Source organism: Manihot esculenta, chromosome 9 (genome assembly GCF_001659605.2).
Source record: "Manihot esculenta cultivar AM560-2 chromosome 9, M.esculenta_v8, whole genome shotgun sequence".
NCBI classification, from domain to species: Eukaryota; Viridiplantae; Streptophyta; class Magnoliopsida; order Malpighiales; family Euphorbiaceae; genus Manihot; species Manihot esculenta.
In genome coordinates, this window is record NC_035169.2 from 36274036 (window position 1) to 36345301 (window position 71266).

The following is a 71266-nucleotide window of genomic DNA, read 5'->3' on the forward strand; positions in this document are numbered from 1 at the left end:
CAAAAAGCCGAGGTCCAGCGCCAACATGAGGCCTTAAAGGCTGATTTTGAGGGGCTTCAAGCTCACCTGAATGAGGTGAAGGCTCAGAGGGAAAGTGCCCTAGCCCGGGTGGAGGTTCTTGAGCAGGAATTGGGCACAAGTTCTGAACGTATCAAAGATCTGTCTTCGTCGGCTGAAGAGTTCAACCTTCGCCAACAACAGCTGAAAAATGAAGTCAGGGCTTTGGAACATAAATGTTTAGCCCTGCTTGAGGTGGTAAAGTATGCCGAAGGGAAGGCTCAGCTGAAGCGTGAACAGTATATAGCAGAGTATCAGGAGTCTGATGAGCTGAAGGTTAAAATTGATCAGGCCTGTGAAGTTCATCTTCAAGACTACAAAGACTCTTCTGAGTTTAAGGAATTTGTAGCTGAGGCTTGTGAAGAACATCTTGATGAGTATAAAGCTTCTGGTGAAATGAAAAAGGCTATCCTTGATAAGGCCTACCGCATGTATGTAACTGGCTACAATCGCGGTTTAAGAGAAGCTAGGCAGGCGCCTGATATTCCTTTGGCCAAGCTTCGTAGGCGCGAAGTGGACTCAGATGGCGAGTCAGTGCTATACGGGGAGGATGATTGTCCTTTGCCCCGAGGAGATTCCCGGAGGAACATAGACCGGTCAGCTGAGTCTTCTTCAGGGGAATTCGAGATAGAGTCGGAGGAGGATGATCCTGATTCTGAGAAAGACGGTCTCCACCTTGGGTCAGAAGTTGCCCCTACTATTAATGTTGAGAGCTCTGGCCCAAGGGACACCGAGCTTCCTTCGGAGGTGGCTGTAAATAGAGATAATGCAGGCGAGGGTGTTCTTACTGATGTAAGTCCCTTAAGGACTATTTATCCTCCTTCCTCGCCGGAGAAATAGATTGTAATAGTCATTAATGAAATATTAGTTTCCTTCTTGTTTTTCATATTTCTTGACATTTATATCTACTCTTCGTATTTGTGATATAAACTACATATTTTCATTCAGAAGCTCTGAATTAATCTTAAGTTGCGAGCTCAGCTCTCAGCTGATAGTCTGAGAGATCAAATTTCGTACCTTTTTAATGACAACTATCATGTCAGTTTTTGGCTTTTAGTCCTTCTTTCTTCGTTGTGACTTCGTATATTTGTTTCAGATAAACTGGTTGAGGCTTTGATTATAGCCTTTTTATCCTCCTAAGGATATCTTCATTTATGAGTCCTTCTATGGAGGGAGCTCGGCCTTTCTCTTTGGCCTTCGTATCTTGATCCTTTAAGGATATAAGTCTATCCGAGCTGAGAGCTCGGTCTTGGGCCTTTGTGAATATTGGTCCGAGCTGGGAGCTCGACCTCTTCGAAAGCCAAGGTTTTGGCGTTAGCGTCTTTTTCGAGGTTGGGGCTTCTTTAGCTTATTAGGCCTTTGTTCCTTTTTTCATAGGTCGGAACCTGACTATCCGAGCTGGGAACTCGGCCTTTTTCGTTCGTACCTTGAATTTTTGCGAAGATAAGTCTATCCGAGCTCGGTTTTTTTTTTTTTTTTTTTTTACAAGCTCTGGGCTCTTCTCTTTCCGAGGTCAGAATTGGATTTTATAAGTTGCCCCTGTGGTGTGGGAAAAATTTTTTTATTTTGGGAGGCTCTTAAGTCCTGCATCGACCTATTTTTGATTCTAGGAGATCTTACGGGATCCTGGTTTTCTTTGAATTTGCCGGACGACCTCGGGGCCTCGCCGGTTGTTTTTGATTCCAGGAGATCTTACGGGATCCTGTTTTTCTTTGAATTTTCGGGACGACCTCGGGGCCTCGCCGGTTGTTTTTGATTCCAGGAGATCTTACGGGATCCTGTTTTTCTTTGAATTTCCGGGACGACCTCGGGGCCTCGCCGGTTGTTTTTGATTCTAGGAGATCTTACGGGATCCTGTTTTTCTTTGAATTTCCGGGACGACCTCGGGGCCTCGCCGGTTGTTTTTGATTCCAGGAGATCTTACGGGATCCTGTTTTTCTTTGAATTTTCGGGACGACCTCGGGGCCTCGCCGGTTGTTTTTGATTCCAGGAGATCTTACGGGATCCTATTTTTCTTTGAATTTCCGGGACGACCTCGGGGCCTCGCCGGTTGTTTTTGATTCCAGGAGATCTTACGGGATCCTGTTTTTCTTTGAATTTCCGGGACGACCTCGGGGCCTCGCCGGTTGTTTTTGATTCCAGGAGATCTTACGGGATCCTGTTTTTCTTTGAATTTCCGGGACGACCTCGGGGCCTCGCCGGTTGTTTTTTGGTACCCGCTTTGGGGTTTTGTACAAGATTCAGGCTCATTGGCCTTGCTTCGTCATCTCAGCTGATTTCGTACCTAACTGAGGCCTTGTTTCATGTAGAACGTTATTCATAAAGATAATCACATTGTATAAACAATTTTTATTTACTCATGTCTGTCAAAATACAACGTTTTTCTTTACGAATATTTCAAGGAAAATACCTTTTTAAGTGCTGGATGTTCCAAGCATGGGGCTCGGGGTTTCCTTGCATATCTTCGATTCGGTATACCCCGGGCTTAACCACTTTTGTCACCTTGAATGGACCTTCCCAGGTCGGTGCTAGCTTTCCGGCGGCTGCTCTTTTTCCCGTAGCTTTCAGGTTTCTTAAAGTCAGGTCTCCCACCTTCAAGCTTCTTTCTCTGACCTTTTGATTGTAATATCTTGCCGCTCGTTGTTGATAAGCGGCAGTTCGGACTTGGGCTTCTTCCCTAACTTCTTCAAGAGCATCTAGGTTGCTCCTTAATTTGTCCCCATTAGCGTTCTCACTAACGAATTGAACTCGATGAGTGGGGATCCGCAATTCAACTGGGACTACAGCCTCTGTGCCATAAGCAAGTGCAAACGGGGTTTCTTGAGTGGGCGCTCTGGGAGTGGTTCGGAGTGCCCATAGAGTGCTATTGAGTTCTTCTGCCCAATTCTCCTTTGCACCATCCAGCCGTTTCTTTAATCCTTGAAGGATAGCTCTATTAGTGACTTCCGTTTGGCCGTTAGTCTGAGGGTGAGCCACGGAGGAGAACTTATGCCATATGCCCATGTTCGTCGTAAAGGCTCTGAAAGTGCTGCAGTCAAACTGTCTGCCGTTGTCTGAGATAAGTACTCTTGGAATGCCAAATCTGCAGATGATATGTCCCCATACGAAATCTATCATCTTGCGAGCTGTGATTGTGGCTATTGCTTCTGCTTCTGGCCATTTCGAGAAATATTCCACAGCCACCACTACGAATTTCCTTTGCCCCGTAGTCTTGGGGAAAGGTCCCAGGATGTCAATTCCCCATTGTGAGAAAGGCCATGGACTGGATATGCTTGCTTGAGGAGTGGCAGGGGTCCTGATGGCATTGGCAAATCTCTGACATACGTCACACCTCCGGACAAACTCTTCTGCTTCTTTTTTAACAGTGGGCCAGTAGTATCCTTGCCTGAATATTTTGTTAGCTAATGTCCCTGCTCCCTCGTGAGCCCCACATAGGCCTCTATGTATTTCCTCCATTACCTTTGCAGCTTCTTCCGGGCTCACGCACCGGAGCCATGGGCTGGACTTCCCTTTTCTGTATAAAGTTCCCCTTATTACTTGGTAATTGGCAGCTCGAGCTGCTATCTTTTTGGCTTCAACTTTATCTTCGGGGAGTTCGCCCTTTTCCAAGTATCTCAGGTATGGAGTCATCCAGGTTGGGCTCTGCTCCACCTGCAATACTGTGTTTGTCTTCTTGAAAGCAGGTGTGCTGACATGCTGTATGTATACTTCATCAGGGAGTTGCTCTAACTCTTCTTTGGTCAGTCGACTAAGCAGGTCTGCCTCCTCATTTTCATCTCGAGGTATCCTCTGAAATCTGGTAATAACTCCTCGGCTCGTGAGGTCGGCTTCCACAGTTTTTACTTTATCAAGATAACTCTGCATGATGGGATCTCTGGCCTGATATACTCCCGTCACCTGGTTGATCACCAGCTGAGAGTCACTATTTACTTCGAGGTCGGTTACCCCTATTTCCAAAGCTACCAACATTCCGTTCACCAAGGCTTCATATTCGGCCACATTATTAGAAGCTTTGAATTCTAGCCGTAAGGCATAACATACTTTAAAGCCCTCCGGCCCCTTAAGTATTATCCCAGTGCCACTGCCCTCAGAGCCTGACGCTCCGTCTACATATAGCTTCCAGCTGGACTCTTGGGAAGGCTCTCCCTCTCCTTCTTTTCTTGGTATCTCCGAGGATGATCCTTCCTTCTCCTCGTTGAACGAGCATTCTGCTATGAAGTCAGCCAGCGCTTGAGATTTTATAGCTGTCCGAGGTCGGTATTCCAGACAATAAGGGCTGATTTCCACGGACCATGCTAACATCCGTCCTGAAGTTTCCGGCCTACGTAGGATCTTCTTTAAAGGTTGGTCCGTCATCACAACTCCTTGGTGGCCTTCCAGATAAACTTTGAATTTCCGGACTGCTAACAACAAGGCATACGCCAATTTTTCTATGTTTGAATACCTGACTTCGGTATCTCTGAGCACCTTGCTGACGTAGAAGACAGGCTTCTGCTCTCCTTCTTCCACCCTTACTAGTACTGCGCTGACTGCTTGCTCTGAGGCTGCCAAGTATATCAAGAGTTCTTCCCCTTTTATGGGGCTGCTGAGCACGTGAGGCGAGCTGAGGTATTCCTTAAGCTCTGTGAAGGCTTTTTGGCAGTCTTCTGTCCATTCAAAATTCGGGACCTTCCTCAATTTTTTGAAGAATGGCAAACACTTTTCTGCCGACCTTGACATAAATCGGTGAAGCGCCACTACTCTCCCGGTTAATCTCTGGACGTCCCTTACACAGGTCGGCTCTGGCATATTCAATATGGCCTCCACCTTCTCCGGATTGGGCTCAATGCCTTTTCCACTCACCATGTATCCCAAGAACTTTCCTCCCCTGATGAAGAAAGCACACTTTGCTGGATTCAACTTCATCCTGTATTGATCTAACACCCCAAATATCTCCCTTAAATCCGTTATGTGTTGTTGAAAAGTTGAACTTTTAACCACCATGTCATCCACATACACTTCTAAATTCCTGCCGATCTGGTTCTTAAAGATTTTATTCATTAATCGTTGGTAAGTTGCCCCGGCATTTCTTAATCCGAAGGGCATAGCTCTGTAGCAGTAAGTCCCGTCTTCAGTTATAAATGAGGTCTTCTCCTCATCCGTCTTTTCCATTGGGATTTGGTGGTAACCAGACATAGCATCCAAAGAAGACATATAATCAAAACCGGCCGTTGAGTCGACCATCTTATTAATATCGGGGAGGGGGTAACAATCTTTAGGGCAGGCCTTATTCAGGTCGGTAAAATCTATACACATCCTGTATTTGCCATTGGCTTTTTTGACTAACACAGGATTTGCCAACCACTGTGGGTACATAACCTCCCTAATAAAGCCTGCCTCTTCTAGCTTCTGCACTTCTTCCTGGGTAGCCTGCTGCTTCTCTCTTCCCACTACTCTCTTCTTTTGCTTTACTGGTCTGGCCTCGGGGAGGACATTCAATCGGTGTGTCATCACTTTGGGGTCAATTCCCGGCATGTCTGAGGGCTTCCATGCGAAGGTCGGCGAGTGACTTCGGATCAGGGTCATGGCTTCACCTTTTTGTTCTTTGGTGAGGCCGGCATTGAGACTGAAGACCTTACTCGCTTCTTCTTCTGATAGGGAGAAGGTCTCCAGCTTTCCAACGGGCTCTGTCCGGGCTTCCTTTGTCTCATCCCTGACCTCCAAAACTTTCGAATCAAGCGCTTCTCCGGTTGAGTTCGGTTCCGTCACTGTGGCCAAGTATACTGCCCTTGCTTCTTCCTGGCTGCCCCGGACCATTCCCACCCCTTCTTCCGTTGGGAACTTGAGTGCCAGATACCTGATGCTAGTGATAGCTTCAAAGTTGAACAACGCCGGCCTCCCCAAAATCGCATTGTAGCTCAGTGGGAGTTTGACCACCAAAAACACCTCATGATGGGTGCGAGCTCTGGGTGTTTCTCCCAAGGTAAGGGCCAGCTTCACCTTCCCTTCTACAAGTACCGGTGCTCCTCCGATCCCTTTGATGGGTGACTGGTCCCGAACCAGCTATTCCTCTGGGATTCCCATCTGCTGGAAAACCCGATATGGCAATAAGTTGACCTTACTCCCATCATCCACCAGAACCTTCTTCACCCGAAAATTATGAATGACTGCTTCAATGACAAGCGCGTCATCATGGGGCATCTGAATGCCCTGTGCATCCTCCGAAGAGAAAGCGATGGTCATGGGAGAGTGTTCAACGATCTGCATCACCTCACCATTGCTGGTCTCCCCTTCCCGGTTTCTCTTCTTTCCTCGACGGTTCATCCGTCCTCCAGTTCCTCCAACAATCATATTAATGGTCCCACTGGACCCATCATTCACTGGTCCAGCTCCAGTTCTCCTGGGCACCTGGGCTGCCAGACCGAGTTGAGGCCTCTGTCCCTCCGGTTTCTTCAGAAAATTTTTGAGATGCCCCCTTTTTATCAATCTTTCAATCTCCGCGATTAACTGAAAACAGTTATTTGTATCGTGGCCATGCGTCCGGTGGTACTGACAATACTTGTCAGGATTCCTCTGATCTGCTTCTGACTTCAAAGGTTTGGGCCACTGGAGAAACTCCTTATCCTGGACAGCCATGAGCACCTCGGCTCTGGACGCATTTAATGGGGTCGGTTTCTCTGGGACCCAAGGAGGGAGCACTCGTGGTTCATGAGCCCTGGGAGGAGGGGGAGGCCTTTGATCCCTTCTTTCCCAGGCCTGCTTGTATGGCTCAGGCCTCTTTCCATGCTTCTTCTCGTGTTTCTCCGGTCTCCCCTCCTCCGGGGCTTTCTCTTTTCCTGCCACCCCTTTGGCAAATCTACTCGTTACTAAGGCGTCATCCTGCCTTATATACTTTTCCGCCCTCTTCATTAACTCAGCCAGTGAGGTCGGAGGTTTCCTGCTCAGAGAACCAAAGAACTCGGCAGAGGTTGTTCCCTTTTGCATGGCCTCTACCGCCCTTCCTTCGTCAAGCTCGGGAATCTGCAGGGTCTCCGTATTGAAACGGGCGACATACTCTCTGAGGGATTCACCAGCTTTTTGTCTCACTGTTTCCAGATAGCTCGTCTTCCTATCTGCTGGCACCCCGGCTACGAACCGGCTAATGAAGCGGGTGGCAAGATCTCCGAAACTTTTAATGCTTCCGGCCTCCAGGCTGTTGAACCATGCCCTCGCTGGTCCCGAGAGCGTTGTTGGGAACACCTTGCACATCAGAGCATCTGACAGAGTTTGCAACTCCATGAAGGTCTTATAGTTCATGACATGCTCTCTCGGGTTACCAGCCCCATTATAGGCCGCCATAGGCGGCATCATAAACTTTTTGGGAACGGTCTCCTGCTGCATTAACTTTGAGAAGGGAGAAGAAGTAGGCAAGGAGGTTTGACTCTGATCTTTCTTACCTAACTCGGCTAGGAGCTGCTCCTTCAACCTTTTCAGCTTTTGGTTCATTTTCTCGTCTTCCGGGCTGGATCTTTTGCCCAAACTATATTCTTCCTCCTCTGTTTCAGTTCCCGTTTCCCTGGTTGTTTCAGCAGAATAGCCGTTCACCTCTTCATTTTCTATCAACTCTCTTGCCCTTCTCCCATGGATTCGGGCCTCCGGTTCTTCCTCCTCTCCGGCATCGTGGTTGTTAGTTTGGAGGCGGGCAGAGGTAGGTTGGGGTTCGTCGGTTCTGGGTTCCTCCACTACTGGGAGTGCGTTTACCGGGGTGCTGAGTCCCCTTTGTTGCATTATCTGCCCCAACCAATGAGCAGTGGTTTGTAGCTGGAGAGCCATGGTTTGAATGTCTTGGTTAGACAGGGTCATGGTGGGAGTATTCCCTACCAAGCTTGGCGAGGGATTAAGAGAAATAGGTGTTTGGTTATTCAACGTTGTAGGGCTAGAAAAGGAGAACTGCTGCCCATCTTGGGCAGAGCTCAAGTCATTTGGAATATTAAGGTTACTTTCTTGGTGGTTTGCCATCGTGGATCTCAGTGGGTTTTGAAAGTGAAAACTCCGGTGATGAAAAGATCTCCTTCGTTTCCCACAGACGGCGCCAATTGATGATCTGAGATCCAATAGAATAGGGTTTTACAAGGGTTTTGTATTACTGAATAAGGCCTAAGTTTCCTGAGGAGGGGACTCCTCTTTTATACATTGTCTTGCTTGCTGGTGACGTGTAAAGGTCTTTCCAGGATTGGGCCACGCGTCTCTGCCATGCGGATTCGGAGGTACTAGGGTATCAGCCGCCTGCTCCATGCGTAACGGCCTCTGATTCTCCTCGTGCATACGTTTGAGCGGATCTGCCAGGCTGTCTGGTGAATATTATTCCGGATCCTGGGCTGGGCTGAGAGTTAGGCCGGATGCTAAGCCTGAGTGAAGAGGGCCTGCTTCGTGCGAGCCGGGCCGGCTTGAGTGAGGAAGAGAGGTCGAGCCCGGCCTTGAAGGTTGGATGAGCCAGGCTTGTTATGTATATCAGGTGTGTGGGCCTCTACGTCATGGGCCTTGGGCTGTGGTCAAGCCCCTGGTCCGGGGTGAAGGAATCCAGCGGTCATCAGGTATGATTCCTTATATCACTTCAATTTCAAACTCTATTTCCCTACCAATTGGTAAACTTGGTAGCTCGTCTGGGAAAATATTGAGAAATTCCTTAACCATGGGCACTGAAATTGGTTTCTTAATCTGACCATTAAACTCTCTTACATGAGCGAGAAACCTCTAATAACCCCTCTGAAGCAACCTATGAACCTGCAGGGCAGATAAAAATATCTTTATTCATTCCAATAAATTGGTTCTAGTTATGGAAGACGCTTCACATAACCAATTTCTCCTTAGGTGTAAATTAATTAAGAAATGTTCGCCAACGGGCCATAAATTTCACACCGGGTAGATTCCTCTAAGGAGATACCTAGATCAAGGGCACAGGAGTGCCCTATGTATCTTACTTGACAATGTTAGTGTATATGCCCTATGCCATTATCTTAAGCCTTTTTGTATGTCGTTTTGGTTATTAATAAAAGAGGTTTTTATCATTATTATTTGTTTGTATGTTACATAATAATGATTATCATCTCTGGTTACTTATTATTATGTTGATAATAATAAAATATAGCTAGTATGATTATTGATTGATAATCATGAGATGATTATGTATATGTTGATATAATTCAATAATCATAGATACTTGTTAGAGAACAAAGTAGTGGATGGACCCGCGTTGAGATCACTACATGGGTTATTATTATAAGTGAATCTCAAAGTAGTTATGTCTTAATCCTTTGACTTGAGATTGTCATAGTTTTCAACATAAGAACTATTATATTTTGACATAACCAAACATTGTCTTTAATCGGACAATCATAAAGATTGTAATTGAGCATAATAGGGATTATGTAGAGGATAATGAACAATCAAAATAGGATTTGTCCCTCTCTCTGAGAGAGATATCTTCTGGGGCCCTCTGATAAGCGGTTGTCGAAGCCGTAAAAAATAAATCTATTATCAACCAACAAAATAAATTGCAGATAGTGGCAATAGGGTCGAACCACAGGGATTTGACACTACGGATTTTCCTAATAATGACGTGGTTAAGAAAATAACAAGTAAATAAAAGAGGGGTGTAACGACCCGAAAATCGGACCGCCACCGGCGCTAGGATTCAGGTCGACTTAAGGTCGCCGAAACCCGTAGCAAGCCTGCTATACTCTCTGAGTACCTGTAAATCCCATACATGATAAAACATTTTTTTGTGAAAAATATGAAACTTTTCTCTGAACCGAGGCTCAACCTGTGCATGCACTATCTCTGTACTACAGAACCCCTGACTAGAGCTGGCTCTAGATGGGCTAACTCATACCTGTTAAGCCTGGTTTTCACATACTCATAAAATATACACATAAACAGATCATGTATCTAAAAGATTTACAATACAAACTACTAAGTCAAGCACAACTCTATCTGCATACACAACTATTACATCTCTTTAACATTACATGTCCACACTACACTATTACCAAACTCTCTTCTCTTCCTGTACCCTGCTGATCTTCCCCTGTACACTGATCCTGCAAGACTGGGGATAAGGGAGTGGGATGAGCTCTATAGCCCAGTGAGTAGAACGATAACACAAGTCATTAAAATATGATCTTATGGAATGCATCATATCACAGACAAGTCACATCAAGGGTAAACCCGTCACCACATAGTCCCAGTATCTGTTCCGTGCCAGGCCGTAGAATGGAGTCCTGGTCTTCCTGTACTGTATATGTATATGTGTATATAACACCTGTCCTTACCATTTGCCAGGGCGTAGACTGGGCACCTGGACTTTCCTATACCTGCCAGGGCATAGACTGGGCACCTGGACTTCCTGTCTGGAACTATTGGATCATTCAGCATTCACCCACATCAACAAATAAGTATGCAATGCAACATCTTTGTGGATTCTAATGCAATCAACCTATTGCATCATCATGGTGCATGAAATATGCTAAAAGTATATAATTTCTCAATTAAAACGAGTATAAAGTTTAGTTCCACTCACCTCTGGCTATCTCTGGACTGACTCTGCAAATTCTTTCATGCAACTCGCCCCAAAAACCTCATCAAACTTCCATAAATCATGAAAATAAACTCAGGATCTTCACTTACCTCGTGAAAACAAGAAACTGAACGATCCTAACGTGGAGATATGGAGCAAATCTCCTTCAAACTCTCCAAACTTCCAAATCTTGGGTTTTTAGCTCAAAACCTTCAAAACAAACATTAAAACCACTCAAAACTTTGCAAGATTGATGAAAACATGAAGAAACTCCAAGAAAGAGATGGTCTCACCTCTGAAAAGTGAAAGAAAAGTGAATACTTATCCTTTCACCGCTTGAGGGCCTTTATAGGTGGCTGGCCAGACCACCTTCGGCGGCCTAACGTGAAACCGAAAGCCATGCATGTTCGGCGGCCGAACCTCACCTTCGGCGGCCGAACCTGGCTTTTCTGCCTTTTCTGCCTTGGTTCTTTTCTTTCAAACACTTAGTTCCATTTGACTTGAAAACATGAAAACATACTACATTACTTTTGAAAACCATAAATCCTACCCGTCTAGAGAATTTCGACATCCTGGATTCCACCGGACGACAGGAATTCCGATGCCGGACTCTAGCCGGGTATTACAAGGGGGGTTTTGTTTTGATGATTAAAACTAAATAGCAAGAGAAAGCAAAATTTTAATAGATGAGAATTTCAATAGGAGAAGAATTCTAGTTGAAGAATGGATCTATTTCAGTTTGTTTAGAATTGATCATTGATCTTTTCGATACTCCTATTTATTTCAATAAATTAGTTTAGGATGTGGAAGACGCTTCTCACAATCCAAATTCCTCCTTAGTTCTAGTTTGATTAGGAAACGTTCGCTAATCAAACACTAGTTGACAAGTTGCCAAGGAACGTCCTTAGGGCTTTTAGCATCGAACAACTGTTAACTGCATTAAGACTTAGAGAAACCTAATTCTAACCTTGCCAACCGCGTGGTCAAGTTTAGATTATGCAACTTGATTAAATATGTGTTTAAATAATCTAAGCAATTACGGACCTAAATTATTCAAACAATTGTTACTCAAGCAATTAAAAGCAATAGGCCTAAATTGATTCTAAAAGCAAAGCAACAATTATAGAAAGATCAAATTGCATAAATATTGAAAATAAATAGAAGTTTAATAATAGAGATTTAAATCTCCCAATTCATCACAAATCTGAATTTTCCAACTTCAACTAGAAAAGATGGAATTTAGCCACTCATGGTGGACAAAATCACAAAAGAAAAGAAGAAAAGAAAGAAGAGGACAAACAGCTGTGTTTTCTGCAGAATTGCTGAAGATGAGATATGCCTTTTGCTGGTTTGGATGCTGCCCTTATATAGCTGGAGAATCTCAATTCCAATTTGATTAGGGTTTTGAAATCTCAATTTGATTTGGTCTTCTTTGTATTCTTTGATTCCTCTTTGGATTTTGTATTTGATTGAGAATGGAACTCTCTAAGTGAAGGGCGTGGCTCTTGGGACTGATCTTGTGGTGTTTGAAGTGGATTTGGACTTCTTTTCTTTGAATTTGGATTTTCTGCTATTTTCCCGCTTCTGCTGTCAATTCCTGCTGTCAGTGTGATCGGGGCGGTGATTTGGGCAGATCGCTGCCCCGATCGCTTCCTGTGAATCAGTCCAGTTTTCAGCTTTCTGTTTCTGCTTGATTTGGGCAAATCCCTGACCCAATCACTTTTCTGTCATTTTTTGCATTTTTCTTCAGTTTTCCAATTTTTTCTTTTCTGTAAAAACAAAGTAAAAACTATAAATTAAGCTAAAAATTGTGTAAATAAGCAATAATAAATATAATAAAAATGTGGCTAAATTATGCTTGATCACCCTCGATAAGTGAGACTGAGAAATGCATGGCCGTGCTCAAATTAATTGATAGTGTGATCAATATCATTTGAATTTATCAGTCTACTTAGAGATCGAGAAATCATAAGTTTGAACATTATAAATTTGACATTCACCATGACTTATGTTCAAACTAGATATCGTGTGACGAAGAGATTAATACATGTTCTATTTACTAGTCTTTATCGGACTATTGATCCTCATATTAGTTGGGTAGTCATAATGTCTTGCTAGAGGCCACTTATGATTTATGGGCCTTGTGAGACTGGGCCTATTGCCAATTAATGTGAGCCTATTGGGTCACACACAAAAGAATGTTGTTGATGTGCTATGACATATTAATGGACTAAAGCCCATTAATATAACTAATAATAATAAAGTGTTATTATTATTAATATTAATTAATAATAATAAAGTGTTAATATCATTAATATGAATAATAATAAAGTGTTATTATTATTAATTATTTATTATTATAAGATAATAATATTTAAAAGATCTGCAAATCTATTTGTAACTGTTACAGATAAAGGACTCTATCACATAAGATATTTGAGTATCTGCGAGATTATGATAGTGGGTTCTAAACACAACTCTTTTGGGAAAAGAGTTGTACGAAAACAAAAGACTGAAACATATAAATACTCGTTCTACGAATTGTAGAGATGATGTTAATTTTTGGAAAAAAAAAATTCAGTCTAACAGTTGCAGATTGTGGAGCACATAATCTATCCATCTTTGAGAGAGCTAGCATTCTAGAAGGATAGAAGACGTTCGTATGGATACCATAGAGGGTGTTCGTTTGAAAAAGCAGTACCATCAGTCCGTCATTGTATCTTTTGGACGAGATTAACAGTTTAGTCTCATATCCTTTCTTATGAAATAAACGAAGCACTCGGATTTTGGGAAAGGAAATCCGAGATTTTATTTTTTCCACTGCGCAATTTGGGTTGCAATAATCTCTGGATTTTCCAACAGACGATACATTGAAAGAGGTATTTTTCTTTTCTAGTACCCATGGATTGATATTTGCCTAAAAAAACTAGATTTTACTCGAGAAAAATAAAAAAAATCAGTCAGCCTTCCTGTGTGTTTTTCTATTGTTTAATCGGTTGATATCATTAATGAATAGCAAAATTTTTCTCTATGATGAGTCGTAAAACTCATAACTTTTTTCTTATTAAATTTCATGATTTTTCTATAATTTTGATGTAAACAATTGATTTTTACTTGGAATTTGATTTGAGACAAGTTTTTGAGCAGAAAGTAAGAAAAGGAATAAAAAGATATTGAATTAGAAGATTTTTGGACTTTTTGATTTGTTACATGTGATTTGTATTGATCCGCTTTCGAGTTGTCGAGTGATAATTGCTCCATCTATTAAGAAAGAATGCAAAGGACTCTCCTCTCTTATGTGTGCTATATTATAATTTCCTATTCCTAAAGGAGTGATCAGGATTAAGCCACGTGGCGATACCCACGAAAAATGAAGGACTCTTGTTTTTACAGCCTTTGGCAAGGCTGTAGCCCAAGACGATGGACAGTTCCAGAATTTAAAATTTCACCAGCTCATCTCGATTTTTCCAGCTATACAGATATAAGATCAGCTTCAGATTGGAGCAAACACAATTAGATTAGGATAGGGATAAGATAGGAGTAGTAGAATTTATTTTAAATTGTGAATATTTATTTTATTATTGGGAAAGACCTATATAAAGGCTGCTCAAGAATTAAACTAGGCATATCATATTTTCTCATCTTCTTCTCCTCTCCCATATTCGGCCGCCTCCCTTGCTGCTCCCTTCTTTTTCAATTTTCTTTGATTTTTGCAATTTTATTATGGCCCTTAGAGGCTAAAAAATTCTTTTCAATAGAAGAATAATCTAAATTGAAGTTTTATTCAAATTGTGAGATTACGTGCTTAAATTCTCTTCATCTTATTTCTATTTTCTATTAATTTCTGATTTCAGGGAACACGACCTCCATTGTTGTCCTCTTAAAAATACAAGAGGCCTATTAAATCTCTTGGAAAGACAACATATTGCTAATTAATCCAATTAAATATGTAATTGTTTAATTGAGTTAATAACAAGTAGCAATTAACATATTCATTTATGTTAAGGTATTAGTAGATTTGACTTAAATTATTCGCGTATTATTATTGATCAAGTTTGGCTTCTTCTCTCTTAAAGCAGTTAACTAATTACATCTACACACGTGTTGGGTTTATTAGTTAATTAGAAATTAATTTAGGTGTGAAGCGGATTAATTTAATCATAACGAAAAACTGGTGGAATTCGCGTGTTTAACTACTATAACCAAATAATAGATAATAAAATGAATTATTTTTCTAATTAATTATCAACTTCCAAACTCCTCAATTTGATTATCTTCCGCTGAATTTAATTTAATTATTTATTTCACTATCTCAATTGTATTGTTTATTTTTTTTAAAATTTCTTTAGCTTGTCCAAAGCAAAATCAATTTCTTTAAACAAAAATTTTCTCTTTCTCTCTTCTTATTTTAAATTATTCTTCTTATCTAACTACTCATCTAGATTAAACAGAGTTAAAATCTTGGTGAGATCGATACTCACTTACTCTATCCATAAATTCATATTAATCAAAAAAAGGAAGATAAGATTTAATTGACGGATTCGACGACCGTCACTCTTTATCTCCTCATTGATACATTCTAATTTCCTAGGATCATAGATATCATAGATTCCTTCTTTTTTTTTCTAACACTTCTTTAATGTTGTAAAAGAAGAAAAAAATCAAAGAAAATATAATATTACTAATTATCGTAATACCAAATTAATATAATTATATATTTCTTGAAAGTTATAAGGAAATAAAACTAAGAGAAGAAAAGCACAAGAGATTTAACTTTTTCTATATAATTTTATAAAATTTGAGAATTTTTACAATATTGTGATTTCCTTGAAATTAAAATTAAATAATAAAAAATAGTTTTTTTAAAGATATTTTTTCATGAAATTTTTTTCTCACGGAAATTATTTTTATATACAAGTTATTTTTCACAAATTGTTTTTATATACGGAGTTAAGAAATTTTATGTAAGGATAATGATTATGGACATTTTTACATGAGATTGAGAAAATAAAATGCTGAAAGAACATAAAAATTATTTTTAATGAGATTTCCTCAAATTACATTAATGTTTTAAGAGGATATCATCCATACATGCAGATAAACACATAGGCTAGTTTGTCTCTGCCATTTCTACTAATTTTTTAGAAATTGAGCAAAGCTTGTTAAACTCAAAGTTCAAATCACCCAATGGATCTTCAGCCTCAACTTTTTCTTTAAATGAAACCCTACAATCGTCTGACCCTGCGATTGCTTCCGTGAGCGATGCCTGAACATCCTTATAAGCTTTAGAATCGAAAGCTACAATGGACTCTTCAAGCTTTTTGGTTGAACCTAAGTAGAGCTCAGAGCACTTTGTGAGGCATTTCTTGACGAATTCATCTGAAGTTGTTTTCAACAATGAGGAAATTTTCTCCTGCATTGTAACTCCATTTGAACATGTCGTTTTTAGTGCAAATTTTGCAAAGCTTTGCACATCTTTTTTATCTGCTTCTGGGGCTGATTTCAAAAGCGACGTGCATTCGCCTAAAAATGGGGTTTTTTCGCAATTGTCAGGTGCAAAATCTGCAGCTAGGTGAGTAGGGATTGCAAGAACAATGAAGAAGAAGAAGTAGTAGTTTGAGAAAGACATCTTTTTTCCTGTTGATATTGTTTAGATAAAAGTTTAAATGGCCTCTGGTCTTTTAAAGGGTATTTGTCTATTTTTGGAAATGGATTTATATGGTTAACCTCTCATCAAGGATAATACAGCTTCACCATCCAATAGAAACGGGCTTTAGTGATCTGCAAATTATATTTAGTTTTACCAACTACGATATATAGCAAACCAATTAAAATGGTCAAAACAAAAATTACAACGTCTAAATAGAGGGTGGTAATTTTGAAAAAAAATTATAAAATAAAAAAAAAACCTATTTATAAATAGAGGGTGGTAATTAAAAAATAATTAAATAATTAAATTATCAAAATTATAGTAAACTAATCCGACGGAAAAATTTTTTTTATAAAAGTAATTTGTATATTAATAAAAATAAAAATAAAATTAGAAAATTTTAATTAATATACTCTTTTAATCTTCTTAAAATAATAAATAATTGAAGGGAGGGATCATCTGTATCAAATTTTTTTATTTTAATTTTTTAAATAATTTTTTAAAAAATATTTTGATAGTTTGCGATTTTAATTTAAAAACAATACTATGAACCGTTACTTCAAATAAGTGTCCAATGCTATGAACCGTTAAAAAATATATTAATTAATGAGAAAGAAAATATAATAAATATGAGAGTGTTAGACAATCACTTAAAAAATGACCTTATAGCTCTCATTGATAAACTTGGATCAGATCAAGTGTTTATTGTAGCTCATGATTGGGTGCCATTGTTGGATGGTACATGTGCTTGTTAAGACCTGATAGGGTGAAGGCATTTGTTTGCCTTAGTTTTCCTTATAGGCCAACAAATCCAAAGATGAAACCTGTGCAGGGCTTGCGACTTCTCCATGGAGATGACTACTATGTCTGCAGATTCAGGTTCGTTCTTCAAGAACCAACTGTTCTTCTTGCTACTTGAGAAAAATCCTTAGTGTTTTTGGTATGTTGAATTGGCAGGAACTAGTGGAGATCAACACTCTCGTTTATGATTTCATCAGGAAATACTGATCACCCTTCGTTCTCTATTTCCTGGTTCCTATCTGTTTTTAAGTTTTAAGCTTCCTTCATCTTTCACCAAGTTATTTCAAGATTCCAATTATGTTGCCGACTAGCCGGGCACCAAAGAACTTATCAAGATTGCTTTTAAAGTTTCTCAGAAACAGATTAATGAAGCTGCCAAGAAATAAAAAACCTTGCAAGAACTCGAAAATGAACCAAGGGCCAATGATGCTCTTAAAAGCTGAAAAGAACTTATGACCATGTCTATTGAGGAGCTGCAGAGCTCTTTGGAGAAGGTTTCTGACTTCGATGTCAGCTTTTTGGACCAACTAATGGCTGATTTGAGAACTTGGCTTAGCGCTTCCATCACTTACCAAGAAACTTGCCTGGATGGATTCGAAAATTCAACATCAGATGCTGGACAAAAAATGAAGAAAGCATTAAAAACTGCAATGGAGATGAGCAGCAGTGGTCTCGACATTATTGATGGTTTCGCTAATGTTATCTATCACATTAGCACCTATCACACTGCAACAGTTGGTACATTTCACATCCTTGATTATTATTATTATTGCTATCATATCTTTTCCACCTGTTAAATAAAATTATGGCATGTCTGATGATGCAGTTGTTCATGGAGACAACTTCGTGGCAAAGAACATTGGGTTTGAGTACAGCACAGGTCCAACTAAACATCAGGCAGTGGCATTGAGGTTTTCTGCAGATTTTGCAATCTTCTACAACTGCACAATGGATGGATACCAAGATACACTATATACACATGCCAAGCGTCAATTCTTCCGAGAATGCTCTGTCTCAAGCACCATTGCTTTCGTATTTGGTGATGCACCAGTGGTGTTCCAGAACTGCAAATTCATGGTCCGCAAGCCCCTGCCAAACCAGCGGTGCGGTGCATTGTGACTGCACAGGGAAGAAAAGACAGGCGACAGCCATCAGCAATTATCATCAAAACAGCACAATCACTGCTCATCCTGACATGCTCGCAGTAAGGAAGGAATTCAAGTCATATCTTGGGCGTCCACGGAAGGAGTTCTCAAGAACAGTCATCATGGAATCTTTCATTGATGATTTGATCGACCCAGAAGGATGGTCCCTAGAGAAAGTTCAAACGGTAGAAGAAGTCTGGGATTTGAGGGACATTACGGCTCTGCTTTTTTTCTTTTTTTGCTATTAATTAAATTCCTTGTGTTCTTATTATTGTTTCTGGAGTTCTACTGTTATTTTTAAAGATTTTTTTCTTCTTTTTAATCAAAATATCTAAATCATACAAATTTGTACAAAATGAAAATCTTTTTAACAGTATCTAAAAATGTTAACCTTTTTTTTTTCTTGAAAAGCAATCTGGGTCATCCAGCCACAAGCCGAACTGGGAAGTCTTCATTAGTAGTTTTCAATCGCTTGCTGGATGTGGTCGTAAAATTTCGACTCCAAAACTTATTGCCAGCATTTATATCGTTACGAGAGTTGTTGGATTTGTTATAAAAAGTTTGCTGCTACTAGCAGCCGTGAAATTCAATACAATGTTGTGTCAAAAAGCAAAGGTGGGACCTTCGCTTATGGCCCATTCACTTTTCATTTCAAGTGAACTAGGAAAATCAGTCTCAGGAAATTTCCAGTGATTTTCAGTCTCAACAGCCATGATTGCCCCTTCTGTCTGTTGTATACAACCAGATCACACAGGCACTGAGAATTATTCCTCAGCTGTACTCCATAAACATTCATCGACATGCTTAATTTTCTAATCACACGCACGCATCAAGATTTCAGTGGTAAAATAATCCAATGAAATTCCATCAAGGCAAAAAACGAATCATTGAAATCCCATTTGAATGGCAAACAGCAGCAAGAATCCCACCAAGAATTTATGAAAATAATTCCAACAAGAATTCAGTTCAGTTCATCCCAATCAAACAATGATTCACAATCAAGAATTCCAACAAGAACAGTTCCTATGAAGAAGATACAAAAGGGTTTGATCTAAACTTGCTTATTTTCCTCTGATCTCCACATTTCAAACCACACCCACATTGGGGAGACTCCTCAAAATTATCAATAGGAAATCCAGCAGAAGCAATTCCAACAGAGAAATCAAGAGAATCCCCATTTCTTGAAACCTCAACAATATCAATCCACATGAAAAACAACTTCACACTAACACCCTCCAATCTTGAAAGCTTGCCTCTAGATATGAGCCCTTTGACGGTTGACTTGTATCTAATCTGATAAGATCCTTCAAGAGAAAAGATGCAAGTACCATTCAAGAATGCAGAAAATTTACCTGTTGTCTTGTCAAGATAATAGCCAGTGACTCCCTTGGGGAGCAGCCCAACTGGAAAGTTATAGAGAGTGAGGATTTCATATGCTGTTGGCTGCTGGAGGCCTGATGATGACGATAGACATTGTGAAAAAATGAGAATTAGGCAAAGAATCGTTGACAGAGATGTGTAGTTTTTTGGGTAAATCAGATACATTTCTTTTTGTATGCCAAAATCAGAGATGGGTAGATTTTCTTTATCTTTCCTTTTCATCTATGTATATATATATATATATATATAGAGAGAGAGAGAGAGAGAGAGAGAGAAGTTGAGGCAAGAAACGGAAAGGTGGTTGGTTGAACCGTTGAAGCACAGCTCAAAGCTGCTTAACATCACAAGAAGTTTGGGCCTTTGGAATGAGAGGGGCCTTAAAATTTTCATCCAAGCCTTAGGATCCTCTCTCTCTTTCTGAAAATTACATTTCAGTCCATGAAATTTGATTAAAGAAAGATAGAAACTATATTCTAAAGCAAGAAATATATATAGTTTATGATATTAAGAATGAAAAATGAAAGTTCTCTAATTTTAGTTCTATCTATTTTTTAGTTTTATTTTCATTATATTTAATATATATTTATAATTTTATCTTTTCGAAAAGAGTAGCTAACTCAGATTTTCTTTTATAAAAATAATTTTTAATACGTTAAATTTAAAATAAATTTTATTGCAAATATTAAATAACTATTTATAAATAAAAAATATATATTTAATTAAAAAACATTTTAAAACTATAATTTCATATGATAGATCTTCTCATGATTTTTTTTTTCCTTATAATAAAAAACGAGGTACCCGATAAATAAATATATATTATCTAATAATGTACTTCAAAGCAATCATTCACATAATTATTCAATTATTGACTGAAAATATTTTATATTAATTATAGTTAGTAGTTTATCATTTTTTAAATTTAAATTGATTATAATTGAAATTGAGTTGTTTAATAATTCAAGTACAAAAAGATCAAGATTTCTTGATTTAATTTTAATTTTAATTTTACATGTAAATATATATTGAAAGAGTTGGTCCAAGAGGTAAATTTGATCATTTATCTTTCATTTTATTATTATTTTTAATTCTCCTTGACTATGCAAATATTCATGGCATTTGAAAGTTCAATTGGGCCAGATTACAGAAGTTTTTGAGCCGAAAAAGCCCAGAGATGGGCCCAATTCATAGTTCTTAAAAAATATTTAGGATTTTAATACTTAACTTTTTAAAAAGCTGTTACCTCAACTGAGAGTAACCCATCAAATTATTTTACTTTAAATAATAAAAATAATAATTAAATTGTTTTGAGAGCTCTTAAAATTTTCATGATGTTCATCATCGTTGTTCTAAAGGCCTTTTATAATTTTGCAGTTTAAAGAGATGAGATGAGATGATTCAATTAATTATTCCAAATTGAATGAGATGAGATTTTTTTTTTTTTTAAAATTTTGTAGATGAATAAATTGAATTTTCTCTAATTAAAACCTGTCATTAAATTTTAATTTATATATTCACAGTCAACACATACACAAAATAATTGAAAGATTCCTAATAGTGTCCAAAAAAACTATTATCTGCACATGCTAAAGTCAGACCAAAATCTTTATATCCATATATGAAAAACTCAATAAATTTTAATGAAAATTATTTACTCAAACCGGAAAAGCAACAATACTCGTCTCAAATAATTTATTTTAAACAAAAAATTAAATGAATGGTTAGCTGGAGCTTGTTTTCATTATATATATCAATAACTAACATTTCCTAAATAATTAAAAATGGTTAATTCAATCGTAAATTAATTTAAATAATTTTTTAAATGATTTAAAATAATTAATCTAACTTATCTATCTATTTATTTTTAAATTAACTATATAAACCCCTTTAATTTTTCATTTCTCACTTGTGTGAAATGTTTCAAAACACATTGGACTACTTTTTATCAATACATACAAAGTTATATTCCGCATTGCATAATTTTCACATAAATATGTAATTTTTTTAAATAAAAATAATTAAATTTTATATTATAAAACCATAAAATTAATAAAAAAATCAATTAATTCCACAAAGGAGCTGAGTGTTCAAATAAAAACATATATCAAATGGTGAAAGTAGTAAGGAACTGACCAATAGTATTAATTATGAAGCTTCAAATCAGCCAAGAATTAGTAGAAACTGTATATATTGTGGTAGATGCATAATTGAAGAAGAGCATATATAAGAAGAGACAATAGAGATATGTGTGCTTTTTCTAAATCACCATGTACGGTTGACGATTAAAGGGCACAACCCTACCAAACCATTTGCATACTTTCTTATAATAGCGAGTGGACCTAACTTTTTATTATCTTTTCTTTTCTTTTTGTCAAAGATAATTGCATTTCATAACATATTAAAGACTAAAGTCTAGCATTACAAAGAGACCAAACCACATATTACAATAAAACTCAAAATGAAACCATAGCATTTTCAGGAGGAAAACTAAAACAAGGGGCCACTTTCGGATTTCTAGTCAAATTTAACTAAAACGTTGGATATCTAGCTAGACACTCAATACGTATCTGATGCAAATTGAAGCGTTGTGTCCACGGTCCAGAAATTTAAACAAAAGATTCCCAACAAGAGAAAGTCAAAATATAGAATAGCGGGAGACTTTTACGTCTCTAAGAATAAGGCATCAAAATATACATAAAATACAGAGAACAATCGACGACTTCTTTAACAAGAAAACTTCTGTAGAAACAACAATATCGAATATGCAAGAGGTTCAGAGAAGAAAGAAGAGGAAAAGCAAAAACTTTTTAGCTTTGGTCTTGGAGTCTATGGTTCCAAAAAGACATGGAAGTTCCTCTTTCTTCATAGAAACAAGATCGATGTCCACACCTCTAAGATTTAATTAGAGTATAAGAACCACAAACACTAAAAAGAAATAGACATTTTGCAGGGAAAATTTTTCCACTAAAAGTGCTAATTTCGCCAGTAAGTATTAGTGGAGAAATTAAATTTTGCCCGACCCAAAATATTATAGTGACGAAATGTGATTTTGTCACAAAAACCGACTCTAGTGGCAAAAAAAATATTTTCCACTAAAAATTCAACTTTTTGGTGAGAAAATGCTTCCCAAGGCTAAAATATTTGGCAAATATTTTTTCCATTAAAAAGTAAAGGGAATATTTTTTCCACAAAAAATTAATATATTTGTAATAAATATTTTTCCCACTAAATACTCGATATTTGTTGCAAAGAATTTTCACACTTTTTTTGTGGCAAAAATAAATATGCAAAGAATTTTCACACTTTTTTTTGTGGCAAAAATAAATATTCTCCATTAAAGTAATTATTATTATTATTTACTCACATTTTAATTTATCTATCTATCATACACAATCCATTAAAATAAATGATTATAAAAATACGCATACATATATAGAGAGACAAAATACAAAAAAGAAATATATAAAAATAATTTAAATAAAATACAATCGTTAAGAAGTTCAAAATAGACAAATGAAAGTCAATGTATAAATATAAAAATTGCAATATATTCATCCAATACCACAGTACTATAACTTAAAATCAAATATTTTACTTGAATGAATTACAAGAATCCATTTGTCTTTTTCAAATGAATCAACACTTAAATGTCTAATAATCTTTAGGAAAAAAAAAATTTAATAAGAAATCCGAGTTATAAAAATCCATTTGTCCTCTTGGATGAATATGCATGTAAATCTGTCTAAACAAAATAAGAAAAATTTTGATAAATAATATCAATCACTAAATAGTATAAATAATAATAATACAACTCCATAGTAATAATATTTGCAAGTAAAAGTTGCATAGTTCTTTAAATAAATTATGTAAATTATAAAAATATAACTAAGTTAGCAAAGAGCTTTCAAATGATAATAAAATTATCATCCGTTTTACCTTTCTTTATTGATTTTCCTCATTAAAATGCAATAAATAAATTAGTTAACATATAATTAATAAAGTCAAGTAGGTCATTAAATCAAAAGTCACTTCAAAAGCACTTAGTTTTTTCTTTTCTTTTTTTTTTTTATTCATTGTGCTGCGGGGAATGTCCATGAAATAGAATTCTAAAGAGACTGAAAAGAATAATTATAAGAAGGAAAATCTAATCCGAAAATAAAAATGTCAAATTATTTTATACATATTGCATCTTTACTCAACCTCATGCATTATAAGAAAAGGAAGAGAGAAAGACACACACATAATAGATATGTAGCTTACTTAATCTAATGCTAAATTTATCAAAATAATTAATTCACATTTATTAAAAGCAATTTTATGAACTAGAAATATTTATTCCTATCCAATTTTTTCAATAACCAAAGAAATCTATGCAAAGACAAGACTTTCTATGCAAGGACACGACTTTCTTGTATCATTGAATAAACAAATAAAGGCAAACAATCACATAAAAGAATTATACCAAAAAAATTACAATAATGAACCATGTTTGAATTTCAAATTATGATCAAAAGCATGATCTAAACTACAAACTCAAAAAGGCAAACAAAAAAAAGTTTGAAAAGGTGAGATTTGAGTTTGAGATGGACCTCATCAGCAGTGGAAGCTGAAGCTGGCTATTTCTTTCCTCCAATCTCTTCTGCAATGCACGAAGGATGATAGTTTATCCACAAGACCTCACCTAGCAAAAGGATGCAAACAACAGGATAACAATATGAACAATAATAATAATAGCTTCCTAAAGAAGATTTGAAGAACTTAATGATAGTTTATCCAAAACTGACATCAGAACTTGATGATGAACTTCTGCAGCATGAGCAGCTGTTGCATTTGCTCATGTTGCTGCTTATGCTGCAAGAAGCTGTTGGCCTACAATATCTAATGATGAAAAAAAAAAAAAAAAAAAAAAAAGAAGAAAGAACAGAAAACAAATTGGAGCCTATACATGATTCAAATTTATCTTGGAGTATAAATAAGTAGCCAAAAATATTTATGCATATGGAACCTGCCCAAAAACCATCCTTGAATAAAATCATAGCCCACAAACCATCCTAGAATAAAATCTAGTATTTGACAAAGTTAAGCTCATGCTTTATTGAGTAATGTTGTAACATCCATGCTCAGGTATATGAGTTAATCTTAAACCTCTATTTAATCAAGAGCAAAAAAGTCGGTTAAGTTTCACGATAAATGACAATAGTGTAGTAGCAGGCATGTTTACAGCAAATCCTCAACAAGTTAATGAGAAAATAAATAAATATAACCTTTGTTCTAACCCATGTTTGTTCAATTTAGGCTGTTTGATTTAGAATGAGCTGTTAGAAAGTTTAAAATAATGACGACAAATGTCATAAATGGATAGGGTTTGTCTTTTAAAATAAAAATCTTCACCAACCCATGAAGGACAATCCTCTAAATTTATAGTTAATCAAAAGTTACACAGGTCTGAACCAAAATAAGTGATAAATGCTTTACATTGTGATGGAATGCAAAGGGCACAAAAATGAGTGACAAATGGTGCTGCAGCAGAAGCAGAAATACTCATACTGTTGCTGCTGCTGAGTGCAGCATTCACAGCACAGCAACAGCTAGTGCTCATGCTGCTGTGCAGCAACAGCACAAGCTGCTGCATGCATGCTGCAGAGCAGCACAAGCTGTTGCAGCAGCAGCAGCTGCTGTACATTTGGCAACTTAAGTATTTCATGACCTATCATACTTGTAGCAAAACTTAGATATTCATGCTCAAACCTAAGATTTTCATGACCTATCACATCCAAAATCCTTCATACTTGTTAGAATATTTCAATTCTCAATTCAATTCATAAAATTCTATTCAATTCATCTTAGCCATTCAATTCTATGGGATGAATCTATAATTATACAAGGATCATGATGAATCTTATAATTCAATATGAATACATCAATTCAGTTGATTCTTTTTTTTTTTTTTCTAAAGGCTATTAAAATTTAGAACTTCAGAATCTAAGATTTACCTCATTTTTTACTGACTATGGTTTTAACAATTAAATATTTCTTAAACTGCTTTCTTTTCCCTCCTTTTTCATTTTAAATCTTCCCTTTTTTAAAATTCTTTAACAATAAATAACATAGTTGCTAGCTTCTTAGACCAAAATCATGCTTCTTTCATCAATTCAAGATAGACTGGCACCATAACTCAAAGCAATCAAATATTTTGATCCCCTACTAAAATTTACATATATATATAATGCATACAAGTCCATAGAAATAAATTTCAACCTGGTCTCGTCTCGCAAGCACTTTCTCTTTACTCACAACCTCCTCCTGACTCTCGTACAATCCCAAATCTTGCAAAAACTATACATCCTACATATTTTGAAATCAGCAAGTGCAGAACCACTACTTTGACAGGATCACAATAATGAAAAACATAACGAACAAAACCACAAGTAAACCTCTTTAAGTTTGCGAGTCTTTATCTCATCATACTCTATTGGTCCACCCAAGGAAATGGGTTCTCTAATGCCAAGCCGTGAGCAGCAGCTAATGAATTGATTAATTTCAAATAGAAAGTATGCTAAAGCAAGATTATCACAGGGACTAAAGATTTTCGAGTTGGGTATCAAAAATTACTTTTAGAAAATAAAGGAAGAAACTAGGCAATTGCATCAAGTAGAGGAGTAAAAGTAAAAGCAAATTGCATCATAGTCATTCCACCATACAGAATACTAGGCAAAAGGGATGAACATATTGCAAAGAACCATAGGATTTCCTAAAAATAGCAATAGTGAAACTATGCACAATAAACAAATCAATTAAAATTATCCCAATGGTGCACTCAATCTCTGTAAACCCATAGTCATGAGAAAGTAAAAAATTATGCAAGATGGACTGTACCCCACTCCCAAATCTGTAGCTTGAACAAGGTCACCGTTCCGCAAGCTCCAAAGGAACTATTCTGAAATCTACAAACAATAATGCCCCGAGAAAATGAGTTTTGCGATTGGGTAAACTGGGATTGCGTGGAAGCTGAGCAAACTGTGGTGGGTCGTCGAAGGGTGGGGCATTGGTCGCCGTAGGAGAACAAAGCCTGAAATTCGTTAGATGCAAGCTACGAGAGGAGGAGCTAAAGGATACATGGATATGAGTTCGGCCAGAAATTGGTGAGCCACGGTACACAGGAGCGGCAAAATCGAAATGGGTTTGTTCTCAGATAGGAATGGTAGCAGGTTCAGTGGTGGAGGAACGATGGAGATGAAAAATGGAAATGGCAGGAGTTGTGGGTTGCGATTTGGAAAAAGCACCGTAGAGAAGAGTTGCATGGTATTAGAATCTCTCGATATTTTCACTGGGTATCTGATCATTTTTAATTATATTTTCACGTCTAAGTATATCTCTCGATATTAGATCTTTTTCAATTATATTCTTATTGTGTATTGCATAAAATGTCAGGTGTGATTCAAATATACATGGTCTTAGAATCTCTCGATATTAGATCTTTTTTAAATATTTTTTGTTTTATTTTCTGAGCATGAAGAGTGTTAGAATTTCATGCATGGATAGAAGAGTTGCTGAATCACCGCCCCAAGAAATCCAACATTTAAAATTGCCACTAGAATTGGCGTTTTCACCTGAAGCAGTAACTAATTTCTTTCAGAAAACAAACCAATTCCTGAAACTCGTATAATTAAATTAAGATAATAAAATTGGTAATTAATTAATTAATATGCATAATTAACCTTTTTATCCTTGGTTGGGAGCGTAGATGAGAAAAAGTGTGACATAGATGCACTGGAAAGCAGCACCAGTCGCATTCACAGTCACCACAAGCAAACCGTCTAGGTTCATGAATCCATAGAAAGTCCACAAATTTGTAACCCAGTAATGAAGTTACGTAGAGCGCCGATTTGTAATTCTCTGTTGATTTCTTCTTCACCACCCTTGAAAATGTCTTTCTAACAGAGACTAATTCAAAAAAAATTATCATACAAATTAATTAATTAATATTTAAAGTCAAATACCCTCATAAAGAAATCGTATTTTCTTGTTTTCTACTCACATATGGGAAGTAAATATAAACAAAATCATTATCCACTGATAAATTTAATTGAAAGTAATTAATTACAATGTGCATGCATTAAGCATATGATTAATGGGAAAGAAAGAAAGAAATAAAGAAAGAAAAAGCTAACCAGCAATGCCGATAACGATGAATCCCAAGCTAGCCATGAAGAGAGAGATAATGGAGTGAAGAAATGGTTGAAGAAGAAGAAGATGATGATGATGATTACGTAGATAAGAAATGCATGTGAAATAGAAGAGGAAGTACGGGGCTACTGATGAAGGGAAAGGATCGAAACAAAAAATATATATATATACAAATGCTTTGTTTGGGATTGGGACCAGCTTCTTTAATTAACTTAGATTTTAGTATCCTTGTACGAAAGTCGGAGAGAGTTATGTGGTTCACATTTGAATGCACGTTACACCATCATTTATTTAATTATACTACTAACGGTGCTGGTGGGCCGCAGGTGTTGCTACAAGTATATATATGACGTTCAAATAAATAATTTATATAAGCAAAATAAAAAAATTGATAATATAACTATTATATTTTTAATTTATATGACATGAAGTAATTAGATTTATAAACTTTACAGTATATTTGAATTGGAATTAATTTTTACCATGGATATGAAATAGAAATTCACCATAACATTTTGAAAATAAAATTTTAAAATGTACAACTTAAAACATATGATGAGAGGTATAAATTTATCATAAAATTCGATATAAAAATTTTATCGTTTAAGAGTTTATTTTATATCTTAATTATTTTTTTAATATTTTAAATATTTTTATAATTTTAAATTTTATTTTTATTATAAATAGTTTTCATTAATTATTAAAAACTCATTCTGCAATCTTTGAAAAAATTTAATAAGAATATTCGTCTTTCAGTTTATTTTTTCTTTTATATCATTTTAATTAAACCACATTGATTAAAATTTTTAACAGAGTCTAATCAGTTTTTTATCGGTATAGTAATTAATGATAGTAAATTTCATATAAATTTTATTAGAATCCATAGTTAATATATATGTAATAATATTTTTATTAAAGAAATTAAATTTATAAATCCAATTATAGTGGATTTTATTTTTTGAATTACGTTATTGATGTAATTATCTTATTTATTAATAAATTACTCAATATATTAATAAGAGATGATAATTAGAAAAATTAAATTTTGTAGGTAAATGTGCACGGAGATGTGATACACGAAGTGCAATAAAAAAACAAATGGTTCACAGGAAAAGAAAAGGTTAAACCCACTTTTGGCAAATCTAATAATATGGTAATAACAAGACAATAATCAAAAAGATTATTTTAATTTAAAAAGAAGATCACAAACTCGATGGTTTCCTGTTCTTTCAAGAGAAACCCACAACACAATATGCCCATCAATCCCCTTGCTTGCAAATCAAGAAACATCATCACTTTTTTTTTAATTCAAAGCAATTTATCATTTTGGATTAATTTTTTTTCCCCTAATTATGATTACATTGGCAATCACCTCCCTTGCTATTGCCAACTTGCATCTCCAAGTCTCCTTTGACCACGTTGTCCGATCCTTTTGCTTGCATCTCATCCGTTGATTTGGTTGACTTTGGCTGCTTACTGTATATTGCATAAAGGATGAACTGGACTATCCCCAACACAACTCCTAGAACACTGGGTATCTGAACATTTTTAATTATATTTTCACGTCTAAGTATATCTGCATTATCTTCAATAATATACTAATTAATTATTATAATTAAAAATAAAAATTAAAAAAAGAATTCATACTGTCATATAATAGTCTCTGACAACTGCAGCATATATTAACCAAATTGATGCGTTTAGAAAGAGGGAGAATGATAGCAAAAACGGCATGTATTCCACGCTCCTCGTCTTGATCACCGTTTTCTGTTGCACATATAATTAATTCACGTTACTAAAAATATGTTATCCAAATTCAATAACTCATTAAAAATATTATTTTTCTAAATTGATCGTTTTTAAATTTAATAAAATTGAGTCTTTTATTAAAAATAAAGGTTAAATAACCATTATTGCGACAGTTTTCTCTTCTAATTTGTATAAATATAAAATTTAAATCCATTTATGGTGAGAAAAGCGAGTGGTATCCTATTTGTATGGTCCACTGAATGAACAAAAATAGGGGAAAAAAAAAAGTAAGAAAACAACCTCTTCTCCTTTTAGACGTAAGAAATTAAAAACTGAAAATGAAAGATCCAAACTTGCATTCGTATATAAAGTTAATAAAGTGAAGTCTAACAACCTATCATATTCAAAAATAAATATATCATTTCAATTTAATAAACAAGTTTTTATAACCGATTTAAAAAAATTCAGTTATCATATAAGAAAATAATTTGAGGAAAAAATATTTTACTTTATTTTATTTTATTATTAATGTAGTATATGATTTTTTTTTTTTTTTTGGTTAGAAAATGATTTATTTTTCAGTACCATGACGGAGAGTGGTGAACCATAAACGATAGTGGTCATTCCAACACATATAAGTCCTACAAAAGTGAGCCGCAGTTTTCCATGCATGGCTAGAAGAGTTACTGCAATCACCGCCCCAAGGAACCCAAAGTTTAAAAGCCCCACCAGCTTTGCCGCCCTTACCTGAGTAAAACACCACCGGAAATTAATTTTATTCAGAAACAAACAGAATATATTCACGATATTGTTTGTAGATTATATAACTAAAAAGATTCAGTTGGAATGTCCATCATCCGGTGAGTTTTAGAGTTCAAATCTCAAACTGAGTTAAAAGAAAAAAGGAGATATGAAGTTGTAGTAGTGAACCTTCTTATCCTTGGGAGCGTAGATGAGAAAGATAGTGACATAGATGAACTGGAAAAAGGCACCAGCTCCATTCACAGTAACCACAAGCAGACCACCTGGTTTCAGGAGTCCATAGAAAGTCCATAAACTTGTACCCAAGCATGTCGTTATATAAGGAAACACTTCGTAATCTCCTGTCGATTTCTTCTTCACCACCTCCCAGAAGGTCTTTCTGAGTAAGATTAAATCAAATATAATTATATGAACTACAACGAAACTGATCAAATTACTGATGAAAAAATCAATAGTTTTCATGGGTTGTACATACATGGGAGAAGTAAAAACGAAGAAGGAAATGATGTTACCTGCAAATTAACACATAATAAAACAGAAGAATCATTAATTTGCCATAACAATATTGTCTTTAATATTATTATCTTAATGGGTTTATATATCATGCATGCATGGTTGATTAAGAGAAAGCTAACCAATGACTCCGATGATGAAGCTTATGCTAGCCATATGATGAATTAATGGAGTTGGGAGAAGACGTGGGGTTAAAGAAGAAGGAAGAAGGAAGAAGGAAGAAGATGATGACGACCAGAGAGACGAGAGGAGTAAATGCAAGAGGCCTGTGTGGCTAGTGATGCATGGAGGGGTTGATACGAAATATATATAAACGTTTTTTTTTTTTTTGAATTTTCTTTTTTTGGTACAAATATTTATTTTTATTTTAATAATAAAAGAAGAAGTTAATTCCAATTTTGAGTTATTTGTTTGAATTAGCATAGAGGGGAAGTTATTATATACACCCATTTAATTTAAAATTAATATTTTATTTAAAATTATAATAAATATCATTTAAAATATGATACAGTTCACATATAAATATAATTTTTAATTAATTAAATATATAAATAACTTGTACACTGATATTTCATATAATAACTTTTATTTATTCGATTCTAATTGAAACTTAACTCAAAACTTTATTATACTAATTATGTAAAAATCTAAAGACATTTCATATTTAATTTCGTTTTTAAGGTAATAAATTAATTTAATTAAAATATAAAATCCAATAAAACTGATTAACACCTATGTTTGATAAAATATGAGGATGGCGTGGGAATTTTATTTTATTTATTTTTTTAAGAATCAGTTTAATGTCTTTTTCCTGTCTCCCTTAATCTCCATTATCCTTTAATAGAAGAGGGAATTGTGGTTGAATGGGATAACACGGCTTTTTAAAAAGGTCTTTTGGATTATGGTTTTGGCATGGAAGTGGATTTGCTTTTATAGATGTCCAAATATTATTGGTTTATTTAAAGGGTCTTTTTTTAACAAACAAATAATATGAAATATAATTATTACGTCATTTTTAAAAAGGCAAAAAGATTTCATCAATTTGAGAGCTTTACGGAAAAGGGTATAAAAGTATGTAAATAAGAATTATAAAACGAAAAAAATAAAATTAAATGTATTTCCTTATGGGTAAAAATATACATTCAGCAAATTATTTTATTTATACCTACAAATTAATTAATTAATCTGATCTTCCATTCTTAATTTATAGCTTCATCAGATCATGTGCCTAAGTGCCTAAACTTATTAATTAATTAATTAATTTCTACTGTTTCAGTGTTGCATTCATCCCAATAAATTCCCACTGTAAAGCCACACATAGATTCCCTACGTGCAACTAATTTAATAAATATTTTTCTGATCATCAAGTGCTTATCAAACTGGTGAAGCAATCGCTTGCATCACTTAGCATACATAGTCACAATTGAAATAATTAAAGACATAAACGTCGGATTAATTAAGTATACATTGCATATTGAATAGGTCAGAACTAGCTAGATAGCTAAGAAGCTGTTAATGGTGGAGTAAATTATTAAGAAATGAGGTGAGTCATGAGGCACTAACTTATATCTAGGAAAATCTTACACAGAATCCTCGAAAGAAAGAAAATAAAATTGTATAAAATTGCTTAAATTGGATCCTCGTCAAGTTCACTCGGATCGATGGTTGTTGTTGTTGCTCAGGTTGAAATTAATGGATTTCTTACCAACTCTAAGGCTGCTTTAATATTTATTGGTTGCTAGGAGTTAGTGGTCACTCACTTTTGGATCCTGCAGGGAGCCAAGCCAGCAGTAGTGGTGAGATTGTGTGTGGGTGCATAGAATTCCTCTTCACTTTAAACGCCATAAAAAAAATAGCGTCTTTTATCAAACAGGTTACATCCAGCTTTATTTTAATTTCTTGTGAATTAAGTTAACCTAGTATTAAATGCGAGGAGAAGTGGGACAAGGATTAGTGCAGACAGACAGTGAAACAGTGAGTGGTGAAGAGGATGGCTTGGCTAGCTGGGTGGGTGCAGGGGAGAGGGACAGTTACTGAGCACATATGGGAAAGGGCTGAGCTTTGAGGTTCGTGCTGTGCCAGACACCTTTTTTCTGTGCTGTAAATGGCTTTGATCATAGCAGCAGCAATGGTTTATTACACCTAGCTGGAGGTGGAGCTACTGCCAAGTGTTCATCCCATGGTTGTGCAGGCTTATTATTGGTTTGGGTGCCATTTTTCCCGATGAATAGGGCGAGGGTTTTTTTTATTTATTATTTTTCTTTTTTTAGAAAAAAAAAATGGAAGAGATTGGGTCTTGTTAGCAATGGAGAATTAAAAATTGGAGCTCCCTTTTGTTTTTGTAAAATTTAGTTTCCACTTTGTCAGGTGTGATTAGAATAAAAGGTTGAAAGAAGACTATTAGTTTCAATTTGTAGTAATGTAATTACTAATTTAAGTAGTTCACTTTCACTAAAAAAAAGAAAATTTATCCAAAATCATATATATTAAATATAATTGAATCTAAAAAATTTTCATATCTAACACTAGTTTTGTTTAATTCTTTCAAATACCCAGCTGCTCGGTTTCTCTTTATCCCTGACTCTTCCTTCTCTACACGATACGGAAGGTTTAAGAAGTAAGAAAGATAATAATTAGTATGGCAACTGAACTCCATCCATCTCAACGCACTCATTTTAAGTGCTTCATTGTGGGTGTGCCTCCTCTCAATCACATCCATTTGTCTCCATATTATTTTACCCCAAATTTGTATAGTTGTTTGCTCTAAAACAGAAATTATATATTTAATTTTATTTTTAACAATATGTAAAATTAATGAAAATTGATTTAAATATAAATTAATATAATAAAAATATTAAATTAATAACATTATTATTAATTAAAAATGGTATTTCATTCTATTATTTATACAAGGCATTATTGTTTTTGTCACTTATTATTATATTAATTTGTGAATTTTTTTTTTCTTATAGCACTATGTATGAAAAAAACCAGCACCACATATGTATCCATAATGCGTAACTATTCAGGTACAACACGTGTGGGTGATGAATGGCCATTTTTTTCATCTAGAAGTGCCTAAAAGCTTAGGGATGTTCACTATATAATATCTATTATAATTAAATTTAATTTATTTTTAATAAATTATTTATAGCTTTTATATTTTTATTAATTTAATTAAATAAAAATTTAGTGAGTTTAAAAATTAAATTAGAATTAATTTTAAATTTGTTAAACATGTACTTTAATTTAATTAAATATAAATACTGCATAAATAAAAATTAATTTTCTAAATGTATCAAACAGACAAAACAGTTATGATAAGAAGAAATTAGTTGCAGTGGGAGTGGCATGCAACACGAGCTGAAACTGTTGAAGGGATAAGAGTAAGATCTTTCCCAGAAGATCGCCACTATTGCCTTTGTGTTATACACCTGTGTGCACTAATTCTAAACTCCATGTTTGAAATGATTACTTAAAATATATTTTTTAATTAAAAAAATCGCACTTTTTTAAATCCCAGATTTTAATTTTATTTTGTCTTAATTAATTAATTAAAATTAGATCATAGATAAATATAATAAATTTATTTAACATTATAAACGAATAATTATAGTTTAATATAGTTTTGTAAAATCATTTCATTCTTATATTATTTTTTCTATCATTAATTAGCTTATATAGTCATACAATTATTTTATTTAATTGCTAGGGAGTTTTTTTTTTCATTTTTTTCATAAAATAATTATTCAATAAAAATTTCACCTATAAAAATAATTGAAATTAAATTTCTTTCATAAATTTTATTTGCTATTCTTGATATGTTTTATCATGAGATATTAGAGCAATTTAATTTTTTTTATTAATATATATTATGATATTTTAATATTTAAATAGATATTGTGAGAGAAAAAAATATTTTTTTTAGAGGATTTTTAACAAAATTGAACTTTATATAATTTATTTTCTCTGATTAAATTATGGTAAGAAATGCAAGTGATGATTAAAAAAGAATTGAAAAGGGTGGTGGTTAACACCTCGAGCTGTGTGATGGATTTTATATACCTTTATATATATATATATAATTATCATATTTATCATCTTCTTTTTATTTCCTTTAACAATGCAAAGTTGAAAACACAATCTTTTTCCAGAAAACATACGATACATGCCATGTCTATTTCATGAAATTCCAAATAAACTTTTATTTTTTTATTTAACGTTTAATTTTTAAATTGAATTGACCATTTTAATTCCACTTAAAATTATTTCAATTCATAATTAAACCAAGCTGATTTTTCTTTTTATGTATTAAACTATCTTCCCATGACTCTTTAATGATTAGGATTCATAGTTAATCCCTCTTATAATGAATTATTCTCTAATTATCAAACTTGAGTTTTTTTTTTATATATTATAGTACATTGAATAATTGTGGCTGATTTAGGAGTGACATGGACAATTTTTTTTTTATTCTGTTACCGTACGTAATAGCATGCAAAAAAAATAGTACCACCTAGTACTAGTAGGAAGCTCCCAGGATGGAATTAGATTTAAAAAAAAAAAAAAATTGAAATATTCTGCAGGAATATGGTCAAAAGCTTAAAGGCAAATTCAATGGTCAGTATGGGATTGGGACCAGTTTGTATCTGGAATCAATTTTATTAGAATTAGGACATGAATTTCAATCAATTAGAGTTTCTTTATCTGAATCGAACCAATGATTTAATTTAATAATTTAGTTTTATTTTAAATCGAATCAAAAGTTAAAATCAGACCAAGACCCTAATACAACAACACAAATCACGGGTCACACTCCAAATGATTCCACCTTTGCTTGCTGCTGCGGTCCAGACTTTACATCCTTTTCTGTGTATTTTATTTATACAACCCATTTCTCTGCAATTTTTTTTTTTTTTTCAGAATGTACTCGTAAAAAGAGATCCCTATCCTGCCTATCAACTTTAATAATATATGCTACTTTTTCTACAAGAATGTATCTTTTTAGCATATATATCCCCAAAGTCTGCAACAATTGCCGATAAAAAAAAAATGTTGTTATAGCTTAATTAAGTGACAAAAAAACGACGTAGCATTTACTAGATACACATGTTTATGTAAGTGGGTTGTCACGTGCACAAATATTAATTAGTTCTTTCTTTCTTTCAGTCTTCGTTTAAGTCTACGCAATGGGAGTGTTAATCAAACACGAAATGAAAAAGCAATTGGAGGACTTGCAAGTTGCAATATACAATAGAAAAAGATTTTAAAACATTAATAAATAAATAAAAGTTAATTGCTTTATAAATCACTTTATTCAGAATTACGTGATGTACTCACTCACTCACTATATTCATCTTTCTCTATTATTAAAACCATAAGAAAATATTAAAAAGATCAATGCTCTAATCTAATCTTACCCAATAACAAATATCCCACATTGTATATTCTTTAAACGTTTTTTTTTATTTGGGATAAATTAATTAAAAAAAATATCAAAAATATTTTAATATATTTTTTATAATTAAAAAAATTAACTAATGTGTTTTACCATTAACCAAATAATAATTTTCCAACTCAATTCAACATTTGACAACCCAATCCATATTACGGAAATTGGGCTGGGCAGACATTAAAACGATCCAAACCCGGCCCAGTTTTACATCCACTACAGGTCCAAAAAGTTTGGCGCGAAAATGCTCCTCAGAAATTGTCATTGCTGGACAAAGAAGAAAACTACCTCAGAACAGAAGGTTTATAGATCGATTCTACGCCTTTGTTAAACCCTAAATCTGCTACTGCTTCTTCTTGTTCTTCTTCACTTACAACAAAATGTTCAAGAATTAAGTCATCTCTGCATGTCAAGTTTTATAGATAGGTTTTTGCTTTCGATTTCGTGCTTTTTTTTTTTTTCATGATCAAGTGAAGGCTTATGTGCAGAGAAAAATTCGACAAAGTATTGCAGATGAAGTTAGGTTTCTCCGTACTCTTGTAATTGCTTTCTTGTCTTACGTACATTTGACTTGATGAAGAAACAAGGTGAAAATTTCACTTCTAGTGCAGCACCCAGGACTTGAACCTGTTTTGGATGATTTGCTTCCAATGAAGTCCCCTTTAATTGTTGCTAAATGGTAGGGTGAATTCTCTGTTTGTCAATTTGATTGGTTTGTTTCTTGTAATTTTTTTTTCGTTATTTTGATTGCGCAAATGCCTGTACAGTCAGAATCATCTGAATATGGTGCTAGTGAACAATGTCCCATTGTTTTTCAATGTCCTTGATGGGCCTTACTTGCCTGCACTACCTCTTCTTCATCAATGCAATGTGCATCTTTGTCTAAATGTTAACTTAATCTCATGCATTTGTCTCCATTAATTTACTTGGATTTATGGTATCCTTTAAGATCCAAAACACCTGTACATTCATCACTTTATGTTCTTCAGCCTGTTATTATCTACGGTTAAAAAAACCCTTTAATGTTGTTCTCTTTTGGCAGTGATTGGGAGTTGTATTTTTCTGCTAATATAACCCATACAATACCTACTATAATAAATTGCTGGTTTTGCATATCCAAAACTACATCTAGGTGGTGCTTTGGATGAACAAGTGAGAGCAGAGATTCCTATGGTATGGATTGTACTCGGTTGTGCTATGAATAAAGAAGTTTCACTTTCCCTTTTGATGTGCTTCCCATTTAGTTTTGCTGTTTTTTCTCCTCTTCTTGACAATGGTTATTCATATTTATGTCTGATTTGTAATTATGAGTACTCTCAGGCTATAATGGCTGAAGGAAAGCAACATGCTCTTGCTATTGGCTATACAAAAATGTCAAAAAGAAATATAGGCTATCTTGTAACTTATTGGATCATGATATTTTAAGTGGGATGGCAATCTTTTGGATGGACTTAACAGTGAAAAGCTGTTTTTCTACTTACCCCCTGGAAAAGTGATGAGGGGAGTATGTCATGATCATCTGATCATTACATACTTGTGAACGGAGAATCTTAAATATTTGAATGAGCAGTGATAATCTTCGTTCTATGTGTATGATTTTCCCTGCCATTCAATGTTGAATAGCTATTTTCTAATATATTTCTTCTTGTCACTAGACATACGAAATGACATTTGGCTTCGAGGACATTGCGCTCTCACACTTGCCTTGATAAGCGAGCTATATGGCTAAATGTTTCTGCAAAGATGGAAAAATTGAATTCACCAATCTTTTTAGTCCCTCTGCATTGTATAAGCTATCAATTGTGATTCAATCTTGTTGTCTAGTATATTTCAGGTTGTCGCAAGGCAGAAGAAATGTCATTCAGCGTTGATGACATTGTTCTTAGTCTTACGCTTGCCATGTCCTTTGGCTAAATGTTTTATGAGTTTGGCAAAAATGAAATGCTCTTAGAGTGGTGTTTAGCCGAAATGTGTTTCTTTTGCTCCTTAAACCTTGACTATCTGTTTATTGAACTTGAGTTGTCCGCAGCAAGATTGAACTGGTGAACATGTTGATCATGCTTTGAACAATTTCAATCTTTGGACCTTTATGGTCTTTATGTTGAGAGCAACAGATTGAGGTTCTTGTTGCTGATGTTGGCAAAATAAAACACGAGAGAAGCAGTGATGAGTTTATTACTTTTTGTTTTGTGTTTCTTTACATTTTGATTGGAAAATGCAATTTATCTGAAAATTTCTCTGTTTACGGAAAAGCAATCAACAAAGGAGTTCGGGTGACTAGCATTATCTCAATGATGGTCTTTTGAAGGCAGAGGTCCTTGTCAAATCTTCTCTCAATGAGCTTGTAGGGAACAATTTATCCTTCATAATTTAGCTAGCGAAGTTGAAATGACTTGATGACATTCTACAAGGAAGAACTTCTAAAATCCTGTCATGTAGTACTACTAATAATATGCACAATTATATAGTTTTAATATTTTAAAATATTTAAATATTGAGTTTGATTTTGTTTAAAACGGATTGATTCGTTTAAATTTTATTATCATGGTAAGATTGGAGAATAATAAGAAAAAAAATTCAATTTGGACTTTATATTCTGAGATCAAATGTGGTCACAACCAAATTTATAAAAGGATAAAAAACAGAGTCATACTTGAACTTAAATTTCCAATCGAGCTGTGTTATGAACTACGTTATGGATATAATATACTTAACGAACATAGTCCAGTTTCAAATCCGATCTGAGAAACAAACAGATAACTCTCGTCTATTAAAATATACTCAACTTTGATTTTAGTTGCTTGTATTTAGGTTAAATTATAACTCTTAGCACTATAAAAAGAGGACATTTTGATGTATCTCGGATCTCATCTCATCGTTCATCTCCCATTTTTAGCCATAAACATGCATGGCTAAATTTCTTTTTTTCAGTTCAAGGATAATTAAAATTTCAATTCAATTGGTTGTGAGATTTATGTGATTCTATTGTTTTCTCAATTATTCTTGGTATTTATATTATTCCTATATTCATTACTTTTATTCTATTGGTTGTTGCATTAAAGCGCCATTACTCAATTGGTAGAATGATATATTACTATTTAGGTTAATTAAATCCGTAATTGTTTAGTTAAACTGTAGTGAATTAGGTTGTATAAGACCTTTCTAAGGAATAGTAGAATTTAACTTAAATGAATCGAATGTCTCGCATTTGTTAGTTAGAATTAGATTATTTTAATTTTTAATGCAATAATGGGATTAATTCCTAGGAGCGTCTCCTACGGTTGTCCAAGAGTTAGAGCTAGTTAATGAACGTCTCTTAACTAGTTTAAAATCTAAGAAAGGAATGGGTATTTGAAACGTTTTCGATATCTATACCTGATTTATTAATAATTAAATTGAGATTATTTTATACATGTGCTCAACCAACAGAAACTAAAATTATTCATTTAATTGAATGTTTCTCATATTGATTATTTCTCTTTAATTTAATTACTTCTTTCTTTGAATTGATTTTATTTATTTTTCTACATTTAAAATCTCCCCTATTTTATTTTATTTTATTTTTTTCATTCAATACAATTAATATAATATCCGTAATCGTCTCTACTTATCGTTATCACAAGTTTTATTTTAAAGCAAAAATTTATTTTTTATAGTTTCGACACCCATAAGTATTTATGCTAGTAAACGATGTTTCACTATTATATCTTCATATCACACTTGTTACTTCTCTATCTTTATTATTGTTGTTATTTAGATGTAGAGCATTTTGTTTATTTAGTTTTCATTTAACATGAGGCTTACTGGTAAAAGTGGGAAGGGAATTAACCAATTACATCTTGCAAATAGAGCGTCTAGATTGAGGGATTTGTCAAGAGTAATTGCAGTAATGTCTACATATAATGCAAGAGCTTTAGCTTAGTTGGTATCATATTTGCACTGCAGCTGTCAATATTTAGATATCCGGTGTTGGTTATCTTCTTTTTCCACTGTAAACTTTACCTGTATTGTTTTTACCTTAAATGTTCATTTTTTAATGAAGATATCATGTACAACTTCTTGTAAGTGACTGATTTAGCGGTTACTTTGCAAATACATGTTGAAGTCCTGCATGCTTATCTCGTCAATATTTGATTGATTTACATCAACGAAGAGATATTAAATTTACTTTAACACTATTATATATGTTTTTGTCAAATATTATAATACTTGGCTAAACTCTGATATCAGAATTACAACTTTCTGATGTAATCTCCGTTAGAATTCAGAATTTTGAAAACCGAAAACTTTAAAAAGGGTAAAATAGATTTTTATAAAATAAATTTAAAACTTTTTATGAGATTTTTTTTTAATAAAAAGAAGATTTTCAAATTATCAAGGTTTGGTCGCTGAATCTCTCATATTGGACTGTCGAACATAAACTGGTAGACTCAGCTATAAAAAGGTCTCAACCCGATTTTGAGAAAAGTTATTCTCTCTTCTTCTTAGTAGAGGTAAGTTTAAGACCCTTTTATGAATTTGCTTGAGTTTTTTTCAAATCTTTTATAAATTCTTGAATTTTACCTTTTATTTTAAAAAATCGAGTTTTGATTTTCGAGTTCTAGCTTTCGAGATCTTTGGAGCTCATCCTTTCTTCTCCTATTTCTCTTCATTGTTGCTGTGGTGTCTTTCAAGAGGTAAATTGTCTTGCTCAAAACTCTTTGATTTTTGAGCCAAATGTGAGTTGTATGTATGGACAGAGTTAATGAAATGAGAATACATGCAAAGTTTATGTCTTTTTTCCCATTTTTGTTTTGAATCTTAAATGCTTATGTGCTATAAGTGCTTGAATGTTGTTTTTGGAAGTCTTCTAACTGCTTAGAGGCTCCTAAGTTGTTTTGGATTGTTTGTGAGTTATTGCATGTAAGTTGGAAGCGTTTTGGTGGCTGTTGGATAAGGTAGAATCAGATTCTCAAGTTCGGCTGCCGAACTTACATATGAAGACTGCCTTTTGACTGCCTAACTTGCCTCTGAAGGTTTAATCTTCGAATCTGTAAAGGGACTTTAGACTACTGAACTTGCCGCCAAAAGTTTCCCGTCCAACCTTTTTCAGCTTGTTCTCTACATGCTTTTTTATATGTTTATAGGAATTTCTTGGAGTAGTTTTAAGTGTTGTAAATATTATGTCTGGTTCCTCATTTAAGTCAATCTGTGTACATAGGATCAAATTTAGGAGAACGTAGAAACTTGCAGTGAGATAATTGCTTCAAACTAGGCCTGCGTCACTCAAAAGTGAGTAGAAATAAATCGAACTATTATTTTAAATAAATCAAATGTTTTAACCATGTTCATGTATCACGAATGTCATGTATATATGATTAAGTTGTCTTGTATTAGAATTCACAAATATGATGTATTGCATAATTTATTGTTATTGTGATGGATGTTGGATGACTCACTAGTTTCGAGTATATTATGTTATGATATGTTATGACGGATATGGAAGTGCAATTCGAGACCCATTTTACGCCCCTGTATTATATAAGAAAAGGTTCAGGTCGAGACCTATTCTACGTTCCTAACACTATGTATATGTTATGCTGTAATACCTGGCTAGAATCCGGCACCGGAATTTCTGTTGTCTAATGGCATCCGGGGTGTTGGGATTCTATATAAGGGTAGGAGTTATGTTTTCTACGTGTTATGATGTGTTTTCTGGGTTTACAGTGTGATAGTTTGAGTTGAAATGAGCCAAGTCAGAGGAGCCAAGTTCGGCCGCCGAAGGTAAGTTCGGCCGCCGAAAGTGCCCAATGATCGGCTTCCGAAGGTACGTTCGGCCCCCGAATGTTGCATGGTTTTGCATGCGATTCGGCAGCCGAAACTAGTTGGCCAGCCAGCTGTTGGGCATCCTTAGTCAGCATTTTGGACAGGTGTTATCACCAGATCAGGTCCAGAAGTTGGCCACGTCTCCTATGCTTTATGTGCTAAGTTTGAGCAGCTCATGCAAGAGTTTGCTCGTTTACCACGTTGTGAAAGTGTTGAAGCAAAAAGTGAGTGTAATACCCGGCTAGACCCAGTGAGGTTGAGAGAGTTTGAGAGTGTGAGAAGAGTTGGTCCGTTTTCCCTTGTTCAGAGTGTGTAGCTTCTTGCTTCAGGAGGTAAGTGATGCTCTTGACCAGGGTTTTATGTTTTCTGAAGGTTTTATGGGAGTTGGGGAGAGAGAGATGCATGTTTAGGAAGTTAATGGGAGATTTAATGATTTATGCATGTATTCCTGATTATGTGTTATGTTTGTTTTGTTGTTTGGGGTTGTTAGATAGTTTTGGACCCCTGTGATCATATACGTATGTATATGTGTGTTGAGGAGTTGGTTTATGCATGGTTGGAGTTATTGAAGGGAAGGAGAAGATGGGTTGCCATTGAAGCTGAGTTCTGGATGAACTCAGGTTCGGCAGCCGAAGGTTCATTCGGTCGCCGAACCTCCTGCATGGTGACTTGGTTGCCACAGCTTGCCCCCGAGTGTTTTTGCATGTTCGGCTAGATAGTGAGATTACATGGAGTTCCAGTGTCTATAGTTTCAGACAGAGGACCTCAGTTTACTTCCCGCTTTTGGCGGAGTCTGCAAAGTGCGATGGGCACGAGATTGGAGTTTAGTACTGCTTTCCACCCACAGACTGATGGACAGTCAGAAAGGACCATCCAGACCATAGAGGATATGCTTCGCCTTTGTGTGTTAGACTTTGGTGGTTCTTGGAGGCAGCATCTACCTTTGGTGGAGTTTGCCTACAATAACAGTCATCATGCTAGCATTGGGATGGCTCCTTATGAAGCTTTGTATGGGAGGAAGTGCAGATCCCCTGTTTGCTGGGAAGAGGTAGGAGAGAAGGCTCTTGCAGGGCCAGAGTTAGTAGACATTACCAGTAGAATGGTGCCCCTGATCAGAGAGAGAATCAGAACAGCGCAGAGTAGACAGAAAAGTTATGCAGACGTTCGCAGAAAACAGTTAGAGTTTCAAGAGGGTAATTGGGTATTGCTGAAAGTGTCTCCAATGAAAGGAGTGGTTCGTTTTGGAAAGAAAGGTAAATTGGCTCCACGGTACATTGGACCCTTTGAGGTGTTGCAGAGGATCGGAAATGTGTCGTATAAGCTGGATTTACCTGCTTCTATGGAGAGAATTCACCCGGTATTTCATGTTTCTATGCTACGACAGTTTGTGTCAGATCCGAATCAGGTTCTGAGTGAGCCTGAGGTGGAGATTCATACGGATCTCACCTATATAGAGCAGCCAGTACGGATTCTGGACACGCAGATCAGACAGCTAAGGAACAAGGAGATTCCTATGGTGAAAGTTCTATGGAACCACCATAATCTAGAAGAGTGCACCTGGGAGACGCGGGAGTCTATGCTCCAGCAGTATCCATATTTGTTTTGAGGTTCGTTTTCTCCGTTTCATGTGTTTTATTTTTGTTGTTTTAGGAACATCCGAGGACGAATGTTCTTAAGGAGGGGAGAATGTAATACCCGGCTAGAATCCGGCACCGGAATTTCTGTTGTCTAATGGCATCCGGGGTGTTGGGATTCTATATAAGGGTAGGAGTTATGTTTTCTACGTGTTATGATGTGTTTTCTGGGTTTACAGTGTGATAGTTTGAGTTGAAATGAGCCAAGTCAGAGGAGCCAAGTTCGGCCGCCGAAGGTAAGTTCGGCTGCCGAAAGTGCCCAATGATCGGCTTCCGAAGGTACGTTCGGCCCCCGAATGTTGCATGGTTTTGCATGCGATTCGGCAGCCGAAACTAGTTGGCCAGCCAGCTGTTGGGCATCCTTAGTCAGCATTTTGGACAGGTGTTATCACCAGATCAGGTCCAGAAGTTGGCCACGTCTCCTATGCTTTATGTGCTAAGTTTGAGCAGCTCATGCAAGAGTTTGCTCGTTTACCACGTTGTGAAAGTGTTGAAGCAAAAAGTGAGGTTGAGAGAGTTTGAGAGTGTGAGAAGAGTTGGTCCGTTTTCCCTTGTTCAGAGTGTGTAGCTTCTTGCTTCAGGAGGTAAGTGATGCTCTTGACCAGGGTTTTATGTTTTCTGAAGGTTTTATGGGAGTTGGGGAGAGAGAGATGCATGTTTAGGAAGTTAATGGGAGATTTAATGATTTATGCATGTATTCCTGATTATGTGTTATGTTTGTTTTGTTGTTTGGGGTTGTTAGATAGTTTTGGACCCCTGTGATCATATACGTATGTATATGTGTGTTGAGGAGTTGGTTTATGCATGGTTGGAGTTATTGAAGGGAAGGAGAAGATGGGTTGCCATTGAAGCTGAGTTCTGGATGAACTCAGGTTCGGCAGCCGAAGGTTCATTCGGCCGCCGAACCTCCTGCATGGTGACTTGGTTGCCACAGCTTGCCCCCGAGTGTTTTTGCATGTTCGGCTCTGTTTGGGGGATTCGGCCGCCGAAGGTGCCGCCGAAGGTGCTTGAGTTTCGTCTCTGGAGAGGACATTCGGCCGCCGAACCTGCCGCCGAAAGTGTCCTGTCCAGCTTTCTTTTGCATGCTTTGCATGGATAGTTGAATGAATTTAAGGGGAGTCGTGGGAAAGTTAATGGAGTTGGTATTAAGCTAGTTTTGGTCCCTCATTTGAGTCTATCTGTATAGGTACAGACCAGAGGAACCAGAGAGAGCAGCAGTGAGTACTGCTCCAGAGTTTCAGAGCCTGCAGAGTCAGTCAGTCCAGATAGCCAGAGGTGAGTGGAACTAAACTTATGACTTTTATTGAACCACAAACTGCTTTTAGCATATCTCATGCATCATATTTATGCCATAGGTTGATTGCATTAGTCCACGAATATGTTGCATTGCATTGTTATTTGATGATGTGAGTAAATGCTGAATGATCCAATAGTCTCAGACAGGAAGTCCAGGAGCCTTTGACTACGCCCTGGCAGATATAGTGAAGTCCAGGAGCCTTTGACTACGCCCTGGCAGGTATAGCAAAGTCCAGGAGCCTTTGACTACGCCCTGGCAATGGTAAGTACAGAAGTGTTATATACACATATACATATATGACAGGAAGACCAGGTGCTCGATTCTACGCCCTGGCACAGAGTTACTGGGACTATATGGTGACAGGTTTACTCGTGATGTGGCTTGTCTGTGATATGGTGCATTCCATGAGATCATATTTTACTGAGATGTTTTACTGTTCTACTCACTGGGCTATAGAGCTCATCCCACTCCCTTAACCCCAGTTTTGCAGGTTCAGTGTACAGTGTACAGGGACAGTCCAGCAGAGTACAGGAAAAGTAAAGAGATCTGTAATAGCTTAGAGTGGACATGTAATATTAAAGAGATGTAATAGTTGTTGCTTGACCTAGTGATGTATGTGTTGTACATGATCTGTATATGTATATATGTTTTCCTGTATGTGAAAACCAGGCTTAACAGGTATGAGTAACCCATCTAGAGCAAGCTCTAGTCAGGGATACAGAGTACAGAGTACATGAGTACAGAGTACAGAGATAGTGCATGCACAGGTTAAGCCTTGGTTCAGAAAAGAGTTTTATTTTCACAGAAAATGTATGATCATGTATGAGATTTACAGGTACACAGAGAGTATAGCAGGCTTGCTACGGGTTCTGGCGGCCTTAAGCCGACCTGAATCCTAGCGCCGGTGACGGTCCATTTTGGGGTCGTTACATATGCTATATGTTTGAGAGGAAGTCTTTAGGGCTTAGAAGGTCAGCAGAGTTGTTTAGTACAGTTCTAATATAATAGTATAACTATGAACATGTAATAATTTGTGAATTAAAATTGTGTTTTATCTGAATTTCTTTTTATGATAATTTATTTATAATCTTTTATATAAAAGTTTTAAAATACAAGTTATATTTGAATCAAATTTGAGACATATAATGTTATATGAATTTTATGTTTTCAGTTTGCATAGCCGAGTGTTGGTTAATAAAATGAGAATAATTTTTTATATTTTTATGATTATGGATAATATTATATCAAGTATAATAGAATATATAATAATCTTGTTTCGGTGACCTTAAATTAATATAAATTCTAATATCGATAGCGGTCTAATTTTTGAATAATTATAAATATAATAAGCTTCATATCTCTATAGCAATAGGCAAATGCTCAGGTGTTTGCTGGCAAAATTTTCCAAGCAGCACATTTAGTTCCATTCGAACAATGTAGTGAGTATTGCTTCTGTTAACCATATACATTGCGACAACATAAACATTATAATAAAATTTTAATGAGTATCTTAAGTACACTGCTTAGAAAAAAAAATCTCCTTTTTATTTCATTTCACGTGTTTAAATGTTTGCATGCAAATATAATATTTGAAAAAATTGGATAATCTCATTTTAATTACAAAATACTTATTATGCTATATATATATCATATTTTTATTTTTTTAAAAAACTAATAGTTGATTAAAAATAGTGATAGATAAAGATAAAATAAAAAATGATTTTCTTAATTTTATTTAAAGCGATAATTGATATAGAAAAAAGATCCAATAAAAACTTTTAAAATAAGACAAGGGAGTAGTAATTAAATTAATTTTGATATTTTATGATTTTTAATTTATTATGATAAGTACATATTAGAAAAATTCCAATTCAAATTATAAAAATACTATTTATAATCATAGTCCAACCGATTTAATTTAAGTTAAATAAATTTAATTTAATTTTAATTGATTGATTCAATTTAATTTGATGCTATTTTAAATTAAAATTTAATTTTTTTTAAAAAAATGATTATTAAAGCTATTAAAGACAAACTAAAATTGAAATTAAAATAAAAAAAATATATAAAATCCAATTTCAGGCGGACGCATTAACGGTGTGAGATGAACATCCATGAAGATTAATAGTCCTCACAACATACACAATTCCCCGTATAAAAGCTCCTCAAAACCCTAGACTCATTTTTCGTTTTCCTGAACTTCCCCGAGCAGCAGCGGCGTGCAGAGGTCCACCACTCTCGAGCAACAATGGTCTCTTACTTAATCTTCTTCTATCCTTGTATTCTGTGTGTCCTCACTTCCTTTGCTTTTTAATTTGACATGAAATGTTGTTTTCATTTCTCAGGGGATCGATCTGAAAGCAGGAGGTAAGAGCAAGAAGACCAAGCGTACAGCCCCCAAATCCGATGATATCTACCTCAAGCTCCTCGTCAAGGTACAAATTTTAGTCATTCTGTATATGTGAATACCCATTTCTATAAGAAGCTTTTCTTTGATTGATTGGTTGATCGATGATCAGCTATACCGATTTCTGGTAAGGAGAACCGGTAGTAAGTTCAACGCGGTGATCTTAAAGAGGCTGTTCATGAGCAAGGTGAACAAGTCCCCTCTTTCCTTGTCTCGGCTCATCACCTTCATGAAGGGAAAGGTTAGCTCTTTTCTTTTTATCTATAATCTAACACCACATAGTTTTGCTTTAGATGTAATTGCTGTTTAGTTTTGAAGATTATTTATGTGGTATTCTTTTTTTTTTTAATCTTATATACAGGAGAGTAAGATCGCAGTGGTTGTGGGGACAGTGACAAATGATATTAGGGTCTATGAGGTTCCAGCATTGAAGGTTACCGCTTTGAGGTTCACAGAGACTGCAAGAGCAAGGATTGAGAAAGCTGGGGGAGAGTGCCTGACATTTGACCAGATTGCTTTGAGAGCTCCTTTGGGACAGAACACGGTATGTTCAGATGTACTCCTTTGAAGTTATAGGTTTAATTTTGTTGGCTAGGTTTGATTTAGATCTTAGACTCCATTCGAGTTTATTCATATTTTTGGCGTTGCCCCCTGAACGCTAATATTTCATAATTGGAGTGTGTTGTTTAACATGAATGGGGATTATTGAAACAGTGATGAGCCCTACAGACCTGTAACGATTTGCGGTGATGATCGCAATCCTTGTGAACATCTAAGGGACTGAGTTCTTGATAGTACTCCAACTGATGTCTATTTTTATATATGCTTCTGTCTTGCTACTGTGAATTTTCAATTGATTTCTTTCTTTTTGTATGTCTTGATTGGATAAATTGATGCTGTGTCAAGATGATCACTTTGTATAGTATGTTTATGTTGGATACTAGGTAATCTTTGCTTCCTGATTGGGAAGTTGTGTAATAATACTTTCTCATGTTTCTGCATATGATTTATGATGTGTGTTGGAGACTGGATTCTCAAGTCCTGAAGTTGCCGTTGATTTTGTTGTTTTTGAGCATTCTGTTGTAAGTTGTGGATTACAACTTTTTCCCCACTTTCTTTATGGAAAAAAATAACCTATGGTCATATCTGATGCATGCCGGCATGACAACAAATTTGTTGAATGATATTTCTCTCTGCTTTTATTTACTATTTGATTGTCTATTGCAGCATCTTTTTTTGCCAGCACTAACTTTGTGTCTTTTGGCCGTGATGAATTTTTGTTTACCATCGTGAGTTTGTTCTTATTGTGTGATAGCTTATTTTTTTTCTTTCTGTTTTTTATATAGGTTCTCCTAAGAGGTCCAAAGAATGCTCGTGAAGCTGTGAAACACTTTGGCCCAGCTCCTGGTGTGCCACACAGCCATACCAAACCATATGTGCGATCAAAGGGAAGGAAGTTTGAGAGAGCTAGAGGGAGGAGGAACAGCAGGGGATTTAGGGTTTGAGTTGTTTGTAGTTCAAAATTGTGAGGCAATTGTTTTATTTCAGACTATTTTATCCCAAATTTTTGTTCGAATGTAGGTTCCTCTGGAACTTGTTTATGTTATTTCTACTTTGGGTTATCAATTATAAGTGAATTTGTTTTACGCTTGGCAACTTCTCTTTGACATTTGTGCGTAATCTCTGATATCATGAGACGATCAGCGGATTCTGCCGTGGAAGCCGGTGTATACAATAGTTAGTATGAAATTAATAAAAGTGGAAAAGTTATTTGGGTTGATTTATTTTAAAATTTGATTTTGGTTTAGTAATTGTATTCTGAGGGATGGATTTTGATTTAACAATTATATTCGATTCAGTTTTCTCGTCGCAAATTCAGAATACTAGTGAACTATAATAGTTGAGAGTTTATTTTTGGTTTAGTAATTGTATCCGATTCAGATTTCTTGAATACTGGTGAATTATAGTAGTTTATTTTTTGTTTAGAAATTGTATTCGATTCAGTTTTTTCGTTTTAGTAATTGTATCCGATTCAGATTTCTCGAATACTGGTGAATTATAGTAGTTTATTTTTTGTTTAGAAATTGTATTCGATTCAGTTTTTTCGTTACAAATTTAACAATTATATTCGATTCAGTAGATTTCTCGAATACTGGTGAATTATAGTAGTTTATTTTTTGTTTAGAAATTGTATTCGATTCAATTTTTTCGTTACAAATTTAACAATTATATTCGATTCAGTTTTTTTGTTATAAATTTAGTAGGGGGACTGATGTTACGCAGCGGAAAAAGTGTGGCAATCGTCCTACTAACTATTGTAAATTTAGAGTGACTTCAACTGTCTCTGTACTATAAAAATTTAAAAAAAGTCTCATGTTAGTGGATTATGGAAATTCTGAATTATATATAATAATTAGTATGAAATTATCAAATAATTTGGATTAATTATTTTGGGTTAAATAAAAAAATAGATCCAAAAATATTATTTAGGCTAATTTGTAGCAGGAGAATCCGCTGCGGAAGCACATCGATGATAATTCTAAATGAAATTATTAAATAATTTAAATTAACTATTTTAAAATAAATATAAAATAAATCTAAAAATTATTTTAACTCATTTGTCCCACAATTGTTTTGAGCAGATGCTATGTTTTCTAGATTAGCGAGAACATGTATATGCTTAAAGTTCTTTGTTTAACACCTGGAATCAAGAGAGATTTATCTTCCGATATAGTGAGGTCTTGGTAAAACTGTTTTGGCTCTTCAAAAATGTAGACAAGAAAGTCTGATCAGCGAATTAAGCAGGCAGGTGGACATGTCCTTGCAATCAGGCCCCCACCTACGATTTCTTTCCTATTGGGATAAACATTTGTGTTGATAAGATATATTGTATTATAACTTTAATTATATCATGTGGAGGATAATGAATGTGTGCGCCTACTCTTAAAAAGTCTAATCAGTCAATTTTTATGGTGAAGTGATGAACTGATGCCGAATTTATTCTTCAAATATAGTTAAAAGCATACATCCATTGGACTATTAGTGCTCTATGGTGCCCGGCTAGTCGGCAACATAATTGGAATCTTGAAATAACTAGGTGAAAGATAAAGGAAGCTTGGAACTTAAAACAAGATAGGCACCAGGAAATAGACAACGAAGGGTGATTAATATTTCCTGATGAAATCATAAACGAGAGTGTTGATTTCCACTGCTTTTTCCTCGTTGATGAAGTGACCAACTCCTTCCATCACCACAATATCCTCCATTAAAGGTACGTAATGCCTGAAACCACTGCTGTGTATATATTCCTTCATCCCTGGAGTTGTATACACCATGTCCATATCCCCAATTGCGAATTTTACAGGCACTTTCACTTCTGCCTCATTCCACGAGGCTGTGAGCTCCCAGTTCCTGCAATAATAACCAGATTATATATAATTGTTTAAACAATGTTCATGGCAATGTGATTTTTCTTAGTTGACAAGATTTCGTGTTGAACGTACAAGTCCAGCGCTCTGTAGTAGTTTAACCCTCCAGTGAAGCCTTTCTGATTAAATTTGGAGACATAATAAGCAAGATCTTCTTCTTTAAGCCATGAGGGTAACGTTGCTGGATTCTCTGGACTGATTTCAAATGCATTTTCTTTGGGCATGCAAGGGGCACCTGGTTTGCGAATTGCCCAAATTTTCTTTAGAACTTCTGCAGTACCTACACGTGCTATTTCAGCTTCTATTTCCCCAGGTTCCTGCCAATTCAACAAACCAAAAACATCAAGGATTTTCTCAAGTAGCAAGAAGAACAGTTGGTTCTTGAAGAACGAACCTGAAATCTGCAGACATAGTAGTCATCGCCGTGGAGAAGTCGGAAGCCCTGCACAGGTTTCATCTTTGGATTTCTTGGCCTATAAGGAAAACTAAGGCAAACAAATGCCTTCACCCTATCAGGTCTGAACAAGCACAAGTACCATCCAACAATGGCACCCCAATCATGAGCAACAAGAAACACTTGATCTGATCCAAGTTGATCAATAAGCGCTATAAGGTCACCAACAATGTGGAGAGAGGTATAGTTACTGCTTGAAGCTGGAGCATCACTATCACCATACCCTCTAAGGTCTGGGGCAACAGCACGGTATCCAAGCGAGCTTAAAGCAAGAATCTGATGGCGCCATGAGTACCAGAGCTGTGGGAATCCATGGAGAAATAGAATGATCGGGCCTTCACCTTTCTCAGCTATGTGCGTGTTGATACCATTCACAGTCACCGTTCTGTGGATGATCCCCTCCATGTTTCTCTAGCTTCTGAAACCGTGTGTATGGTGTAGGTTGCTTACATAGAGACAAATTATGGTCACTGATGGGTAGTAGAGAGTAGCATTAAATGGCGTTAAATGACAATCAATGTGCTTTACAGTCTAGTTTGGAAAATTGCGTGTTGGGTTTCCTAGGTAGGCTGTTGGCAGTTGAAATTGAGAACATGAATATAAATGCAAACTGCAGATGTAACATGGGTCTTACCACTCTGAAATAGAGGTATTGAACTAAAAGTTTGTTAGCTTTTACAAGTCAATCTTAATGATCAAACGATTTAGAGTTCTTTTTCTGCTCTGTACGCCATTTCTGATCAAGGAAAGACCGCAGGGAGGTGAAGACGCGGCCACCCTCTTTCTCTTGCAAAACTAGCTTAGATTAGAATTGGATTTTGGGCTTGGTTCTTAGGCGGGGTTTAATCTGTTTGGGTTTTGGTGAGCTGCCATAGTTTTTGGGATAAGATGTTTAAAATCTTTTATTTTTATACCTTGCCCCGAGATTTTTATCAATAAAAGTTTTATCTTCGAAAGGAAATTCAAGAAGATGATATATATTAGTGGAATAGTTATGATGGGAAAAAACTCCAATTATATATATCACTAGTAAGTAATTTATTATTTTTCTTGGAGAATTTATTTAAAAATGATGGAAACTGATAATTATAATAGAAAAATCTTCTTTCTGATGTATAAAAGAGAGTACAATAAAATTAAGTTAGCTGAAGACCTTCATTTTGAGAGATGGAGAACTTCCATTGTTCTATTTGAAATGTCACTCAGATTGTTACATCAATTGGGATTGTGAATTTTATCGAATTTGGCCTTCTTTGTTCATTTTGGCAGCAAATGCCTGTTTGGTTGTTAGGAAAATGTAGTATTGGCGACTCATACTTAAGCTATTACAAGTAGCAAATTGAGCTTAAAGTTAGTCAAAGTGCAGACACATTAGGAAAAAGCTTTCGGATGGCAATGATCGATACATATAAGTATTAATTACAGTTAAATAAGGCAAAAGGGTTGGGACTTGGGAGTGACCTTTGGTAGATCAATGCTTCTTCTCGGTCATAATTGCATTTAACCAAAGCAGGTCCGTACGTACGGGAGTGTCAGTCGCATTCTCCATGCCAGACGGATATTTAATTTCCTTCGGCATACACGCGAGTAGGGCTACGAAGTGACTGGACCTACTGTCCTTCCTTATGTCACATCACCAGGCTGAGTTTTTTCCTGAAAGACCTGGGCGTGTGAGTGACCCAGCCCGTTCTTTGAGTCTGGATCTGAGCCAAAGGCGTTGGGCCGATTAGTCGGAGATGCCTCATGGGCTTTGGGCCAGTACTGCCCTTACGGGCCTGGTCTCCCCTTGAAATGCGTAAAACCCGACGATCATCACCCATCATCTGACAGAGTATTGCAGACCTTGAGAGAACACGGTTTATAGCGGTCCGATGGACCTTAAGTCAGATCTTTGAATTTCTTAGCCTATAAGGAAAACTAAGAAAAACAAATACCTTCACCCTATCAGGTCTGAACAAGCACAAGTACCATCCAACAATAGCACCCCAATCATGAGCTACAAGGAACACTTGCTCTGATCCAAGTTGATCAATGATAGCTATAAGGTAACTTTTTAAGTGATTGTCTAATACTCTCATACTTTTAGTAGAAAAATATTTATTATATTTTCTCTCTCATAATTAATATATTTTTTACTAACAGAAAGAAAAGTATTGAACAGATATCACTCAATTTTAATTGATATCGCAAGTTATCAAAATATTTAAAGAAAAAAATTATTTAAAAAAATTAAAATAAAAAAATTTGATATACATAATCTCTCCTTCAGTTAGCTATTATTTTAAAAAGATTAAAAGAGTATATTAATTAAATTGTTCCAATTTTACTCTTATTTTTATTAATATACAAATTACTTTTATAAATTTCTTTTCCGTCAATAAAGAATTAGTTTACTATAATTTTGATAATTTAATTATTTTTTAAATAGGTATTTATAAATAGATAAACGTTGTAATTTTTGTTTTGACCGTTTTAATTGGTTTGCTATATATCGTAGTTGGTAAAACTAAATATAATTTGCAGATCACTAAAGCCCGTTTCTATTGGATGGTGAAGCTGTATTATCCTTGATGAGAGGTTAACCATATAAATCCATTTCCAAAAATAGACAAATACCCTTTAAAAGACCAGAGGCCATTTAAACTTTTATCTAAACAATATCAACAGGAAAAAAGATGTCTTTCTCAAACTACTACTTCTTCTTCTTCATTGTTCTTGCAATCCCTACTCACCTAGCTGCAGATTTTGCACCTGACAATTGCGAAAAAACCCCATTTTTAGGCGAATGCACGTCGCTTTTGAAATCAGCCCCAGAAGCAGATAAAAAAGATGTGCAAAGCTTTGCAAAATTTGCACTAAAAACGACATGTTCAAATGGAGTTACAATGCAGGAGAAAATTTCCTCATTGTTGAAAACAACTTCAGATGAATTCGTCAAGAAATGCCTCACAAAGTGCTCTGAGCTCTACTTAGGTTCAACCAAAAAGCTTGAAGAGTCCATTGTAGCTTTCGATTCTAAAGCTTATAAGGATGTTCAGGCATCGCTCACGGAAGCAATCGCAGGGTCAGACGATTGTAGGGTTTCATTTAAAGAAAAAGTTGAGGCTGAAGATCCATTGGGTGATTTGAACTTTGAGTTTAACAAGCTTTGCTCAGTTTCTAAAAAATTAGTAGAAATGGCAGAGACAAACTAGCCTATGTGTTTATATGCATGTATGGATGATATCCTCTTAAAACATTAATGTAATTGGAGGAAATCTCATTAAAAATAATTTTGATTTTAATTTAACTATGTTCTTTTAACATTTTATTTTCTCAATCTCATATAAAACTATCCATAATCATTATTCTTGATTTCATAACTCGTATATAAAAATAATTTCTGAAAAATAATTTATATATAAAAATAATTTTCGTCAGAAAAAATTTTCATAAAAAAATTATTTTTTAAAAAATAACTTATTTTTTATTATTTGATTGCAATTTGAAGAATCGGAAATATTATAAAAATTCTCAAATTTTATAAAATTATATAAAAAAACTAAATCACTTATGCTTTTCTTCTCTTAATTTTATTTCCTTATAACTTTCAATTAGTTTTAACTAGAAGAAATATATAATTATATTAATTTGGTATTATGATAATTAGTAATATTATATTTTCCTTGATTTTTTCTTCTTTTACAATATTAAAGCAGTGTTAGAAAAAAGAGAGAGGAATGTATGATATCTATAATCCTAGGAAATTATAATGTACTAGTGAAGAGATGAAGGGGAAAAATTTACTGTTCATTAATGATATCAACCAATTAAATAAAAGTAAAACACTCTAGTTTTTTTTTTTTTTTGAATTAAAATCTAGTTTTTTAGGCAAATATCGATCAATGGGTACAAAAAAAAAAAAAAAACCTCTTTCAACGTTTTGTCAAGTAAGGTACATAGGGCACTCCTGTGCCCTTGATCCTGGTATCTCCTCGGAGGAATCTTTCTAGTGTGAATTTATAGCCCGTTGGTGATTAAGGCTCTTGATTCCATTCCAGGCAACGCGAGATTTCTTGTCGGAATCAGGCTCATAGCTGTTCAATTCTGCACACCAACAAGTTTGTCAAATCAAAAATCCACAAGCAATAAAAATAACATGAAACAATAATCAAACATAACAAATTAAGCAAAGAAAACGATAAACATGATACTTTGATTAAAAATTTTTTTGTGCTGTAACAACAATACAGTTTTCTTTTCAGCTCAATTTTTATTCAATTAAAATAGAGAATAAATACAGAATAAATTCTCATGTAACGCTTCACGTTCCTAAAGATTTGCTCCAGCAAATCTATGACTAACCAACAACTAATAACACACTAAACAACATGCTATACAAAAAAACAAACCAACTTAACTATAGTTTGTGACAGTCCTTACTTTGCCTATATTTTGATAGGGTAATGGGTGTTACAAGGTTATTCAACATCCATCCACAACAATAATAAATTATGTAATGCATTATATTTGTGAATTATAATGCAAAACAACCTAATTACATATATATGGCATTCGTGATGCATGAGCATGTTTAAAAAGTTTAATTTCTTTAAAATAATATATCAGTTTAGTTCTACTCACCTCTGCCTAATGCTTGCCTAGTACTGAAGCAGTTATCTCACTACAAGCCTTTTCGGTCTTCTAAGTCCGATCCTACATAGATGGAGTTAAATGAGGGACCATTAACCCCCCAAGAAACCCCTATAAACATATAAGAACACACATAGGAAATGAGCTGGAGAAGGCTGAGCAGAGGACTTTCGGCAGCAAGTCCGGCAGCCGAAGGTCCCTCACAGATTCGAAGGTCAAAACCTTTGAGGGCAGGTTAGGTGGCCAAATGGCTGCCTCCACAGGCAAGTTCGACAGCCGAACCTGGGTTCTCCAGCAAGGCAAAACCCAATTCTGCTCTAAACTCATAGCCACCAAAAACTCCCAATCTCAAATGCAACAGCCTATAATCAACCGTACACACACAACATGCATAAAAGAAATCTAGAGCTAGCCTAATCCTCATCATGCATCATCAATAATACAAGAAGAATCCTCCATTACTCCAAAAATAGAAATTTAAACTCAAAAACAAAAATGTAAAGACCCGAAAACCGGACCGCTACCGGCGCTAAGATTCAGATCGACTTAAGGTCACCGGAACCCGTAGCAAGCCTACTATACGTCCTGTTATACCTGATAAAATCCCATACATGATCATACATTTACAAAAAACTTAAATATTTCATGAAACCAAGCTCAACCTGTGCATGTATCATAAGCTGAAAACATAAAATCCATACTAGAGCCCTCCTCAAATGCTCTAGTATGGTTAATATATATGCCTCAACTTAGTTCAAACATAACTCATAATTAAAACTTTTACATAAAGATCATGTTAACAGAGATTATAAAAATAGAAACTAGGGCCAAGCATAATTAAAATCCATTAAAATATTACGTGTCCACAACTATTCTATTACATCAAACTGTACCAGAAGCTATGATGACTTTCTCAAGCTATCTCTGACCCTGCAAATCTGGGGTTAGGGAAAAGGGATAAACTACAAGAGTTTAGTGAGCAGAACAGTAAAAACAGTTTAATAAACATATGCTTATATGGAATGCACCACAGTACAAACAATTCACATCAAGATGGACTTGTCACCAGTAACCCTCTACATAATCCAATATGCTCGGCCCTCGATGGAGCTCCTCAGGACTTTCGCTTAAACATAACATAACATATCAAAAAATGTCAAGGGCGTAGAATGGGCCTCGACTTGGACTTTCTCTTACATATTGCCAAGGCGTAAAATGGGCCTCGACTTGGACTTCCGTATCATATCATATCATATCATATCGAGGGCTAGTGGGTCATCCAACATCCATCCACATCAATAATAAATTATGCAATGCATCATATTCATGAATTCTAATGCAAAACAACCTAATACATAAACATGACATTCATGATGCATGAACATGCTTAAAAGTTTAGTTACTTTAACAAAAATGGTTCAGTTCTACTCACCTCTGGCTGACGCTTTCTTAACACTGGAGCAGTTATCTCACTGCTGGCCTCTATGGTCTCCCAGGTCAGATCCTACACAGATGGACTCAAATGAGGGACCAAACATATCTCTAACAAGACTCTAAACATCTCCCCCAAAACCCCCTAAAATATAACAAAACATGCATAGGAAATAAGCAAAGGAAGGCTGGGCAGAGCAGGTTCGATGGCTGAAGGTCCCTTTTAGATCCGAAAGTCACTAATTTTCGAGGGCAGGTTCGGCGGCCCGAAAGCCCTTCACAGATCCGAAAGTCACCAACCTTCGGGGGCAGGTTCGATGGCCTAACCCCTTCACATATTCGAAAGTCCATGCTTTCGGGGGCAGGTTAGGCGGCCAAAAGGCTGCCTCCACAAGCAGGTTTGGCGGCCGAACTTTGCTTCGGCGGCCGAACCTTGCTTTGGCGGCCGAACCTGGGTTCTCTAGAATGGTAGAACCCGATTCTGCCTCATGCCCACAGCCACCAAAACCTTCCAACCTCACACCCAACTTCTCAAAAACATGCATATACACTCATTCATGCATAAAGGGGCAAAAAACTATTCTAAACCCCAACAAACATCAACAAAACAACATAAGAGCAAACATTTAACATAAACTCTAACCCATAACCTAAAACTTTAGATCTACCCATTTCATGCATTATAATCCCTTAACCCTTCCTAAAACTTATTTAAAACACAAAAAAAAAAAAAAACAAGGATCTAGGCTTACCTCTTGGAGATCTAAGGTGACAGGAACCCCAACGTGGAGATGAGGCAACACGGTCTCCGGAGGTCTCCAAGGTTTAAAAACTTGGATTCAAGCTCGAAACTTCAAAAACAAGAGAAAAACCATAAATTTTCTAGGAGATTTGAAGGAAAAACAATAAGGATATCAAAGGGTGGCGTGGACTTACCTTTGCCCGGAAATGGAGAGGAAAAACTCTCTCATTTTCGGGCTGAAAGCCTCTTATAGGTGACTGGACAAAACCACCTTTGGGGCCGAAAGGGGAGGTCCCGCGGCGGCACCACCTTCGGCGGCCGAACCTGAATTTTTCCCTCAAATTCCTTTTTTTTCTTTTTAATGCAAAAACCCTAAAATTCTTAAATTTTTTTATGTAAAAACCTTATTTTACCCTTCCTAAGGAGGTTCCAACTTCAAGATTCGGATTTCAACAGGGATTCCGTCGGAAGGTTGGAATTTCGACGCTGGAGTCTAGCTGGGTATTACAAAAAAAAGGGGGGAAAAGACACAATCCTTTGCATGCATTCCCAAAACGACAACTCCAGCAACACATAAATAACATTGAGTCCAAAAACAAAAGGTTTTAGAGAGCCAAACTCACCTCTTTGAAGGATCACTATAACGACCCGGAAACCGGACCGCTACCGGCGCTAGGATTCAGGTCGACTTAAGGTCGCCGGAACCCGTAGCAAGCCTACTATGCACTTTGTGTACCTGATAAAACCCATACATGATCATACATTTCCATAAAAATTTTGAACTTTTTCATTTACTAAGCTTGACCTGTGCATGCACTATCTCTGTAAACATAAAACCCCATACTAGAGCCCTCATCAAATGCTCTAGATGGGTCATCATTATATACATCAAGCTTGGTTCTCATCATAAAACATCAATAAAACATAAAATAATGATCATGTACAAAAGGGATTAAACATACTCTAGGGCCAAGCACAATACTATTCTCTATATACATTACATCGTCTCTTTACATTACATAACTTTACTTTACATCATGTCCACTACTCTATACTGCTACGTAAACTTTACCTTTGCTGATACTCTGCCTTCTCTATGGCCCTGAAAACATGGGGGTTAGGGAGAGGGGTGAGCTACTAGAGCCCAGTAAGCAGAATTATAAAAAACATTTAAATACATATGCCACTATGAAATGCGTCACATCACTAGTAAATCACATCAAGGATGGACTGACCCAAAAATCCCTCTGCTCTGTGCCCGGCCCTCAAAGGAGTTCCTCAAGACTTCTGTTACATACAAATAAGCTCTGTGCCCGGCCCTCGGTGGGGCTCTTCAGGACTTCTGTTACATGACAATAATATCCAGAGGGCTAATGGATCGTCCTGTTGTCCATCCACATCCACAATAAATAATGCAATGTGTAACGACCCCAATAAGGACCGTCACCGGCGCTAGGATTCAGGTCGGCTTAAGGCCGCCAGAACCCGTAGCAAGCCTGCTATACTCTCTGTGTACCTGTAAACCTCATACATGATCATACATTTTCTGTGAAAATAAAACTCTTTTCTGAACCAAGGCTTAACCTGTGCATGCACTATCTCTGTACTCTGTACTCATGTACTCTGTACTCTGTATCCCTGACTAGAGCTTGCTCTAGATGGGTTAACTCATACCTGTTAAGCCTGGTTGTCACATACAGGAAAACATATATACATATACAGATCATGTATCAAACATACATCACTAGGTCAAACAACAACTATTACATCTCTTTAATATTACATGTCCACTTTAAGCTATTACAGATCTCTTTTCTTTTCCTGTACTCTGCTGGACTGTCCCTGTACACTGACCACTGAACCTGCAAAACTGGGGTTAAGGGAGTGGGATGAGCTCTATAGCCCAGTGAGTAGAACAGTAAAACATCTCAGTAAAATATGATCTCATGGAATGCACCATATCACAGACAAGCCACATCAAGAGTAAACCTGTCACCACATAGTCCCAGTAACTCTGTGCCAGGGCGTAGAATCGAGCACCTGGTCTTCCTGTCATATATGTATATGTGTATATAACACCTCTGTACTTACCATTGCCAGGGCGTAGTCAAAGGCTCCTGGACTTTGCTTTACCTGCCAGGGCGTAGTCAAAGGCTCCTGGACTTCACTATACCTGCCAGGGCGTAGTCAAAGGCTCCTGGACTTCCTGTCTGAGACTATTGGATCATTCAGCATTCACTCACATCACCAAATAACAATGCAATGCAACATATTCGTGAATATTAATGCAATCAACCTAGGGCATAAACATGATGCATGAGATATGCTAAAAGCAGTTTGTGGTTCAATTAAAAGTCATAAGTTTAGTTCCACTCACCTCTGGCTATCTGGACTGACTGACTCTGCAGGCTCTGAACCTCTGGAGCAGTACTCACTGCTGCTCTCTCTGGTTCCTCTGGTCTGTACCTATACAGATGGACTCAAATGAGGGACCAAACAAGTGTAGAAGAACTCTCTGAAACTCCCCAAGAATCCCCTTAAACTCACTCAACTATCCATGCACAACATGCAAAAGAAAACTGGACAGGACACTTTCGGCGGCAGGTTCGGCGGCCGAATGTCCTCTCCAGAGACGAAACTCAAGCACCTTCGGCGGCACCTTCGGCGGCCGAATCCCCCAAACAGAGCCGAACAGGCAAAACTCGCGGGGGCAAGCTGTGGCAGCCTAAGCCACCATGCAAGAGGTTCGGCGGCCGAATGAACCTTCGGCTGCCGAACCTGAGTTCATCCAGAACTCAGCTTCAACGGCAAACCATCTCCTCCTTCCCTTCAATCTCTCCAAACATGCCTACCTCCTCTACTCCACTCACATATACTCATGTACATGTGCACAGGGGTCCAAAACTGTCTAATAACCCCAAACAACAAATCAAACATAACACAGAATCATATATACATGCATAACTCATCAAAACCACTACTTCTCACTTAACCATGCATCTCTCTCCCTTAACTTCCATAAACCCTTCAGACAACACATAAACAGGGTCAAGAGCATTACTTACCTCCTGTGACAAGAAGCTGAACACTCTGAACTAAGGAAAACGGACCAACTTTCCTCACACTCTCACACTCGCACAAACGGAGCTTTGTGCTTCAAAACATTCAAACCCTTGTGAACTAACAACACACTCTGCATGAGCTGCTTAAACGCAGCAAATAAACCAGGGGAGACGTGGCCAACTTCTGGACATGATCTGGTGATCACACCTGTCCAAAACGCTGACTAAGGAATACAAAACTGCTGGCTCAGCAACTCAGCTTCGGCTGCCGAATCGCATGCAAAACCATGCAACATTCGGGGGCCGAACCTGAATTCGGAAGCCGAACATTGGGCACTTTCGGCGGCCGAACTTATCTTCGGCGGCCGAACTTGGCTCCTCTGCCTTGGTTCATTTCAACTCAAAACTCATTTCCATTAACCTTAACACATCAACACAAATCACACTACGGAGTAAAACAGAACTATAGAATTCTGACACCCCGGATTCCACCAGACAACAGGAAGTCCGGTGCCGGACTCTAGCCGGGTATTACATTCTCCCCCCCTTAAGAACATTCGTCCTCGGATGTTCCTAAAACAACAAAAACAAAACACAAGGAGGAACCTAACCTCAAAACAGATGTGGATACTGCTGGAGCATAGACTCCCGCGTCTCCCAGGTGCACTCTTCTAGATTATGGTGGTTCCATAGAACTTTCACCATCGGAATCTCCTTGTTTCTTAACTGTCTGATCTGCGTGTCCAGAATCCGCACTGGCTGCTCTATCTAGGTGAGATCTGTATGAATCTCCACCTCAGGCTCACTCAGAACCTGATTCGGATCTGACACAAACTGTCGTAGCATAGAAACATGAAATACCGGGTGAATTCTCTCCATAGAAACAGGTAAATCCAGCTTATACGACACATTTCCGATCCTCTGCAACACCTCAAAGGGTCCAATGTACCGTGGAGCCAATTTCCCTTTCTTTCCAAAACGAACCACGCCTTTCATTGGAGACACTTTCAGCAATACCCAATTACCCTCCTGGAACTCTAATTGCTTTCTGCGAACGTCTGCATAACTTTTCTGTCTACTCTGAGCTGTTCTAATTCTCTCTCTGATCATGGGCACCATTCTACTGGTAATGTCTACTAACTCTGGCCCTGCAAGAGCCTTCTCTCCTACCTCTTCCCAGCAAACAGGGGATCTGCACTTCCTCCCATACAAAGCTTCATAAGGAGCCATCCCGATGCTCGCATGATGGCTGTTATTGTAGGCAAACTCCACCAAAGGTAGATGCTGCCTCCAAGAACCGCCAAAGTCTAACACACATAGTCGAAGCATATCCTCTATGGTCTGGATGGTCCTTTCTGACTGTCCATCAGTCTGTGGGTGGAAAGCAGTACTAAAATCCAATCTCGTGCCCATCGCACTTTGCAGACTCCGCCAAAAGCGAGAGGTAAACTGAGGTCCTCTGTCTGAAACTATAGACACTGGAACTCCATGTAATCGCACTATCTCATCCAGATAGACCTGTGCCAACTTATCCACAGAATAGTTACTCCGTACTGGAAGAAAATGAGCAGATTTCGTGAGTCTGTCCACAATCACCCATATCGAGTCTATCCTGTTGGATGCTACTGGTAAACCCACTACAAAATCCATGGCGATGTTCTCCCATTTCCATTCTGGAATCGGTAATGGGTTAAGCATTCCGGCTGGTTTCTGATGCTCTAATTTCACCCTCTGACAAACCTCACAGGCTGTCACGAACTGCGCCACTTCTTTCTTCATGGCTGGCCACCAATAGACCCTTTTCAGATCCTGATACATCTTGGTGGCTCCTGGGTGAACACTATACCTCGCATTATGAGCTTCCCTCATAATGTCTTCCTTCACACTGCCCCTATCTGGTACACACAGTCGATTCCCATAGCGAAGGATCCCTTTGCTGTCAAATCTGAACTCTACACTATTGCCTGACTGAACAGTCCTGGCAAGTTTCATCAACTCAGGGTCCTCATGCTGTCTCTGAGCTATCTGCTCCAGAAACACAGGTGTCACTCTCATCTGTGCTATCAACGCACCTGTACCAGACAACTCTAGCTGTAATCCCTCATCAAAGAGCTGATAAAGCTCCATCACAACTGGTCTCCGCTCTGCTGCTATATGGGATAAACTGCCTAGTGACTTCCGGCTTAGGGCGTCTGCGACCACATTCGCCTTACTCGGATGATACTGGATCTTACAATCATAATCACTGAGCAATTCGACCCACCTTCTCTGCCGCAAATTCAGCTCTCTCTGACTTAAGATGTACTGTAAACTCTTGTGATCGGTGAAGATCTCGCATGTAACCCCGTAGAGGTAATGCCGCCACATCTTAAGTGCAAAGATAACTGCTGCCATCTCTAGGTCATGGGTGGGGTAATTCAACTCGTGCTTCTTCAACTGTCTAGAAGCATAAGCTATTACTCTATCACTCTGCATCAATACACAACCCAATCCCACTCGAGATGCATCACAGAACACTGTGAACTCTTCATTACTGACAGGCAGAGCTAACACTGGTGCTGATGTCAATCTCCTCTTGAGCTCCTCAAAGCTCTCTTCACACTGGTCTGACCAGATAAACTTCTGGTTCTTCTGAGTCAATTGGGTCATAGGGGCTGCTATCTTTGAGAAGTTCTGAACGAACCTCCTGTAGTAACCTGCCAGTCCCAGAAAACTTTTAATCTCAGTTACTGTCGTGGGTCTGGGCCAGTTAGCTACAGCCTCTATCTTCTTGGGGTCTACCTCAATACCCTCTGCTGATACCACATGTCCCAAGAAGGCAATGCTCCGTAACCAAAACTCACACTTCGAGAACTTGGCATATAAACCATGCTCTCTCAGTGTCTGTAGAACGATCCTCAGATGTTGGGCATGCTCCTCTGCATCTCTGGAATACACTAAGATATCATCGATAAACACAATGACAAAGTGATCCAGAAACTCACTGAATACCCTGTTCATGAGATCCATAAATGCTGCAGGGGCGTTAGTCAACCCGAACGGCATCACTAAGAACTCATAATGCCCATATCTGGTCCTAAAAGCTGTCTTAGGCACATCGGCCTCTCTGACTCGCAACTGATGATACCCAGATCTCAGATCTATTTTCGAGAAACAACCTGCTCCAGCTAGCTGGTCAAATAGATCATCAATCCGAGGTAAGGGATACCTATTCTTGATAGTGACCTTGTTCAACTGTCTGTAGTCGATACAAAGTCTGAGGGATCCATCCTTCTTTCTGACAAAGAGCACTGGAGCACCCCAAGGTGAGGTACTAGGGCGGATGAAACCCTTATCTACCAAGTCCTGCAACTGTTCTTTCAACTCTGTTAACTCAGCTGGCGCCATCCTGTAGGGAGGAATAGAGATAGGTCTGGTACCTGGTAGCAATTCAATTTCAAACCCTATCTCCCTATCAGGTGGTAGTCCTGGCAAATCGTCTGGGAACACATCGAGAAACTCTCGGACTACTGGTACTGTGGCTGGTTCCCTCACCTGACTGTCTAACTCTCTCACATGAGCTAGAAACCCCTGACAACCCCTCCTAAGCAAACGACGAGCCTGAAGGGCTGAAATCATACCTCTGGGTGTACCTCTCCTGTCTCCTCTGAAGACACACTCTGACCCATCCTGGTCTCTGAGACTCACTAGCTTCTCTCTACAGTCCAAAGTAGCACTATATGCAGATAGCCAATCCATCCCTAGAATGACATCAAAATCTGTCAAATCTAGAACCACAAGGTCAGCTGGAAGGCATCTACCCTCTATGAACACTGGACTGAAACGACAGACTGACACTGCCACTGATGGGTCACATTTGGGTCCACTGACCCAGAGAGGATACTCTAACTCAGAACTGATCAAACCCAATCTCTCTATGGCTCTCGAAGCAATAAAGGAATGAGAAGCACCGGGGTCCATCAAAGCATACACATCTGAACACCCAATGATGAGATTACCTGACACCACTGTGTTCGACGTGTTCGCCTCCTCCTGTGTCACTGTGAAAATCCGTGCTGGGGCTACCGGATTTCCACCTCGGGAACCTGCTGCTGAAGTAGAGGTTACCCCTCTCCCTCTACCTCTGCCACTAGTCTGAGGCATGACTGGAGCTGCTGGCCGTATAACTGGCTGTACCACACTGCCTGAACTCATCTGCTGGGATGGTGCAAAAGTCATCTGCGGACAATCCCGAGCAATATGCCCTTCCTGTCCACATCGAAAACAAGCTGTAGATCCCAACCGACAAACTCCTCCATGTGGTTTTCCGCATCTTCTGCAGACTGGAGCTGTGCCAGAGCTTGAGCCACTACCTATTCCCAGACCTGACTTGACTTTACTCCAGAACTTACTCTTTGTTCCTTTTGCTCTATCCCATCTTTTACTGCTTGGTGTGGGGGCTTTAGAACCCGAAGCCTGTGCCTTTGACTGTTTCTGAATATTGGCACTAGCTTCCATTTTCCTGGCTGCGTCTACTATGGTATGGAAACTCTCCTTTTCTGCGGGAAGAATCAAGGAAGCATACCTGGGATGCAATCTCATAGTATATCTCCTTGCTTTCTTCTGATCAGTATCATAGGCTTGACCCACGTACTGAAGCAGATCCAGGAACTTATCTGTGAATTCATCAACACTCATCTCATCTGTCTGTCGTAACTGTTCAAATTCAATTACTTTCATCTCCCTCGAACTGTCAGGAAAAGCCCACCCTGCAAACTCATTGGCGAACTCTCCCCATGACATGCTGTCCATTCTAGGCTCCACATAATTCTTAAACCATTCTCTGGCTTTCTTGCATTTTACTGTGAAACCTGCCATCTCAATGGCTCTCCTATCATCTGCTCCCAATTCACTGGTTATCATCCTAACTGCTCTGAGGTAATCAAATGGATCATCTCCCGTGTTGTATTTAGGAGCATCCAATTTCAAGTACTCCGTCATTTGGACTTTACCTCCAGACGAGCTAGGTTCATGTCTGTCAACAACAGGGGCTACTGGTTCTGGTGGTAGTACTGGTTCATTTGGCTCTAGGTGTGTTGCACTTGGATGGATAGGGGAGGGTGGATACATAGGATATGGTGGATATGATGGGTAATAATGAGGATATGGCATATATGGCATGTATGTAGGATATGGGTCAAAGCGAGAGTACTCCGACATACCCTCCATCGGATACTCTGGCTCCTGAAAAACAGCTGGATAATCAAATCCTGAGGCCTGACCACCTCCCAAAGATTCTCCCATACCTTCATCCATAGACGGATCAGTCTCCATAGCTTCCCTCTCCTCCTCTGATCTTCCTCCCCTAGCTGTTCCTCTTCTGCTCTTGTCGACAGACCTTCTCGGGTCTATTGACGTACCTTCCCTGCTAGATCCCTGAGACCTTGCCCTTGGCAATGCAGGAGGACGAGCAGCTGGTCTCTCACTCTCTGGTGGGACTCCAGTCAATCGAGCTGATCGACGAGTTCCTCGCATCTTTACTCTGGAACCACAACATATAACAGACCACTTTAGCACATAAACAGCACATATCAATCATACACATACAACACTCATGGCATATCATAGCAGATAGGACTCAAGACCCTATCCTAGTGGATATGATTTCCTATTGTGCTTGACCACTTCTAACCTGTCTGAGCCCAACACTGTCTCTATAGGTCCGATCATGTGAACCTAGGGCTCTGATACCAATCTGTAACGACCCCAATAAGGACCGTCACCGGCGCTAGGATTCAGGTCGGCTTAAGGCCGCCAGAACCCGTAGCAAGCCTGCTATACTCTCTGTGTACCTGTAAACCTCATACATGATCATACATTTTCTGTGAAAATAAAACTCTTTTCTGAACCAAGGCTTAACCTGTGCATGCACTATCTCTGTACTCTGTACTCATGTACTCTGTACTCTGTATCCCTGACTAGAGCTTGCTCTAGATGGGTTAACTCATACCTGTTAAGCCTGGTTGTCACATACAGGAAAACATATATACATATACAGATCATGTATCAAACATACATCACTAGGTCAAACAACAACTATTACATCTCTTTAATATTACATGTCCACTTTAAGCTATTACAGATCTCTTTTCTTTTCCTGTACTCTGCTGGACTGTCCCTGTACACTGACCACTGAACCTGCAAAACTGGGGTTAAGGGAGTGGGATGAGCTCTATAGCCCAGTGAGTAGAACAGTAAAACATCTCAGTAAAATATGATCTCATGGAATGCACCATATCACAGACAAGCCACATCAAGAGTAAACCTGTCACCACATAGTCCCAGTAACTCTGTGCCAGGGCGTAGAATCGAGCACCTGGTCTTCCTGTCATATATGTATATGTGTATATAACACCTCTGTACTTACCATTGCCAGGGCGTAGTCAAAGGCTCCTGGACTTTGCTTTACCTGCCAGGGCGTAGTCAAAGGCTCCTGGACTTCACTATACCTGCCAGGGCGTAGTCAAAGGCTCCTGGACTTCCTGTCTGAGACTATTGGATCATTCAGCATTCACTCACATCACCAAATAACAATGCAATGCAACATATTCGTGAATATTAATGCAATCAACCTAGGGCATAAACATGATGCATGAGATATGCTAAAAGCAGTTTGTGGTTCAATTAAAAGTCATAAGTTTAGTTCCACTCACCTCTGGCTATCTGGACTGACTGACTCTGCAGGCTCTGAACCTCTGGAGCAGTACTCACTGCTGCTCTCTCTGGTTCCTCTGGTCTGTACCTATACAGATGGACTCAAATGAGGGACCAAACAAGTGTAGAAGAACTCTCTGAAACTCCCCAAGAATCCCCTTAAACTCACTCAACTATCCATGCACAACATGCAAAAGAAAGCTGGACAGGACACTTTCGGCGGCAGGTTCGGCGGCCGAATGTCCTCTCCAGAGACGAAACTCAAGCACCTTCGGCGGCACCTTCGGCGGCCGAATCCCCCAAACAGAGCCGAACAGGCAAAACTCGCGGGGGCAAGCTGTGGCAGCCTAAGCCACCATGCAAGAGGTTCGGCGGCCGAATGAACCTTCGGCTGCCGAACCTGAGTTCATCCATAACTCAGCTTCAACGGCAAACCATCTCCTCCTTCCCTTCAATCTCTCCAAACATGCCTACCTCCTCTACTCCACTCACATATACTCATGTACATGTGCAAAGGGGTCCAAAACTGTCTAATAACCCCAAACAACAAATCAAACATAACACAGAATCATATATACATGCATAACTCATCAAAACCACTACTTCTCACTTAACCATGCATCTCTCTCCCTTAACTTCCATAAACCCTTAAGACAACACATAAACAGGGTCAAGAGCATTACTTACCTCCTGTGACAAGAAGCTGAACACTCTGAACTAAGGAAAACGGACCAACTTTCCTCACACTCTCACACTCGCACAAACGGAGCTTTGTGCTTCAAAACATTCAAACCCTTGTGAACTAACAACACACTCTGCATGAGCTGCTTAAACGCAGCAAATAAACCAGGGGAGACGTGGCCAACTTCTGGACATGATCTGGTGATCACACCTGTCCAAAACGCTGACTAAGGAATACAAAACTGCTGGCTCAGCAACTCAGCTTCGGCTGCCGAATCGCATGCAAAACCATGCAACATTCGGGGGCCGAACCTGAATTCGGAAGCCGAACATTGGGCACTTTCGGCGGCCGAACTTATCTTCGGCGGCCGAACTTGGCTCCTCTGCCTTGGTTCATTTCAACTCAAAACTCATTTCCATTAACCTTAACACATCAACACAAATCACACTACGGAGTAAAACAGAACTATAGAATTCCGACACCCCGGATTCCACCAGACAACAGGAAGTCCGGTGCCGGACTCTAGCCGGGTATTACACAATGCGTCATCTTCGTGAATACTAATGCAATACACCCTAACATAAAACATGGCATTTATGATGCATGAAACGTGCTAAAACTTTCATTTATTTAAAAATATAGTTCAGTTCCACTCACCTCTAGCAACTGCTGAACAGCCTCTATATGACTAACTCTGTGGGCCTCCTTGGTTCCTCCGGTCCGCACCTACAAAGGTGGACTCAAATGAGGGACCGAACATACTCTAACATAGCTATGAACATCTCCCCAAAAATCCCCTAAAACATCATAAACATGCATGGAAAAATGGGCAAAGGAAGGCTGGACAGGGGACTTTCGGCGGCAGGTTTGGTGGCCGAAGGTCCCTCCAGATCTAAAAGTCAGACACTTTCGGGAGCAAGGTTCGGCGTCTGAAAGACCCTCCAGAGCCGAAAGTTCAAACTGTAACAGCCCGGAAACCGAACTGCCACCGGCACTAGGATCCAGATCGACTTAAGGTCGCTGGGACCCGTAGTAAGCCTGCTATCCTGTCTGTGTACCTGTGAAATCCCATACATGATCAAACAGTTTCTGTAAACATGAACACTTTTCTCATACCAAGGCTTAACTTGTGTATGCACTCTCTCTGTTCTCTACCAATCCCTACTAGAGCTCCTCATGGCTCTAGGCGGATCAAACTCATAATGTTAAGCCTGGTTTTGCTCATAAACATAAAAGAAACATACATAAACTGATCATGTAACTCCACAAAAGGATTACAACTCTTATAAGTCAAGCACCATTCTATACACTGTACATATACACTATCTCTTTACATTTACATGTCCACACTAGCTATTACCATACTCTGTACTCTTCCTGTACCCTGCTGAGTTCTCTCTGACCTCTGAACCTGCACAACTGGAGTTAGGGGAGAGGGATGAGCTACTATAGCCCAGTGAGTAGAATAGTAATAAAATCACAGGTGCTAAAACATGCTCTCATGGAATGCAACACATAATCACATCACCTCGGCCGGACGGATCAAAACTCCCTCTATCTCATCTGGGGTACCGGAGTACCATGTGCCTGGTCCCCGTAGGGCTGTTCCAGGTCTTTGTGCCTGGTCCCCGTAGGGCTGTTCCAGGTCTTTCCTCTGAGGGCTAATGAATCCTCACGAAGTCCGTGCCGTCTCACATAAGCAATGTACAAGGAGCCATGCCAAGTACAAGGATAAATGCAATGCGTCATAGTCGTGTACACTAATGCATTCACCCTATAGCATATTCATGATGCATGAAGCATGAGAAAAGATTCAGTTCTCATATTAAAACATTAAGTTAAGTTCCACTCACCTTTAGTTATCTCTGAACTGACTCTGGAGGTTCTGACATTGGACTCACTGCTGACTTCCCTGATTCCTCTGGTCCGTACCTACACAGGTGGACTCAAATGAGGGACCAAACTCACGCAAGAACATCTCTAAGAAACTCCCCAAAACCCCTCTAAACAATCCTAAAACCATCACATAAAACATGCAAAAGAAGGCTGGACAGGGCACTTTCGGCGGCCGAAACCCCACTCCAGAGACGAAACTGATGCATGTTCGGCGGCACCTTCGGCGGCCGAAGGTCTCGTCCAGAGACGAAACTCACACACTTTCGGCAGCCGAACTCCCTCTTTCGGCGGCCGAAAGTCTCTTTCTAAACCGAAAGCCTAGCTTTCGGGGGCACCTTTTGGCAGCCGAAACTGCCTCCACAAGGGGTTCAGCGGCCGAACCTTCCTTCGGCGGCCGAACCTGGTTTTGCCCGAAGGGCAGAACCCTGCTCTGTTTTATGCAAACTTTGCCCAAAAACCTACAAACATGCATAGCAACTACTCCCAACTAGCATATACACATCTATATGCACAAAAGGGTCTAAAACTACCCTAAAACCCCAAACAACCATAGCACCTATCACTTCAACATGCTTAAACACCACAAATCACCAAAACCCTCACCTCAACCTAAACATGCATACTACCCATCCAAACGTCATAAAACCTTTCAAAATCATCAAAGAAGCTCAGGATCTTCACTTACCTCTTACACAACTTGAGGATGAAGGATCCTAACGTGGAGATATGAAGAAAAACTCTTCCAAAGCTCCAAGCTTCAAAACTTGGTTCTTTTGCTCAAAACCTTCAAAAGTCACCAAAACTCTTAAAACTCTTGAAAGATTTGATGAAAATCATGGAAAACATGAAAGTCAACGTAGGAGAGGCTGGAAC

At 37.3% G+C, this 71266-nt stretch overlaps 7 protein-coding genes, 1 non-coding gene and 1 pseudogene across 18 annotated transcripts; 4 read left to right on the forward strand and 5 right to left on the reverse strand.

The window, feature by feature from the left end:
- Positions 1-15701: 15701 nt before the first annotated feature.
- On the reverse strand, positions 15702-16220 carry LOC122724648. Its single transcript, XM_043960187.1, has one exon. It carries the CDS (start codon positions 16218-16220, stop codon positions 15702-15704), a length of 519 nt encoding a protein of 172 aa, XP_043816122.1.
- Positions 16221-16917: 697 nt separating this feature from the next.
- LOC110623714 lies at positions 16918-18489 on the forward strand (annotated as a pseudogene).
- Positions 18490-19132: 643 nt separating this feature from the next.
- LOC110621930 lies at positions 19133-20139 on the reverse strand. The gene has a single exon (XM_021766231.2). It carries the CDS (start codon positions 19787-19789, stop codon positions 19211-19213), a length of 579 nt encoding a protein of 192 aa, XP_021621923.1. The 5' UTR covers positions 19790-20139; the 3' UTR covers positions 19133-19210.
- On the reverse strand, positions 19133-28047 carry LOC110621931. Of its 11 annotated transcripts, none has more exons than XR_006351876.1 (6): positions 27739-28046; positions 27286-27511; positions 26002-26089; positions 25826-25903; positions 24157-24248; positions 19133-19641 (listed from the first exon to the last, which is right to left on the reverse strand). XR_006351876.1 is itself a non-coding variant. In XM_043959500.1 (5 exons), the coding sequence occupies exons 1-5, from the start codon at positions 27773-27775 to the stop codon at positions 24231-24233; spliced, it is 447 nt and encodes a 148-aa protein (XP_043815435.1). In that variant the 5' UTR covers positions 27776-28045; the 3' UTR covers positions 23358-24230. The 11 variants fall into 11 exon arrangements, 3 of the variants coding, with proteins under 3 accessions (XP_043815435.1, XP_043815434.1, XP_043815436.1); XR_006351878.1 differs by lacking the exon at positions 19133-19641 and adding an exon at positions 21614-23305; XR_006351877.1 differs by lacking the exon at positions 19133-19641 and adding an exon at positions 21614-23309.
- An 822-nt stretch (positions 28048-28869) lies between these two features.
- On the reverse strand, positions 28870-31068 carry LOC110621928 (bidirectional sugar transporter SWEET16). The gene is made up of 6 exons (XM_021766230.2): positions 30901-31068; positions 30741-30777; positions 30434-30644; positions 30089-30250; positions 29402-29521; positions 28870-29292 (listed from the first exon to the last, which is right to left on the reverse strand). Exons 1-6 carry the CDS (start codon positions 30932-30934, stop codon positions 29101-29103), a joined length of 756 nt encoding a protein of 251 aa, XP_021621922.1. The 5' UTR covers positions 30935-31068; the 3' UTR covers positions 28870-29100.
- A 15993-nt stretch (positions 31069-47061) lies between these two features.
- LOC110621926 (60S ribosomal protein L18-2) lies at positions 47062-49017 on the forward strand. The gene is made up of 5 exons (XM_021766226.2): positions 47062-47217; positions 47312-47401; positions 47486-47614; positions 47735-47917; positions 48720-49017. The coding sequence occupies exons 1-5, from the start codon at positions 47215-47217 to the stop codon at positions 48876-48878; spliced, it is 564 nt and encodes a 187-aa protein (XP_021621918.1). The 5' UTR covers positions 47062-47214; the 3' UTR covers positions 48879-49017.
- Positions 48080-48163, forward strand: LOC122724715. The gene has a single exon (XR_006352168.1). It is a non-coding gene; the product is annotated as a small nucleolar RNA SNORD25 (small nucleolar RNA).
- Positions 49018-50337: 1320 nt separating the features above from the next.
- Positions 50338-51735, reverse strand: LOC110622359 (epoxide hydrolase A). The gene is made up of 3 exons (XM_021766845.2): positions 51196-51735; positions 50877-51118; positions 50338-50784 (listed from the first exon to the last, which is right to left on the reverse strand). Exons 1-3 carry the CDS (start codon positions 51658-51660, stop codon positions 50538-50540), a joined length of 954 nt encoding a protein of 317 aa, XP_021622537.1. The 5' UTR covers positions 51661-51735; the 3' UTR covers positions 50338-50537.
- Positions 51736-53930: 2195 nt separating this feature from the next.
- On the forward strand, positions 53931-54449 carry LOC110607864. Its single transcript, XM_021747027.1, has one exon. It carries the CDS (start codon positions 53931-53933, stop codon positions 54447-54449), a length of 519 nt encoding a protein of 172 aa, XP_021602719.1.
- Positions 54450-71266: the final 16817 nt, after the last annotated feature.

Excerpts from the sequence above, each read along its gene's own strand:
- LOC122724648 (XM_043960187.1), bottom strand. The coding sequence starts at position 16,220 with ATGTCTTTCTCAAACTACTACTTCTTCTTCTTCATTGTTCTTGCAATC.
- LOC110621930 (XM_021766231.2), bottom strand. The coding sequence starts at position 19,789 with ATGAAAAGGAAAGATAAAGAAAATCTACCCATCTCTGATTTTGGCATA.
- LOC110621931 (XM_043959499.1), bottom strand. The coding sequence starts at position 27,775 with ATGGCTAGCTTGGGATTCATCGTTATCGGCATTGCTG. Across the intron at positions 27,512-27,738 it reads CATCGTTATCGGCATTGCTG|TCTCTGTTAGAAAGACATTT; the intron begins GTTAGCTTTTTC and ends TTTTTGAATTAG. Across the intron at positions 26,090-27,285 it reads TCCCAACCAAGGATAAAAAG|CTGCTGCTCACGGCTTGGCA; the intron begins GTTAATTATGCA and ends TCAATTCATTAG.
- LOC110621928 (XM_021766230.2), bottom strand. The coding sequence starts at position 30,934 with ATGGCTAGCATAAGCTTCATCATCGGAGTCATTG. Across the intron at positions 30,645-30,740 it reads TTCGTTTTTACTTCTCCCAT|AAAGACCTTCTGGGAGGTGG; the intron begins GTATGTACAACC and ends AATCTTACTCAG. Across the intron at positions 30,251-30,433 it reads ACGCTCCCAAGGATAAGAAG|GTAAGGGCGGCAAAGCTGGT; the intron begins GTTCACTACTAC and ends TGTTTTACTCAG.
- LOC110621926 (XM_021766226.2), top strand. Across the intron at positions 47,615-47,734 it reads TCACCTTCATGAAGGGAAAG|GAGAGTAAGATCGCAGTGGT; the intron begins GTTAGCTCTTTT and ends TCTTATATACAG. Across the intron at positions 47,918-48,719 it reads CTCCTTTGGGACAGAACACG|GTTCTCCTAAGAGGTCCAAA; the intron begins GTATGTTCAGAT and ends TTTTTTATATAG.
- LOC110622359 (XM_021766845.2), bottom strand. The coding sequence starts at position 51,660 with ATGGAGGGGATCATCCACAGAACGGTGACTGTGAATGGTATCAACACG. Across the intron at positions 51,119-51,195 it reads ACTATGTCTGCAGATTTCAG|GAACCTGGGGAAATAGAAGC; the intron begins GTTCGTTCTTCA and ends TTGAATTGGCAG. Across the intron at positions 50,785-50,876 it reads TACTACAGAGCGCTGGACTT|GAACTGGGAGCTCACAGCCT; the intron begins GTACGTTCAACA and ends TTATTATTGCAG.
- LOC110607864 (XM_021747027.1), top strand. The coding sequence starts at position 53,931 with ATGTCTTTCTCAAACTACTACTTCTTCTTCTTCATTGTTCTTGCAATC.